A 60,067-nucleotide genomic window follows, 5' to 3' on the forward strand; every position below is an offset into this window, starting at 1 on the left:
CAGCAAAATGGGGTTGCAGAAAGGAGAAACCGTACTTTGATGGACATGGTGCGATGTATGCTTAGTCACTCATGCCTACCAGAGTTTTTATGGGGAGAGGCCTTGAAAACTGCAACATACATTCTGAATCAGGTACCCAGCAAGTCAATTCCTAAAACTCCTTATGAGTTGTGGTATGGGAAAAGGCCTAGTTTACGCCATTTTCATGTTTGTGGTTGTAGGGCAGAAGTGAGACTTCATAATCCACATTTAAAGAAACTTGATCCTAAGACTATTTCTGGATATTTTGTAGGTTACTGTGTCGGCTCAAGAGGTTCTAGATTTTATTGCCCTTCTCATGTGACTAGAATCATTAAGTCAGATCGTGCCATTTATTTTGAGGATGATATTCAGAGTGGGATTTCCATACCTCGTGAGATCTCATTTAGGGAGGAGCGTGTTGTTTTCCCAGTGCATCTTATTTCACCATCGGTGTATGTACCTCCACCTGTAAAGCAATCTCCTGTTATTGCTCAAGAAAATGTTATCAACACTGAACCAAATGTTGATAAGGGCACGGAAAATGATGTTCGTCTAAGGAGATCCCAAAGGACGCGTAGGCCTGCAGTTTTTGATGATTATGTAGTTTATTTGCAGGAGCATGAGTTCAGTGTTGGATTGTCTATTGATCCAACTACTTTCCAAGAGGCTATTGATGGTCCACAGTCTTCACATTGGATAGAGGCTATGCATGATGAGATGGAGTTCATGCGTCAAAATGATGTTTGGGATTTGGTTGAATTACCAAGTGGTTGCAGACCAATTGGTTGCAAATGGGTTTTCAAAACTAAACATGATTCCAAAGGCCAAGTAGAGAGGTACAGGGCTAGACTTGTGGCAAAGGGTTTTAAACAAAGAGAGGGGATTGACTATAAAGACACTTTTTCACCTGTTTCTACCAAGGACTCCTTTCAGATAATCATGGCATTAGTAGCTCATTTCGACTGGAGCTACATCAAATGGATGTTAAAATAGCTTTTCTCAATGGCCATTTATCTGAAGATGTGTATATGGAGCAACCAGACGGTTTTCAGGTGAATGGAAAGAAGCATATGGTGTGCAAGCTTAAAAGGTCTATTTATGGTCTTAAGCAAGCTTCAAGGCAGTGGTACTTGAAATTTGATGAAATTGTCACCTCTTACAATTTTAAGGAAAATGTTGTTGATCAATGCATATATTTGAGGATCAGTGGGAGCAAATACATTTTTCTTGTGCTCTATGTGGATGACATATTACTTGCAACAAATGACAATGGGCTCTTGCTTGAAACTAAACATATGTTGTCCTCTCATTTTGATATGAAGGACCTTGGTGAGGCCTCTTATGTTTTGGGTATACAAATTCTCCGTGATAGAACTAAAGGTGTTATTGGATTGTCTCAGAAAACCTACATTGATCGAGTATTAAATAGGTTTCATATGCAATCTTGCTCTCCTGGAAAGACACCAATTGTGAAGGGTGATACATTTTCTAAGTGTCAATGTCCTCAGAATGATAATGAAAGAACTCAGATGCAATCCATTCCATATGCATCAGTTGTGGATAGTCTGATGTATGCTCAAGTATGTACACGACCTGATATTGCTTATGCTGTAAGTGTGCTTGGGAGATACTTGAATGATCCAGGTTTCAGTCACTGGACAGCTGCAAAGAAAGTACTAAGATACTTACAGGGCACTAAAAATTTTATGCTGACATATCAGCGATCCAACATTCTTGATGTAGTTGGATATTTAGATGCCGATTTTGCAGGTTGTTCAGATGATAGGAAATCCACTTCTGGATATGTTTTTATTATGGCAGGGGGAGCTGTTTCATGAAAAAGTGTCAAACAAACACTTACAGCTTCATCAACTATGGAGGCAGAATACATAACTTGTTACCAGGCTACATGTCAGGCTATATGGCTACGAAATTTTATCTCAGGGCTGGTTGTTGTGGATTCCATTAAGAAGCCACTGAAGATATTTTGTGATAATTCTGCAGCAGTTTCTTTCTCTCGGAACACTAGAAGCTCTTCGCAATCCATGCATATTGATATAAAATACTTGTTTGTTAGAGAGAAAGTAGCTGAGTCTCACATTTGTGTTGTGCATATTCCCACAGAACATATGTTAGCGGATCCACTAACTAAGGGGTTAGCTCCTATAGTGTTTCAGGGGCATGTGACTCATATGGGGTTGTTGGAGTCTTCTGTTCTATTGAGTTAATGGGAGTTGTATGTTTGCGTGTATCGTGAATCTTTTGTGTTGCCATGTACTGTTTTGCGATATTGATCATGGCATTATTTGTGTTATGATACGAGACATTGTGTGTTAGTCTCAGTGGGCTTCAAATAAATATGGAATGATCACTATTTGTGCTATTTGTGTGTAATACTTGCATTCTATTTTCTAGATCACGTGATTGTAAATACTTGTTATATGTTATACATCCTATCGATGTATTCTTAACTTGTAGTTGCAAACACATCCGGATCAGATTGTGTTTTTGGAATGCTTATTTGTGTTTACTTAGTAATTAAATAACTTATGCAGTCCAAGTGGGAGATTGTTGTATTTTATTTCACTTTTGGGTGGGCTGCATAGTCATTTTAATATTTGGGTCCATAATGGGCTGGACCAATTTTATAAGCACTTGAGGAAGCTATGTACTCTCACTTTACATATATAATGAAATTAGCCCATTAGACTTCATTAGGTCATCAGAGCAATTAGGGTTGAGAGACTAGTGCCCTCTACACACATAACCCAACAGGCCAAAGGGAAGAAGATGACAGATTCATCTTCAAGCAAAGAAGGTACGTTTACATTCTTTTTATTATTGTTCACATGTTATGGAATAAGATAGATTTATTTAGTAAAATTCTAATATATTTGACTGAGAAATTTGCGGAAGGAGAAGGGCTCCAAACTAACCTGTCATTTCTGGGGTTGAGAGGGATATGTATATTGAGGATTTGGGAGGTTGAATGAGCATAAAAAATGTTGTGAATGAGAGAAGCATTCCAAGGGCTGGTGTTCCCATCAATAAGGTCAGAGACACTAAGATTAGGTTGGGAGGAGATGGAAGGGTTGGGAAAGGGTTTGTAACCTGATATGGATGGAATCCATGGAGAAGACCAAATGTTAAAGCCAATGCCCTTAGATACTACGCAACAAGCACCTTTTTCAATTACAAGCCTATTCTTAAGGATACCTTTCCAAAGGTAAGATGCATTATTTTTAATGGGAGCCTCTACAAAATTATCAATGCTCAAGTATTTTGCCTTAAGAGCTCGGACCCACAAAATGTCTTGATTAGAATGGATTTGCCAACCCAATTTGGAGAGGAGAGCCCTATTCTGAAATTTCATAGTTTTAATACCAAGACCCCCCACAGATTTCGGGATGCAAATACTTTTCCATGACAAAAGAGTGAGATTTTTTTTTTTTTTCTTTTCTTTTCTTGGGGAAAACCCCACCAAAATGTTCTCAGCATAGAGTCTAAGTCAAGGCAAGAAATAAGGACATAGTATAAGTAGGAATCGCATTTGCCACAGTTTTGATCAAAGTTGTTCTACTCGTTTGGGAGAGTAACTTTGATTTCCAACCAGAAATACGGGAAGAGATTTTGGACTTTAGATCTTCAAAAGCTATAATTTTTTTTTTCCGGTGTAAAAAAAAAAAGGAATGCCAAGATATCTAGATTTGGTGGTCCTTTGGCAAAGGTGAAGTAAGGAACAAATGGAAGCTTGAAGAGAGGGGTGGGTATTCTTGCTGAAAAAAATTACAGATTTATCAAAATTTACCTTTTGCCCAGACCTAGAAGAGTATGAATCAAGACAACTTTTGATGGAGGAAGCTTCCAAATTTTTGGCTTTTGAGAAGATCATGAGATCGTCCGCAAAAAGGAGATGGAAAATGGGAGGACTGAGCCTCGAAAGTTTGATACCATGAATTATACCCTGGTTTTCTTCTCTAAGGATGAGCCTAGAGAGAATTTCCGACCCCATGATAAAAAGGAAAGATGATAAAGGATCACCTTGCCTTAATCCACGGGTGGAATAAAATTTTCCAAAAGAGGATCATCCAACAAAATAGAAAAAGAAGCTATGGATAGACATTGATGGATCCAATGTATCCAAATAGCATTAAAACCCAGCAGTTTCAAAATTTTGATTAGAAAATGCCATTCCATAAAATCAAATGTCTTTTCCATAACGAGTTTTAAGGCCATAAATCTTCCATTGCGTTTCTTATTTTTTAAAGAGTGAAAAATTTCATGGGCCATCACATTGTTATCCTGAATAAACCGACCTTTGATGAAAGCAAATTAGTCCGGAAACAAACTTATGGACCAGGGTTTTGAAACGGTTGGCCAAAATTTTTGATATGATTTTGTAATTGAAATTTGTGAGGCTAATGGGGTGGAATTGATTGACCCTAGAAGGATTGTCAATTTTGGGGATGAGAGCAATATTAGTGTGATTAATCTCTTTTAAGAGGAAGCCACCTCGAAAAAAAGATTGAACAAAAGTAATCACACTAACCTTGACAATTGGCCAATGGGTTTTATAAAATAAGCATGTCGTGCCATCAGGACCCGAGGCTTTATTAGGACCAAGTTGGGAAATGGCCTCATATAGTTCTCTTTCCTCAGGAATTTTGCAGAGCATGAGATTATCAAAATCAGTAATAACAGGGGAAACTAACTCATCTAGATCAACATCTAAAATGGGGTTTGTGGAAGTAAAAATGGAGCTGAAGTAATCAACAAAATAACTGCCAATCTCTACATTATATTTTAGAATATTGCCTTCAGCATTTTTAAGAAAAGAGACAGAGTTGTACCTCATACGGTTAACAGTTGAAGCATGGAAGAAATTTGTGTTTAAATCACGGCAACAGAGCCATTGTTCTCTAGATTTTTGTTTCCACAAAATTTCTTCTCTAGCAAGGTGTTCTTGAAGATTATCTTGTAACTCCAATTCCTTTGCAGAATTTGCAGCTGAGTTAGGAGCCTATTGAATTTTATCCAAGTCAGAGAGGATATTGGTAATTCTGGATTGAATCTTCCTAAAATGAGTATGATTCCATTGATTGAGGGCTCTCTTGGTATTCTTCCATTTTTGACAGAGAGTGAACACAAATGATCAATCTTCAAAAGATATCCACGCATTAGCAACCACAACGTGACTGGAAAGGTCACAAACCCAAAAAGCTTCAAATCGAAAGGGTTTGGGGGAGTGAAAATAGTTGCTGCCCATGGATAATAAGATTGGGTTATGATTAGAAGCTGCAGCTGGAAGATGCTTGATGAAAGCATTAGGAAAGATATGAACCCAATCTTGGTTTGTCAGACCCCTATCTAGATGTTCTTTGATGTTAGCTTTCCCATGTCTCCGGTTATCCCAGGTAAAAGGATTGCCGTTGAAGCCGAGATCAACTAAACCATTATGATTCACAAAATAGACAAATTTATTATGAGAAGTGGAACCAAAATCTCCTCCTCCTCTTTTTTCCCCAGGGTTCAAAATAGAGTTAAAATCACCAACAATCAGCCAAGGACCAACAAAAGAGTTACCAACAAAAGTAAGATTGTCCCAATAGGTTGCATGATTATACCAAGAATGGGGACCATTTGTGCAGGTCAAAAGCCACGGACAAAAAGAAGGATCTGAATACACCAAACAAGATATGTGGTACCTATCCAGACGAATAGGTTCTATATTAACTCCTTGTTTCCAAGCTAAACGGCCATATGGCAATTGACAACCCATTTTACCTTCCTATTTATTCGGCCAACCTTCTTTTGACTTTTTTCTTGTATTTCAATATAAGACTATAGCCTATAGGATAAGGGCATACTAATTATACAAATACAATTTGTGGTCACACTCGGCTCATTTATTATAATACCGAGTTTGAACTTATTCGTGAGTGTTGTGATGTTTTCAACCCAACCCTAGTAGCTCAACATCAAAATACCACCATTAACATCCGTCTTTCCCCCTCCCCTCTCTGCTAGGGTTTCATCTCTAGCAGAGAGCGTTGTCGGAGTGTTCTACCCCTCCGACCCTCCTCCCCTCTCCCTCTTTTGCCTTCCCCCTCCCCTCTCATCGCCCTTTTTCTCTTAGCGGGCTAGCGTATTTACCTGATGCCCCTAACGCTTTGAGTGATTTTTTCTTTCCCTTCCTCTTTGCCTCTTCCCCCTCCTTTGATCCCATTTTTTTCCTCTAGGTTTTTGGATTGGCCATTCTTTGCCCAATCGATTACCCTTGCCAAACCCACATCGTCGCTCACCCCTCCGCCTATCCTCTTCGGCTCCGTCCGAGTTCTTCGTGTTCCAGCCATTTCCCCCTGGCAACCTTCCTCCCCGACGTGGTTTCTGTTTTGGATTTCTTGTTTCTTTGTTTTATTTTCTTGTATTCTCTCATTTTCTTTTTTCTTTTGGCTAGAGTTTGTGTTTGTTTCTTTTTGTTTTTGCTTTTGTTGTTTCTGCTTGTTTAGGTACTCTTTGTGGGTGATGCTCATGGGGTTTCACTCAAACTTCCCCCTCCGTTTGAGTGAGCCGTCGATCTCCTCCGCGTTTGCTCTGCCGCTCACCGTCCTCTACTGAGCATTTTTCTCGCGCCCCCCACCGCGATGAACTTCCAACGCCCCCTTCCATTTTCGGTTTCCGGCGAGTGCACGATCGGCTCTTCTTTCCGACTGCTGCTATCCTCTTAGTGTTCTTTTTTTTGTTGGTTATTTCCCTATAATTTTGTCTTGCTTTTTTTTTTTTTTGTTCTTTCTGTATTGTTTTGTTTCCCTATATCGGTTTTGTTTTTGCTTGTAATAATGTTTGGTCCTCTCTATCGATCTGCCCACCTGATGCCCTTCGGGGTAGTTGTTTTGGTCCAGACCTTTGGGTTGTGGATGTGAATGTTATCTTGGCTTTCAGGTCGAGGAGGATGAGTTTTGGTTTGAGGTTCTCTGCCCTCAATGCCGAGGAATAAGAGCTACCTATGCATTGGTTTGAGTCTGTTTGACGCAGATTTGCTATTTAATTTGAAATTTAGTCATGAGTTAGCGAATTTTGTATGAGTCTGGCATGTAATATGTCATCTTTGAGGCTTGTAACCTCGTAGTTTCGGCTATGGTTGCTTCAGAACTTTGATCTGTGTTGTTTGAGCTTTATGCTCGTTTATCAATGAATGAGATTGAACTGTTTTTTTTTTTTAAAAAAAAAAAAATCCAACCCTAGTAAAACTAAATTGTATTCAGTTAAATAAAGCCCCAAATTCATAAGCATTACCATAATTGAAGTCACATTATCTTTGACGCGTGGCAAAATGCACTCGTTTTGCTTGAAATCAGCCTATCTCCATCTTCAATGGTTTATGGACACTCCACATTAGCTTAATGGTACAAAAATTATATAAGAATAGAGTTTTTAGACGAGAAAACCTTGAATCCGGATGAGCCTTAATAGGCTACTTTTACAACCCCTAATCATAAATTGACACCTAAGCAAAAACAAAACAAATCCACAAAAATATCATATACCCCCACACACTATATTTGAGCTCATTTTGAGCTTAAAAGAGAGAGGTTCATGGCTGGGTTGCGGGTCATGCCAGACCCGTGGGGTGGGTCACGGCCAGACTCGTGGGTTTGGCCGTAAGTCACCTTCTTTGGTGCCGAAGCCACCTTTTTTCAGCCTTTAGGGTGATAAAATTCATAAAGGGTTAACTTTTTACCTCTAGGTTTTAGTTGTAAATCTAAAAACGAGTTTTGAGACATTAGAAACGGATTTTAAGGTATTAGAATCGGGTTTTGAAGTAGGTCATGACGGTTTCAAGCGGGTTTTGAGGCAGCCAGACCTGTGGGTCACGCCAGACTCACGGCGTGGGTCTGGCTTGATTTGGAGGTGTCAGATAGAGATTGGAGGCTGCAAAATAGCCCTTTTACGAATGGTTCGGACCTAAGGGGCTCTCTTTTTAGATTTACTCATTAGCTTTTGGTAGTACTTTAACTCTAAAGCAAACTATTTTCTTTTTGGATATATATTTTTTTAAAACCTGGGATAAGCCCATCAAGCCCATACAATGTAGTATTTGGGCTGGATTGATTTGGAGCTACTTTCAGTATCATGGGCTCTAAGCCCATCACAAATCTGTCTCCTAAAATACCCTCCACAGAATACATATTTACTCAAGTTGACTAGAGGCTGGTCAATCTCGGTCTTTCAGACAAATTTACTCATGTGTACGTGCACGCTGACCGCATTCACAACATTTCTTCTTGTTATTTGTTAACTTCAAACGTGCCCAATATTTATTTCATTAATTTTATTTATTACAATTTCATCTCCGGATGGCGTGATTTTTTTAATTAAAAAATTAAACTGCATGTACTAAATACTATAAAACGTCACACTACATAAACATTAGAGAAATTAAAAATATGAGTGATATATAATATTCTTTTATTTATTTGCTTTCAACTTGATATTTTTGACATGTCCACACAAGAAGGGGAGAAAAAATTTGAACTAGTGACTTCCATTTCATAAGGCGTGGTTCCCAACCGATTGAGCTACTCTTAGGGACCAGCATGTTAAATATTTTAAATGAATTCTTTTCATTTAAAATAAAATGAAGATGAGTCAATTAATGCTCAAAATTTTATTTTAGGGGAAAATCCACTTTACCCCTGAAGTTTCAGGAGTTTTTCAATTTGAATACCAAAGTTTAAAAATTGGCAATATATCCCCCTAATGTTTCAAAAATTTTCAATTTAAACCTTTCGTTACTAATTTCCGTTAAATTGGACGGAAGTAAAAAAAAAATAAAAGCCTAAGGGTAACGAAAAGTTTTTTATCTAATTTGACGGAAATTAGTAACGAAAAGTTTAAATTAAAAATTTTTGAAACATTAGGTGGTAGATTGCCAATGTTTAAATTTTGGGGTTCAAATTGAAAAAACTCTTGAATCTTTAAGGGGATAAAGTAAATTTTTTCATTTATTTTATTATATTTAATGGTACTGATAATGTTATATTATTTAAATTTTTTTAAAATATTATGAACAGAATAAAATTATAACTATAAAATATTTCTTTAAAATAAAGAGAATGTATTCCGGGAGCTCAGTATACACCACCCAAGCCAAAAATTAAATTCCTAAATTGTACATACTGTTCTTATTTTGTCCTACAAACATTGAAGGCATTTTGGTAATTTAATATTTGGTCTTAAGCCGTCTTTAGAAAGCTCCGATCCTCTCCTCGCCATCACTGTATTCCTAAATTCCTCGGGAAAACTAAACTATAAATATAAATCCCCAATCTGACCAAACCCTAGTGTGTGCAGAAAACCAAGCGGAGACAACACGGACAAACAAGGAAAAACCCTAGCCCTAACACACAGCACACACACACAATATAAAGATCTCCCAATTGATCTGATCAAAATTGAGGTAAGTGCTCACAAACCTCTCAATCTCTGAGTCTCTCAAAATCCCTTGGTGTTGTTCACTGTTCATCCAAATCTTGAGCCCGGGAAGCATTGTGAAAAAAACCCAGAAGTTAAAACGGAGTTAATTTTTCTGGGAAAACTTTGTTTAAGAAAGAAAGTGTGCGGAAGTAAAGGAAAGCCTATTGGGGTTTAGGATTTTTAGGGGTTTTAGAAGAATGGATGATATGGAGAAGGCTATACTTATATTGTTCGATGAATCGGGTTCTATTGATGAAGGATTGAAAAAGAAGGTCAAGGATTATTGTAATGAAATCAAGGAAAAACCGTCAATTTGTAGCATTTGTATTGACAAATTGTGCTTCTCAGGCCTAGTGCAGGTCCAATTTTGGTGTTTACAGACTCTTCATGAGGTTATTCGGGTCCGGTACGCATCCGTGAGTCTGGATGAGAAGTTTTTCATTAGAAAATCAGTGTTTTCGATAGCGTGTTTGGAAGCTGTCGATGATAAGAATGTTGCTAGGGTTATAGATGGTCCTGCATTTATAAAGAACAAGCTTGCTCAGGTTTTGGTTACTTTGATTTATTTTGAGTACCCTTTAATTTGGTCCTCCGTGTTTGTTGATTTTTTGCCTCGTCTGCGCAATGGGGTTCTGGTGATAGATATGTTTTGTCGGATTTTGAATGCGTTGGATGATGAAGTGATTAGTTTGGACTACCAGCGAACGCCTGAAGAGTTGGTGGTCGCGGGGCGGATTAAGGATGCGATGCGGCAGCAGTGTGTGCCTCAGATAGTGAGAGCGTGGTACGACATTGTGTCACTGTATAGGAATTCTGACCAGGAACTCTGTGCAAGTGTATTAGAATCAATGAGAAGGTACATTTCTTGGATTGATATTGGTTTGATTGTGAATGATGCGTTTATCCCGCTATTGTTTGACTTGATTTTGGCTGGGGGGCTGTCGGAGCAACTCCGTGGTGCTGCGGCTGCATGTTTGTTGGCAGTGGTTTCTAAGCGGATGGAACCGCAATCTAAACTGTCACTGTTGCAGAGTCTTCCTATAAGTCAGGTTTTTGGGTTGGTTGCTGAAGATGTTGATTCTGAGTTGGTTTCAAGCATAGCTGCACTGCTCAGTGGGTATGCAGCGGAAGTTCTAGAATGCTTTAAACGGTTAAATTCTGAGGAAGCAAAGGGTGTTTCAATGGAGCTTTTGAATGAAGTCTTGCCTTCAGTTTTTTATGTAATGCAGAACTGTGAGGTTGATGCAGCATTTAGTATAGTGCAATTTCTTTCGAGTTATGTTGGCACAATGAAAAACCTCTCTCCTTTAAGGGAGAAGCAGCTGCTTCACGTTGGTCAGATACTAGAAGTGATCCTGACACATATTCGCTATGATTCTACATACCGCAATAATCTTGATATATTGGATAAAATTGGGAGGGAGGAGGAAGATAGGATGGTGGAGTTTAGGAAGGATTTATTTGTGCTGCTTCGTAATGTGAATCGTGTTGCTCCTGATGTTACTCAGTTATTTATCAGAAATTCATTAACTAATGCTGTTGCATCTTCACCTGACATGAATGTTGAAGAGGTGGAAGCTGCACTTTCTCTTTTTTATGCTCTAGGGGAGTCAATAAGTGAGGAGTCGATGCGAACTGGGAGTGGACTTTTGCGTGAGTTGGTGCCAATGCTTTTATCAACTAGGTTTCCTTGCCATTCTAATAGGCTAGTTGCGCTCGTTTATCTAGAGACAGTAACAAGATATTTGAAGTTTGTTCAGGAGAATACCCAATATATTCCTATTGTTCTGGCTGCCTTTCTTGATGAAAGAGGTATACACCATCCAAACATCAATGTCAGCCGAAGGGCAAGTTATCTGTTCATGAGGGTTGTAAAATTGCTGAAAGTGAAGCTTGTGCCTTTTATTGAGACAATTTTGCAGGTGATTGAGTGGTCATCTTTTTCTCTTCTACCTTATATTATATTATTTTATTGCATATATCGTATGTAAGAATATTTGCCGTATATAATTTCACCCTTTATTTTTTTCTCTCTCAAATCTGTTTGATTGATTTTGCCATTTATCATTCCCTCTCTCCTTCCATCTCCGCTGATTTTTGTTTTGTTTTGTTTTGTGAATTTTCAGAGCCTTCAAGATACAGTTGCTCGATTTACAAGTATGGATTATGCATCAAAATATCTTCCGGGATCTGAAGATGGTAGTCACATTTTTGAGGTATTCCTTTGCCCTCATGGTTCTTCTGTAGTTTGTGTTTGTACATGTGTGTGTAAAGTAATATTCATTCTGGAGGCGCCAGTATTTGTTTGTTTTAATTTGTACACTAACCCCTTACAGGCAATTGGTTTATTGATTGGGATGGAAGATGTACCGCCGGAAAAGCAATCTGATTACCTCTCTGCATTGCTCACTCCTCTTTGTCAACAGGTTATAATCTAAATTCTATTAATGGGATCTTCAATTTCTTAGGTGCTTCCTGCCCTCCCCTGTGAACCAACTAATATTTGATATATATGCTTTTGACAAGACCATCCTTCAATGCAGGTTGATTCATTGATCATGAATGCAAAATTATTATCTCTGGAAGAGGCTCCTGCAAAGATTGCTGTTATCCAGCAAATAATCATGGCAATTAATTCTCTCAGCAAGGTTCTTTTCCATCCTTTGACCTCCTAATATGTTGCTTGGTACTTCTTCATTCTGCCTTATATATATAATGATTTGAAATTCCTTTCCTGTGTTCTGCCTTCAATAGTTTTATAAAGGCTTGTTTGGAATTGCGTTTGAGAAATAGAGATTTTAAGTCAAAAAGCGTTTTTTTTTTGCAAAAGCTTCATTTTTAAGCTTTTGCCATAAGTGTGTTTTGACCATTTTTAGGATTTTTGGACCCTTAAAAGCGCTTTTAATTTTTTTACCAAACGAGTAATTTTTTTTTTTAAACGGACTTTTTGAGTGTTAAAACTTTTAGGCTCCTCAAACGCAATTCCAAAGAGGCTCTAAAGCTCCTCATTATTCACTAATAACACTCTTTTTTTTAAAAAAAAAAGTCACTTTATTTTGATTTCATTTTTTTTTTTTTTTTTGATAAGTAAAAGCACTTTATTTTGATTTCATAAATGTTTTAAGCCTAATTGTTTGAACTTGCTCATGTATGTAGCAGCGTATGTCAAGTTTTATGTTGTATTCCTTTTACCCCCTTTCTTTTCTTTCTTCACAGTAGTGAAATTGGAAAAACACATAATTTTTTGTAACTTCACTGTGTTTGGATTAAAGTATTTGGAGTTCTGACTTACTATGCTTGCAAATTATCGTCCATATTCTATATGTATTTCAGGGGTTCAGTGAGCGCCTTGTAACTGCTAGTCGCCCAACAATTGGTATCATGTTCAAGCAGGTTGGTATCTTTCTTCTGTTGATTTTTCTTTGAATAATTATGGGAATCATTCTAATAGATTTTAGCATCAGTCTTCGTTAACTCTTTGGTGAGCACTCCCATGTTATATAATAATTTCATGAGGGCATTTGACAATTAGATGCTGCCATGTTTAGGTCCTCTTCCACCTCCAATTGATTAATTGCTTATTAATCTTTTTATCCTTACTGAAGAAAGACACTATTTAATCATTTCATTAGTTTCTTGCTGGGATGAGATTCAAAAAAACTGAAGTATGATGTTGCTCAACTGGAGAATTTTTCCTGTGGTGCCTACTTTACTCGTTGTTGATAATCTAAAAATGGATGGGAGTATATTTTTTTCTGCAGAACTGATTGTAGGGTCGTTTTGTTTCGTTGTCTTCATGCTAACTTTTTATTTTTTTTATTTTTTATTTTGTGATTCAGACACTGGATGTTCTTCTCCAAGTTCTTGTCGTTTTTCCGAAGGTAGAGCCTTTGCGGAGCAAGGTGAGTTAGATATGTGTCCAGGGAAGTACATTGTTTTGATATTTTATCAACTTCACCTGTTACCTGATGCTAGTGTATTTGGCATTCAGGTCACTTCATTTATACATCGCATGGTGGAAACTTTAGGAGCATCTGTATTCCCATACCTCCCTAAGGCATTGGAGCAACTGCTTGCAGAAAGTGAGGTAAAACATAGTTGTGATTGGGTTGTTTAATTTAATTGCGTTCCTTATCCAAATTCGAGAACCAATCATTGTTGTTTTGTAATTCATCAGTTTGTAAGAAAAGAATATTCGTCAGTATGTAATACATTCAAAGAATGCTTGTTTCTGTAAGTAGTGGTGACATTTCTAGGGGATGCCAATGAGATGGAGACAAGGGTTAACTCGCTCTGCCGTAACCCTGTTTGGCGTGGATAGTACTTAACTGGAGTACGGTTGCCACGCTAACAGAACACCAACTGTAGCCAGTTGAAGTCCCTGCCTGTGTCGAGCACCATGTACACGGAACTCAGCAGTTCGCTGATCCCGATGAGTGAGAAGTACTCCCTGCATCCCTCATTCGTTCTTGAAACATTTGGGACCTTGTATATCCTCAGCTTTAAATCCCTGACCATCCCTCGTATTCAGTGGTTCGATATCTAATTGGCCAATGCCTCTAAGAACTAGATCTAACCGGGCTGAGTTGCGCTCAAGCCAGGCCAAAGTCAGTGACTTGTAGTCACTACAAGAATGTTTCTGGACTGACATTCTCGAATGAAGTTGAAGAGCGAGCGAAGAGTTAGCTGAGAAGCTTGGATTCTGTTGGTTGACTTTTAGTTGAGTTTTTTTTTTTTCTAATAAATTTTTAATTTTAAATCTTGGGTATTTTAGAAATTTTGGTTCAATTCCAGTGGCCACCAAACAAATGAATAGGAAGGGATCATTCCTAGTATATATCCATTCCTATTCATAAAGGAATTTCAATTCTTTGTACCAAATGTGCCCCTAAGTGAATAATTAATTTTTATGGTGAATAAGGGTGCTTCATGCTGTCCCATCCTGTCACTGGTTTGAGAGGGGAGTGGTTTTCTTCTTTGAACAGTTTGACATCCCCGTCCTAAGATGCTTGTTCACTGAGATTTTATTTTATTTTATTTTTTATTTATATTTTTTTTCTTGTGTTACTGCATGATTTGTCAATCCACCTACTTGTAGAATTTACATTAGAATTGCAGCACATTACTTCCAATAAATTTGGTTGCTTTGAGAAGGCTTAGTGAATTTCTAGTTCAAATTAGTTATTGTCATTGGATGATTGGATGCATCCCCCCTCTCTGCTGTTTTATATTTGAATAGAATATAAGAAGCATAAATCTTTCTGTATTGGGTATTTTTGTTAGTGTTGTACATTTATAATTCTGATCTCGGGCCTCATAAATGTGTTTATAAAATCTATCTCTTTTTGTTTAGACTATGAGAGAAAAGGAAGCAAACAAAAATCTTAGTTGGTTTGATAGGTTTTGGCAATCAGTTTGTTTGCTTCCTTTTCTCTCATTTTCTAAAATCTAGAATATACATATAATAATTGAAACTGGTCGGCACCATCCTTAACTTTGTTTTGTTTTCCATATATATCTCTGTCCCCTTTTCTCTTTTCAGTTTATTGAAAGAATTTCTGTTGTCTCAATAGCAGTAGTAAATCTTTGAAGGAATGTTTTATCTAAAATATGATCCTGGGTGATTATCAATTTCTGCATCGCTTTGCTGATTACCTAATGACATCGGGGTATTAATTCTAGATTTTTATTTCTTTTGCAGCCAAAGGAGATGGTAGGTTTTCTTTTATTACTCAATCAACTTATATGCAAGTTCAACAACATGTTCCATGACATATTGGAAGAAGTATTTCCTGCTATTGCTGGGAGGATATTTAGTGTTATCCCAAGAGATGCATTTCCGTCAGGACCTGGGACCAATACTGAGGTATAGGAAGACCAATTCAGTAAAAATTTTCTTGGTGTTTGTTCTTCATAAGATGAATGTTTTTCAGCCCACGCTTATGACGTGTTTGTCATACACTAGACAGTGGACTTCAACATTCACTTTAATCGCAAGTCTTGAAGACCCTTGATCTATAAGCCTTATTCTATATGATTGTTGTTAACTATCTGAAGTGTTTAAAGTTGAAACTAAATTTTGTATGATAAGGAATTGTCATGCTACCACTTGAATTGAATTGCACAGACAGTGATGCATGTTCAAATTAGTAAATATGGGGGTTTTATCACTTGGTCTCACTTTTTTTGTAAACAAATGCACTTTATTGATATTTTTCTTAAAAAATGATCACTTATATATATATAATCAATTCCTGTACTCTTTAAGTTTAGAGTTGGGAAATCAAATGTTCATGTACATACCATCTAGTGAAAAGTTGATTAATCTTTGCTGGCTCTGATTTTGGATTTATTGTTTGCCTAATTTCTCTTGGTTTATTTCTATGCTTATGAATTAAAAAGAAAAAGGAAAAAATAAGGATGAAAAGAACTAGGAAAAATATGAAATTTGGCTTTTCAATTATTGTATTGAACGTTAGATCTAGAAATGGAGCATACATTGTAACAGTTTTATGATAGAGATTTTAAGTTTCAACTTTATGTCTGTAAGCTGCATCAGGTAACATATGAGTTCTTTTACAAATTAAGGTAGTGGAGTGAGTTGTTTTTATACGCCAAATATTTATTATTAGCTGTGAAAATTTCTATAGTCTACATCTTGAATATTGATTGCAATGTTTATGAAAGTGAAAATTCACTTCAGGCATTCTACATACTAAGTTCCAACTTCTGTAACTGCTCTCTGTTCTTGTGCTGAGATTTTTTCTATTACTCTCTGTATGTCATGACTCCCTTGTTTTTTCTTGCAGGAAATCCGTGAATTGCAGGAGCTTCAGAAAGCATTATATACATTTCTTCACGTAATAGCTACACATAATCTGTCTTCTGTTTTTCTGTCCTCAAAAAGTAGGGCCTACTTGGGTCCGATGATGCAGTTACTATTGTACACGTCTTGTAACCATAGGGATATTCTTGTAAGAAAGGTGTGATACTTGCAACTTTTTCTCTTCATACCGTTTGGGTTTTCTTCACTTTGATTGACTGCACATTATGACTTCTAACATACAAGAAAGTCATTATCTGAATTGAACTTGTTATTCTCTGTTGCTCAGGCATGTGTTCAGATATTTATTACATTGATTAAAGATTGGTGTGCCAGGCCTTCTGGCGAAGAAAAGGTAATTTCTACTTTCCCTCACAAATGTTGTTTTGTTCGAGATTTTCTTTTTAGTTTTTTTTAAAAAAGAACCTTTCATCTTACTCAACGATGAATCATTTTCAGGTCCCTGGTTTCCAAAAATTTATAATTGAGACCTTTGCAACAGATTGTTGTTTGTATAGCTTGCTTGACAAATCGTTCGAGTTTCGTGATGCAAATACTGTAAGTTTATTATTAATTTTTCGTTGAAATATTTCCTGCTTATTGGGTCTTACATTTTAGGTGGTCATCAAATAAGCTTCGTACCAAGTAATTGATGTATACCACTACGTATTTAATGTGTAACAGAACCTTTTGATTGGTTAAGATCCGCTGAACTTCTAATTTTTAGTAAACAATTTAGCTAAATGGCTACTGATTGTTGTTATTTTGGGTGTATCCCCATCTCCATAGTTATCAGCCCCCTTTCTTTTCCCATATGAGAAGGATGTTTGGTTGGCAGATGTAGCTTGTTCATTTCCTTGCCTGGGTTTTCAATAAACTGGTTAGCAGAGAAGAAATCCCACGTCGAATAATTATTTTACTTCGGAATCCATGGTTCTTATGTTGATCTATCCTAGAAGGATGTTGTGGGAAGGCCAACAGTGTGATTGGGAAAGTGGAGAGGTGATTTTGGAAACTTCTAGATTTACACATGCCTTGCAGTTTAAAGGAAGTCACCATTGTAGAGAAATTCTGGTCCAACTAGAAAAATGAGCATTGTGGGGTGCAACTAGAGAAAATAGAGAATGAGTTTACTGTTGTATGAGCATTGTATATATACAATTTTCTTAATTGATTTGCTCCAAGACGATGTTTACATTAGCACAGGAAAAAAAGTAGAGGGTTGCACTAACAAGGAGGCATCCTACTCCTTGTGAATAGCCTTCCGGGTCTAGAGGTAGTTCAAAATGTAATGGGGGTTGAGGTGTTAAAATTTAATTAAGATAAATTTTATTTATTGGAACTATTATGCTATAACAATGTGGTGAAACAAGATAATGTAATTTACCTTTTTGAGTTCCATAATTATATAGTTGTGTCAATAGGATTTTCAACTATATACTGACATAATCAATGATCAAAGAAGTACTAACCAACTTGTGTTACTTATTCTTTTGGCATCCTTGTTTAGATTTGTTCATTCTGAATTTAATATTAATTTCTTGTTGTAATGTTCAAAAGCTAGTGCTAATAAATGGGGAAATGGGGGTCATAGCGAGTTCATCAAGGCAAGGGTTGGGTTGATGTCAGTTGGGTGAATAAATATACAGCTTGATGTTTTTTTTTGGATCAGGAATATATTCAGCTTGATGTTTAATTGATGGTTGTTAGTACTCAAAGAAAAGTACGAGAAAAAAAAAAAAAAAAAAAAAAAGAGAAAAAACTATATTGGTACTTGTCAAAGAACTTTAATTTAATCACTTAATTGCTTTGTCCTGATATGAAATTTTTATTTTGAATTTACTTGGCAGCTTGTTTTGTTTGGAGAAATTGTGCTGGCTCAGAAGGTCATGTATGAAAAATTTGGTGATGAATTTCTCATTCATTTTGTATCGAAAGGTTTTCCAGCTGCCCATTGCCCGCAAGATTTGGCAGAGCAATACTGTCTGAATTTGCAGGTATTAAAAGTAACTCAAGCTTATATGTAGTCAAGAATTTAGTGGTACAGGATATAATTTGTTCTGCGAATGCTTTTAATATATTAACATGTTCATTCATTGGTTCATATAAAAAAAAAAGGTCGTAGTGTGTGTTTTTTTTCAAAGAAAATTTTTTTTTTGTGGTGCTAAGCCTACCCATTGTTTATGAGTTAGAATCAATTTTGATATAAATTGATAAAAAACTACTCCATCTAGTGATTGAACCAAAGTTTAACTCCTGACAGTGTTGCTATATACGATCATAAGAATTTTCCCATGGTTATATGCAAGTTGTACCACATTTTTGTTTGATCTGGATTGCAAGTGAGGCCACCATATAAAATATGCAGAATTGAAACTAGGAATGCATTTGCTCTTGGTGCTTAGTTCTTTGTCATAGAACTAGTTAAGATCACCCCAAGCTCTGTTTAATACTGTAGAGCCCCTGCTCGATTTGCAGTATCCGATTCCTATTTCCAGTCTGACCTAAGTTTATTATGTAATGGAGGTGGGTCTGAGTTTCAACCTGCTTTAGGGTAACAACTCCTTAGGATGTTATCAACTAAGGCAACTAGCATCTGGTATTTGGTTCACGTAATTAGTCGAAAGTGGAGACTTGAATCTAAGATCTAATGGTCAAGGATATTTGACTCTATGTTGAAATAATCATGTAATTTGAAGTACAATATGTATATGCAAGAACTAGCCCAGATTCAATATTTTAGCCTGAAATTTAAACCTATCCCTTAGGTTATGGAGAAACCTATTCTGTTGGTTTTAGATTCAATGGGTTAAGCAAATCTAACTAGACTAGAGTGTGTGGCACTGAACCTTCCTTTGCGAAAACAGGAATGAACCTGGAATCGATACTCCATGCCAGTAAAGAAAGATCTACAACTAGGCTACAGGAAACCACCCACATCTCTCCCCCCCCCCCCCCCCCCCCCCCCAAGATAATATAGCTTACACTGCTCTAATTTTTGCTCTGCCTTCGAATGTTCCTTTCTGCAGGGCAATGATATCAAGGCCTTGAAATCATTCTACCAGTCGCTCATTGAAAATTTAAGGATGCAGCAGAATGGAAGCCTAGTTTTCAGATAGCATTGTGACAACAGACGAATGTTAGTATTCTCAGGCTTCATGTTTTTGTTTTGCTCCTGAGTTTTAGCGACGCATTTTTGTTCGGCAAAGGTAACTACTGCATTTTTAAAACATAAAATTATTATTTTTAATGAATACAAAGGTAACTACACCCATTACTGTGATATTCATGTCACGTTAGTTGGTCTATACTTTAAGAATGCATTTTTATTTTGTACTTGTGTTGGTGATGATGTTGCAGGGGTTGTTTCTGTATATAACTTTTCGGTGGTATATTTCGGACGAGGTATTGATATACTCTTAATCAAATATGGTAAATTCTCTACATGCCTAAATAAATACTAGTGAGCTGGCTCAGTTTTTCCTTTTTCTCTTGTTCCACAGTTGTAAATTTCCGGAAGAAATTTTCTTAATTATGGAGGTACGGCTGCATCCATCAGAGTCTGGACTGAAGCTGCTTAGCCTGAGATCAAGCTTTTTCTATGTTCTGTTTATATCCTTCTTTTGTTGTTGTTGTTGTTGGTTTCTTGATCAGTAATTATATTTTCCTTTTCTTGTATTTAAATATTCATACACGTACAGTCATAATTCATCAAGTTTTGATGCTTGTTTTTTTCTCCTTCCCAACAACCCAACCCTCCCTTCGTAGATCTAGTTATTATTAATTTTTTTTGTTTAGGAGCAAGATCCTAGTTATCTATAACTTAAAAAAGTTTGTGTACAGTACTTTATACTACACCTTTGAATAAAAGGGTTAATCTCTCATTCATATATATATATATATATGTTATGAGTGTATGCAACAGCAATTATCACTCTCAAGATTTATATCCTTTTTTTTTTTTTTTTTTTTTTTTCCCCTTTTTAAATTCGGTTTATACCATGCATTTTGAAGGGAGAGCAAATGAATAGGGACTATGAATGTGGGCCAATAAACTGGTAATTTCTGGCAATTGTTGACAACGATTGACAGTCATTATTAGTCTTGTTATATCAAAATATTGAGCTACAGTATGTTGTTTGAAACATATTTTAGTGGGAATTTATTTTTTCTCACTGAGTTGTTTGTGGTAATTAGAAAGAAGTTGCAACTATAACAACCCTGGCTTCATTTCTATAAAATATTGTTCCATTTTTTTTTAAGATTATCCAAAATTTGCGCAGGGGAGAGAGGGTTGAGCGACTTATAAATTTATAATAGATTGTGGACTATCACAAGTCTTAGGCCAAATAGACAACAAAGCCTAACACACTCAACATTACTTTCTCAAGGTCCATATATTTAAGAGTAATGTTAATAACTTTTATGGGGGACATTGGTCATAATTCAGAATTGAAGAGAAGATCTAGGAGGTCTTGAGAACAAACCCTAGCAGCCAAACACAAATCCAAAACCATTCTTCAAGTCTAACTCATCAAGATTTTCGATTTCTTCAAGATTACACATGTTTTATGTTTTTTAAAAACTGGTGCTATGTTATGGAGCTCGACCCTTAAATTTTTCCGCTGTTGTTGATGTGATTATTTCACATATGTATTCCCAACAATAATCTAACTAGATTGGCTGCGTCTACTAATTCTAATTGAAGCATTTCCATTTTTTTATTTGCCCTTCCGTCGTTGTGGTGCCCATTAGTGACATCAATTCCCATTAATTAGCTTTTGTTAGGTTCTAGAATTTGGCCTGTTCCGGTGTGTCAAAACTTATAGGCTGTTTTCTCTATGTGTTCTCTGAAGTCTTGTAATAGTTTGTTTTTGTTATTTACCTTCCCAATAATTTCGTCATGAAACTATGATGATGAAATACTGACGGATTTAGTTAGTTTGTTGTCTCCGGCATCATGAAATATTCCTTATAGCTAATGTAAGTTTTTGTCATCATCATGTCATGACGAAAAAGACAAGGTCTGAGATCCAACTTACTGTAAGATTTCGCCATGATGAAATGCTGCAAAATTTTCAATGAGACTATTGTATCTTTTCGTTAGCATTCAGTCTGAATGAAGACGTTTGGACGAAAACTGCTAGAAAGCGATGAAACCCTAACAGTTCGTCATGACGTTCTTACAATCGTCATGAAGAAATCTTAGATCTTCAGATCGTCATCATCTCATCTTCAAGTTGTCTTGACGGAATCTTAGATCTACATTTTCTTAATCAAACCATTATGACAAAATTCCCCGTAAATAAACAGTTCTGAAGCATTTATTGCACTATTCATAGAGAGGTATAAATAGAGCTCTATGCTCACTTTTCAAGGTTAAGCAAGATTGTTGTATTATGTCTAGATTGGATTCTAGAGAATTTTTTTTTTTTTTTTGCTTCGTTGTATCTTGCTTCATTGGTTTCTTTGTTTGTTGGTTCATTTTTGTGGTATCGTCTAAGAGCTTATCGATCGAGTCAGTGAGGAAATGGGCATGCCGGACGGCTTGCTGTCTTACAGAGTCTAGGGATTTACACCGGGTTATAAGTTTTTCTTGTGTTTGTAATCGGTTTCTTCAACATAGTGATTTCTCGGATTTAGCTGCCCCGAAGTGGTTTTTCCCATTAATGTGTAATTTGGGTTTTTTCACTTTGTAAATAAATCTTTGTCTTATGATTGTGTTGTGCATGTTTTACGTTTTGTCCTTTTAGTCAATAATATTGCGTGTTTATTGTGTTTGAAAATATTACACAATCCGATAGTCTTCCAGCTTTGTCCCCCTCTTTTGTTTTGGTTCTTGTTTGTTGATTCTTTCATTTGTTTGCTTGTTTCATTTGCTAGAGAGAGAGGAAAATAATGGAGCAAGAATTTTGCAAGAAATGATAAAAAAAAAAAAAAAAAAAAAAAACCCTCCATTTTTGTTTTTGGCAAACGATAGAAATATCAAATACGTACCTCTTATCTCATAAATCCTTACAAATATCACACCTATTATTTCATGAGATTTGAGTATTAAATAATTTTGACATCTAAGATATATCGATGAAGACTGTGATAGAGTTGGACTCTTTAAGTTACAAAGAAAACTGGTGGCGTAATTAGACTCAATTACAATGATGTGATCTGTTTGGATAAAGATGTGTTATTCTTGTCAAATGTACCTATTGAAAATTTGCCAACTACTTTCCTTGGAATATCTATCGCAACTACCATGGGTTATGTTACAAAATTTTGGGATGTAGGAGATCTTTTAAGTGTCTCGTATGGATGTGTATACATGTTTTTGAGCATCTTTCTCTTATAAGTCAGTTTTTAAGGGTAAATTTTATTAAAAAATTGTATAATTTGGTATAAAAACCAGCTATTATTAGAGGTGAAAAGGCAGTTAGTAAAATACACTAACCGTTTATGCAGTTAACCGCCGGCAGTTAGCGATTAATAACCTTAATAATCGTTCGCCACTTTTTAAAGAAAAAATTAAAAAGTTAAATTAAAAAAAAAGAAAGTAAAAAGACGTTGTTTTTATGGTAATATAATAATACCCTACTACATACGACTTCATTTCTAGATTTTTTATTATATATATATATATATATATATATATATATATATATATTAAGGCGGTTAGCGGTTTTTTCAAAACCTAAAATCGCTAACCTTAATCACCTAGGTGATTAGCGATTTTTTCTAACCATCTTCAAAAGCGTTTAACGGTTAGTGCGGTTAGCAGACGATTAGTAACCGCCCACTTTTTCACCACTAGCTATTATGTTGAGTATGGGATGAAATGGGGTTGCGGCTTTGTGCTCGAGTAATAGAAGGGGCGACCTATATGTTGGATTACAATGTATTAGTACTATGAGCAGAGTACTAAGTTATTGAATATTGATAGATGAGTAGCGCCGTCAAAAGAGAAATGACTACTATCACGTTGAAAGCTGCAGAGCGTGGTATTATGTTACGATCTTAAGTGTGCTAGGTGAGTGCCTTGATTGTGGGGCAAACGAACTCGAATAACTTTATGGCACGGTTGGCACCCGTTGATAGAATTGCCTCGAAATTATGTACACACTCGTAAAATTTCGGGCTAATCGAAAGAAGTTAAATTTTCATACTTAGGAGCAAAACCCATGGGTTAACCCAAACGCTCTGGTAGCGATAAGCACAACCCAAAATTATTTTGCACGAAAATTTATAAGCTTGTGCAGAATTTCAAGGCGATCCTATCGACAGGCAGTGATTGAATATAAGCCATTCCCTTGTAAGCTGATAGAGAGCAGATAGCATATCCCTTTTCCATGTCGCAGTCTGATTGAGCCTCACCACCTCCACCCTTTACTCTCTTCGTCTCCGTCTTATCTTTTTGTCTTTTTGTGTTATTTGTAAGCAATCTGAATCAATGACTTCTTCTCACAGCGCTCCCATGACGAAAGTTTGACAAAATGGAGGTGAATCAGGTAGCACGACCACCAAAACAAAATTATACGACAGATTTTCATAGTTTCTTGTTTTCCTCCCAACAATCTTATGCTCTGTTTGTTGTGTGTGAAAAGCAGATTAGATAATCTTGTGCATTAGTCATACAAACAATCTCATCATTGTTACTTTTTCCCTTTTCATTATTTTCTTCACCACATATTATAAGAACTTTGATGCGTTTAGACTTGGTTCCTCCTGGATTCCGTTAGAAGCCAACCACCGTTGATGGACGCAGAGCAGCCTTAATTTGACCAGACAGCAATCAATGTGATTGGGAAAGAGAAAAAAAAAAAAAAAAAAAAAAAAAAAAAAAACACCATAGATTTTTGTTGAGATTTTCATGATTCTATTGGCTGTGGTTTTTTTTTTTTTTTTATAATTTTTTTAATTTTTTTTTAACGAATTATCTCTTCATTAATATAACAATCAAATGAGGCAAAATGCTCTGTACAATACTAAAGATATAATTTAGAATATTCACAACTCAAACATTATCGATGACATACACAATAGCTTCTCGGGCTATTATAAGACAATATCTATGAAAAGTCACCGTTTACGGCTAATTCCGGCGAATCATGTCTCTATCCGCTGCTAGCTCCTTGATTCCCTGGCTTTTTATTTTCACTACTAGTGTTTTATCAATCGCAATATCCTTCGCTACCTTTACCATAGTGATAATTCTCCATTATGCTTCATAACTCTTCCGTCATCAGTTTATGGTTTACTCTCAGAAAATGAACCATAAGAAAACAAAAGACTGACCGGAAACCAATTCTGTTATTCTTAAGAATTCGTGAAAACAAAACCTAAGAAAACAAATAAAACTTCACATTATAGATTGCTACTAAAAACAGATCTAGAGAAAATACATTTTTATTTAAAAACAACGAAAATATAATAACAAAAACCCAATACACCCTCACTCGCTCGACACGCCACCACCGGCCAGCCACGCACCGCTAAACAGCACCACAAGAATCATTGACACACGAGCCCTGATCGATCTATGGTGAAGTCGAGAAAAGGGAGGGAGAAGGGGGAAAGAGAAAGGGGCGGAGAGGAGGGAGTCGTAACTCCCTCCCCCACTCTACTACGCTCTTTCTGTGCTGCGCTCTTATTGGTTATGGTTTCAATTGGCTGCAAATTGCAAAATTGCTTTGGTGGTGTATTTGATACTCATACACTTAGTTCTATTTTGTACCTCATCTTATTTTTCTTTTTCTTTTTCTGTTCACTTAATCGCACATTTATAATTAAAGTTGAAAGTATAATGTTGAAAATATAGATTAAAGTATGCATTGTGGCGAATCAGCAACACGTCACATACTCAAAACTCAGAAAAAATACTGGGGACCAAGACCCATTGGGCAATGTCCCTGTCATGAACAAAAATTATGCAGAAAAGTCCCCCCGAGGACCCATTGCTGTCAACTTTCACAGTGCCTTGTGGTCGTGCCTCGTGGTCATGTATTTGGATTTTTAGCAATTTGATATCTTGATTGCTAGTAAATTAGACAATAAATAAAGTTGTTGAAGATTTGTTCGGACATATAAGTCTCGTTAAAAGCTTTTTTATATTTATTATTTGAATTACCAATAATCGAAGCAATAAAATTGTTGAGAATCTTTATCCAGTCTACACTTCGATAATTGAACCATCAACTTACGTGTCTATTACACACAAATCACAAATTTGAATGTAGTAGGAGATTTTTGCAACCCATAATCTCTTGAGAGGTCCTACAGCCTCAGCATCTACTAGAAACCAAGAGTTACATCCAACAGGAAAGGTACGACGGCGTCTTGCTTTAATGAAACCGTCAAGAAAGAAAATTTGAACGAAACGAATCTCTCACAACAACAGCTACATGTTTGAAAGGGGATGTTAGAATTTTCTATTTTCCTATGATTTTCTTTTGTCTTTATGTGTCATTTGTCAAACTAGGATTTAAAAACATACCCACTTATTTATACTGACAAATTAGAAGCTAAATCAAGATTATTCAAGATAACTTTCGGTTATGTCACAAGAGGAAATTGAAGGCATGGATTGGCAGGCTTATTAGTTAGGCGAATTAGGTAGCCGTCTAAGAGCATGTTTGATTACGTTAGAGAAACTAAAAAGTACTTTTAATACTTAAAACAATAGGTAATTTTTCGTGAACATAAAACTAATATATTGGCTAAGGGGGAATAGAATCCTTTACAATTTTAAAGAAATAATAGATTATCAAATTACGCAATTTTAGCTATTTTTAAGTATGGAAACAGTTGAAAGATGCTACTTATTAAAAATGTGGTATGTTGTAAAGGTTGAGAATTTAGTATATTTTCATCAGGTTTGTGCTTTCTATGTTGTAAAAAAGCTTTGAGTAAAAAATTATTTTTTGATTTTATGAAAAGGAAGGGTCTCTATAAAAGTGAAGAGGAAGCCATTTGGGATAAAGAGTCCTTTTGGTTACCTCGATAACATGCCACATTTTTAATAGGTAGCATTTTTCAAGCATTTTGTTGCATAAAAAGACCAAAATTAAATAATTTAAGAATCTACAATTTTAAAGAAATTGTAGGAGATCCTAATCCAACTAGGGGTCCGTTTGGGAGTGCGTTTTTAAACCAAATCACAATTTTGGATTGTTTGAGATTGCGATTTTAAAAAAGCAAATTTTAAAATCGTGGAAAAATCTGCGATTTCTATAAGCTGACTAAAAGGTGCTTATTTGAAAAAATGCGAATTTAAACTAAAATAACTTCGCTTAAAACAATATTTGGCGCAATATTTACCTATTTGGCCATTAAACCACAATTATATGTTAATGTTGTCCAAACACTCAATTGATAAAAAAATGTACTTCTTAACTTGTTTTACCAAACAATTGTGCGATTTTAAAAACGCAATTTTTAAAATCGCACTACCAAACGGGCACCAAGTGTCGTTTGACATTGCGATTTCAAGACTAAAAATGCGATTTTAAACTAAATCACAAAAAAATTAATTGTTTTGGATTGCGTTTTTTAAAAATTGCTATTTAAAAATATAGATTTTATATGTTTTCAAATCGTAGGTAAGGATATGTTTTTTTAAAAATGCATAATTTTAAGAGTTAACTGCGATTTTAAAAGTCAAATCGCGATTTTGTCAAACACTTAATTGCATTTTTTAAAAAATCACTTTTTCAAATCGCACATTTTAAAATCGTTATTTTTAAATCATAATCTCAAACGGACCATAAGTTTATCCATTAAAATACTGTTTAGACTAAAGTAGTTTTTTTTTTTTTTTTTTTTTTTGGCGCAAACCAAATTCTACATAAAATCAATTATATATGTAGATTAACACAATATGTCATTCGATGAAACTTGTAGTAGAGATGAATTATACGTGTTTAGAGAAAATTTAAGAGCAAGAAGCAATACAAATGATTTTTAAATAAAAAATATAACTAAAAATTTAAATTTAAATTTAATAAAAAAGTCCCACTTAAATTTGTTGTCTTAAACCTCAAAATTTATCGAGTCGGTCATGCATAAAGGTTGCTTTTTGCATGTGGAAATTTTTGTTTTGATAATTAAGTTTTCAGCTTTCATCTCCAATATATTAATCTCAAAATAGATGAGATGATTTAAAATGAAGATAAATAATAAGTTTTCTGAAATATTGTTTACTTTGGGGAAAATGACTAAACTAACTCCTTCAATTAGAGTATAAAAATTATCTTAAAATTCCTTATGATGTGCTCTTTGTATCAAATTCATCACACCATCAAACTTGGTACAAATTTGTCCTTTTTTTTTTTTTTTTTACCTGAGCCTAGTCAAATTATACAATTCTACCTCTAAACAAAGACGAAAAATGAAAAACCAAATATTAAATTAAAATAAAATATAAAATATATATAAAAAAGTGAGGGCGACTCCATTATGGAGTAATTTTAGAAGTCTTTCTTGTATCACTCCAAAAATGAGGTGGTTTTTAAAATTACCATTTGATTAATCACATGCTCAATAATGATTTTAAGAGCCACATCATTTTTTGAGGAAGCAACCCCTCATCAGTGAGGGCAACCCATCTTTTTAATTTTTTATTTATTTATTTCGAAGGTAAAAATATAAATTTATATGGGCGTCTTAAGAAAATTTATCAATTTTATACCAAATATATATAAACAGCTATAAAATAATTTTTGTATCCTAGAGACATTTGATACAAACCTAAATTCTAGGGATAAGTTTAGCAATTTTTTCTTTGCTTTATAGTAAGGCAAAAACACTTTTGACTAAAATTTGATTTTTTTTTTTTTAAATATAAAAAACTTAATGTTTTATATAGTTTTAAAGAATATAAAACAAAAAATTGTCAATTGATAAAGGGATAGTTCATTTGATATTATTTTTATTCTTTTATATATATATAAGTTTTTGAAAAACTATAAGAAACTTTTGGTTAATTATGATTTCGGTTACTTGATTAATATTGTAAGACTCATGATAGAGGGCCCATTAAAGGAAAATGTTTATAGAGTACTACACTTTTTATGAGGCAGTTTATTAAACATTTATCACGCTAGCCACTAATTAAATAAATTGACAAGTCATAACGACACCCATCAATTGCCACATTTGCATCACCACCGAAATTCTACTATCACAACAACGTAAGAAAAGGGAGTGAGATCTGAGTCAATACATGAGGAATTTAAGATAGTACGCTACTCGGCTCGATTAGTTTATTGATTAGGATTATGTAGAATCATTAGTTTCCTAGTTAGAGATCTCATGAAAAAATGTATATGATGATCAGGGGTGGAATCAAGATATTTTGTATGGGGAGTCCAAACCTATGTAAATAAATAAGCATATAGATGCATATAGTATTTCTATTCGTGTATGTACGGACATTTATGTAAAATAAAATAGAAAAGTCTTAAATTTACTATGAATTCATAATTCATAAATATATACAAAAGTTACATGTCATGAGTCATAAAGAAATTTGATATACGAGTATAAGAGTAGAAATGATCTATCCTGCCATAGAAACAGTATATATCGAAAGCAATACTTTTGTTAAGTGTTTTTAAAAGTTTGAAGTTGCGGAAGACCCCCCAAGGTTGGTCCCAAGTCCGCCCCTGATGATGGTGTTATTTGCAAATCACAGCCAAAGTTATGGCCTAGTTAACTTTCTTCAAGCACCAACTGACAAAGAAAGGGTTGATCAACACATTTTGTGGATGAAATACTCCGAAGAAAAATTAGTTTACGTAATTGGAAAGCATTACAAGAAAGAGAAATCTAAGAAAATAATATGTGGTGAAGAAACCTAGTCCAAACACATCAAGTTAGTATAATATGTGATGAAGAAAACAATGAAAAGGGAAAAAGTAACAATGATGAGATTGTTTTTATGACTAATGCACAAGATTATCTTATCTGTGTTTCACACACACCAAACAGAGCATAAGAGGGACTAAACTTTGTTGGGAGGAAAACAAAAAATTAAGAAAATCTATCGTATAATTTTGTTTTGGTGGTCGTGCTACCTGATTTACCTCAATGTTGCCAAACTTTTGTCAAAAGATATAAATGAAGAGAGTAAAGAGTGGAGGTGGCCGGGAAGGCTCCATCCGACAGCGACATGGTAAAGGTATATTCTATCTGAAATGATTATAGTCTCTCTCTCTCTATCAGCTTACAAGGGAACGGCTTATATACATTTACGTGTAACACTTAAGATCGTGTATATATATATATATATTATTGTGCAGAGCCAATATTTACGGTAGTCAACTTTATCGATACTAATTCGATAGTAATTATTTTTCTATTGGCGGCTCCACTCATCTATTAGTATTCAATGACTTAATACTATACTTATAATACCAAGATATATTTCAATACAGCCTATAGGTCGCTCCCTTCATGAATCGAGCACATAGTCGCAATCCATTAAATCTCATACTCAATATGATGGCTAGTTCTGATATCAAATTATACAAATCATATGTAAAACTCATCTTTAAAAACTTACTTGCAAAAAGATGCTAGGATGCTCAAAAACTTAAATACATATTGTTAAGTTTATACTTAATCTTGTATATTTTAGAAATCCCATGCTAGTTGCGATAGATATTCCAAGGAAAGTAGTTGGCAAATTCTAAATAGATACATTTGACAAGAATAACACATCTTTATCCAAACAGATCACATCATTGTAATTAAGTCCAATTACAAAAAATTATTATAATCAGCTATAAAATAATTTTTGTACCACAGACATGTTTGATACAAACCTAAATTCTTGAGATCGGTTTAGCAATTTTTTCTTTGCTTTATGGTTAAGGCAAAAACACTTTTGAATAAAATATGATTTATTTTTTTAAAGAAAAAAAAAAAAAAACATAAAGTTTATGAGTCGTGATTGGGAGTACGCCTGGCGTGCTTCAACAGTGAAGCACGCCAGGCACAAAATTTTTTTTTTTTTTTTTTTCAAAAAAATTAAAATAATAAAATAATAAAAAAATAATAAAAAAAAAAAATTTTGTGCCTGGCGTGCATCACTGTTGATGCACGCCAGGCGTGGTCAATATCTTTACCCAAAGTTTATATACTTTAAAACAATATAAAACAAAAAGATTGTCATAAGATTGAGGGATAGTTCAGTTGATATTATTTCTATTCTTCTTTTTTTGGAAAAAATTTACATATTCCTCTCAAATTATCATTTAACTGACAATGTTCCTCCCAACCTTTCAATTGAGACAATTTCCTCTCTAAATTACTAAAAATTGCCAATGTACCTCCAAGGCCAGCAAAAAGACAAAAATTACAATAAATTTTTGTCAATAAGAAAAAAAAAATCCTTATAATTTTTTTTTTTAACAAAGAAATTTTATTAAATTTCAACTCCCTTTTTTCGTTTAATTTTAGTTCTTTTTTTAAAAAAAATTATTAAGGGTATTTTCGTCATTAGGGGGACATTGACAATTTTTTGTAGTTTGACTGGAGGTGGGGAGGAGGGGGCATTGTCGTAATTAAAAGTTTGGGAATGACATTGTCAATTGGGCAGTAGTTTAAGGAGGTAGGTATGTGGACTTTACCCTCTCTTTTTTTGGTTCTTTATTTTAATAAGCTTTGAAAAGCTATAAGAAACTTTAGATTTTGATTTCGATTATTTGATTAATATGGTAAGACTCATCGGATAGAGGGCCCATACATTAAGGGAAAATGGTTAGAGTATTACAACTTTCATGTGGCAGTTGATTTGACGTTTACCACGTTTGTCACTAACTAATTAAATTGACAGGTCTTCGCCTTATATTCAACCACACAACCTTAACCCTCTCTTCCATTTTGAGACCTAGCCACCTCCAACCACCACTGAAACCCATCACCCCATAATCATTCCACCTGGCTACCACATTTGCATCACCACTGAAATTCGGCTACCATATCAACATCATATAAGGGAGTGAGATCTGAGTTTAACACATGAGGAATTTAAGATAGTACACTACTTGGCTCGATTGTGTTATTGATTAGGATGATGTAGAATCATCAGGTTCCCAGAGATCTCTCATGAAAAGTCATGTAGATGCATATAATCTTTAGTGATCAAAGGTGGAATCAATATTTTTTGTGTGGGGGGTCCGAACTTACTTATACAAATAAGCATATAGATGCATATAATCTTTATGTGTGTATATGATGCAGATCGGGTAGCCAAACAGAAGCCACCGTTCGAACGGCCAAGTAGAACTGAAGGTTGGTAGAATGTCCCATTCAAAGCTCGTTCAAACAGCCATATGTTAAATTCTAGTTTTTACGCTTTCAGTAGTTCCCGTTCAAATGGCCATATGTCCCATTCGAGCGCGTAGCCGTATTTGTTTTATTTAACTAACTTTATTTCGTTATTTTATTAGGGTTAGGGTTTTGAGAGTTTATATTTCGTGCTTTATTAGGTTTAGGAGTCTTGGGGTTATAAATACATACTTATAGCCTCTAAAAAGTCAGATTTAGATTATTATTGAGTTTTATTAATGAGAATACTCAAAGTTGAGTTTATTTCTCTTTTTCCTTTAAACCTTAGATAGACTCTATTGTTTTTAGAAGAATTCTTAGGTCTTTGATAGAATCTAGATCTAGAATTATTTTCCCGTTCTTTCTTGATGTTCTTTGCTGCAGCCCACTAAGTCGCGCTGCATCAGTTGGTATCAGAGCTCAATTACTTTCTATGAATGGGGAGGAGCAACCGTTGTGCAGACATGAACGAGGTGCATGTGCCCACGAAGGCAGCACATAAAGAGCAACTGGCGATTTGTTTACGGTACATGGGTGGTGGACCGAACGGTTGTCGTCACCAACCAAGACCGCAATTCGCGGAGGCGGAAGGCAAATCTATCGCTGAATGTTGGCAACACGTGGAAGATCAATTTGAGGCTATGATGGATCAAATCGAAGACCTCACTACCCGAATATCCAACATGGGTGGTCACAATGGGAGTGGATCTAGAAACTCGTTTGCGGAGCGCCGAACACACTGACGTCAACACAGTGCGCAAGCTCATGCCCATCAGCGGGTGAGCAGGATCAAACTCGATTTACCGAAATTCCAAGGTTGCTTGCAACCCAAAGAGTTCGTGGTAATAGAAAAATTAAAAAAAGTCAAAAAAAAAAGGTGTTTAGGGGAACAGGGATTGAGGCGGAGAGTCCACGACAAGCCAATTTGACCTTTATTCGCCAACCTCAACTCCATCTACCCAATCTATATGTGGAGGAGCAAGGTGAACCTATTGATGAGGAATTCCAGAAATCTAAAATCCTTAATGAAAAATTCGAGCATGAAGATGTTGAAGATTCTTCACAAGAGTTTGTGGATTGGGATTCCCCACCAACCTATGATGACGATGTTAATGAGGAAGATCCAATTAAGGGACCTTTGCCATCCAACCAAGGGAGAATACGCAGTAGATTGGTTTACTACCATGTTTGACAGCTTCTACCCCGAAGAAGATGCCTAATTGGAAGAGGAAGAGCCCACGGATGACATCGCCGATTATGACAAGGTTGATGAAGACCTTTCAAGTGAATTGCCTAATTTTAATGGTGAAGAGGTTGATTATGTTGATTTCCTTGATGTTGAAGATATTTTAAATTCTCCTAACAATGATTATGGTGAGTTTTATGCAGATGAGGAAAATTATATGTTCACAAGGGAAACAACGGATGGCCCATTCTTGAGTATTTTCATGGCACATGGAAGGGAAAAGGAACGAAAGAAGTACGGCAAATCAGAAGTATTGCCAAGTGGGGTGTGGGGGCCTTCACGACAACCATCAAGGTATTTCGATGATGAGGAGCATCACGCTTATTGTGGGGTGTTGTCTTGTCTTGATCTTGAGGAAGGGCGAGTGGAACGAGTTGATAGGGCATCCGAGGGACCGTGGAAAGAACCAGCCGAATTCGAGGTCGAATTTTCTCCAACCAGGAGAGGATAATGCAGATCGGGTAGCCAAATAGAAGCCACCGTTCGAACGGCCAAGTGGAGCGGAAGGCTGGCAGAATGCCCCGTTCGAAGCCCATTCGAATGGCCATATGTTAAATTCCAGTTTTTACGCTTTCAGTAGTTCTTGTTCGAAAGGCCATATGTCCCGTTCGAATGCGTAGCCGTATTTGTTTTATTTAACCGACTTTATTTTGTTATTTTATTAGGGTTAGGGTTTTGAGAGTTTATATTTCGTGTTTTATTAGGTTTAGGAGTCTTGGGGTTATAAATACATGTTTATAGCCTCCAGAAAGTCAAATTTGGATTATTATTGAGTTTTATTAATGAGAATACTCAGAGTTGAGTTTATTCCTCTTTTTCCTTTAAATCTTAGATAGACTCTATTGTTTTTAAAACAATTCTTAGGTCTTTGATAGAATCTAGATCTTGAATTGTTTATCCATTCTTTTATGGTTGTTCTTCGCTACATCCCACCAAGTCGGGCTGCATCAGTATACGTGCATTTATGTAAAATAAAAATAGAAAAGTCTTAAATTTAATTTCATTTTAAGTCATAATTCATAAATGTATACAAAAGTTACATATCATGAGTCATAAAGTAATTTGATATAAGAGTACAAGAGTAAAAATCTATGATATGGGTGGTGGGAAACTTTATATTTGACGGGCTTAGAGTATCAAAAGCAATACTTTTGTAAATGTTTTAAAAAAGTTTGGGGTTGCCGAAGACCCCCAAGGTTAATCCAACGTCCGCCCCTGAAGATGAGTTTATTTGCAAATCACAGCCAAGGCTATGACCAACACAATTGTGGATGAAATACTCTTAAGAAAACCTAGTTTACTTAATTGGAAAGCATTACAAGAATGAGAAATCTAAGAAAATAATTCATTTTAAAAAACTTCCACTTACCGTCTTATTGGAGATTGTATAATCCTAATTAAACTATTATTCTCAAATTGAATAATAATCATTTTCCCCCAATATTGAGACAGTTTTCTTCCTTTTTGGTCAAATGATATGTTTCAATTCATGACGTACACCCTTCAGATTCATGAACCCGTGTTGTGAGTGCAAGACTAAGAAGGGCTACATTGCTCAGCTTGAGAAAACAAGCAAGAAAAGAGAAGGCAAGTGGAGATAATTTTGGCAGATAGAAGAGGCTGGACGTGTCCCTACAAGGCAAATGGGGGTTGGAGAAATTTTTTTCGATTTACCATAACTATATAATTCAACCCTAATTCGATCTATTTAACTAAACGGTTAAAATCCTTCAACTATAACCGTCGACTCGTAACTCGACTCATTTAATTTAACGGGATAGACTCCTTAACCCTAACACTTTAATTTCATATTGAGTTCGTATTGAATTCGCACGTTATATCAAAAATTACCAGCCTTAACAAAATACACATAATTGTTTTTAATTAAATTATTAAAAAAAACATATACTTTTCACTTCAAACACGTGCCAGTTTAATCAAATAGGAGGTACTAATCCATGAGGCTGCTGTTTCTAATGTGGACCACTCGAAAAAGTATTGCCGCTGTCAACCTTCAAAGTCAAGGCTGAGCTAAGGCCATTTTTGCTCTCTACCCAATAGCCATGGGACCCAAAATTAAATATAGCCTGGTACAATGTTTTTCTTCTAGAGCAACAAGATTTCCATTTATTGTGCAGCAAATGAATTTCTCCAGCAAGGAAAATAAGGGGTGGTCGGTCATCATCAGGCCATAGACTTGTTCATTTTAGTCTTCTAATTACCAACCCCTTTTAACCCCCTCCCCATATCTTTCTCAATAAATTGCTTCAATCTCGAGCTTTAGAGAGACAGTTTAGGATCGATCACTTCAATCAAGCTATGGCTTTCAGAAATATCATCACATTGAAAAGCTGCTTCTCACCCACTTGCTGTTTCAAGGCCAAGAACCCTCTACTCTCTGAGCCAAAACTTGCAGCTTCCAAACATAGCTCTTTCCGTGGGTTGTCCATGTCGGATTTAAGCAACTCCTCCTTGTCGGTCATGAGTGATCTATCCATCTCTCTTGTCGGATCAAATCTTCATGTTTTTACTCTCAAGGAGCTCAAGGATATCACACAGAATCTCTCAAAGAGTAATTTTCTTGGTGAAGGTGGGTTCGGACCGGTTTATAAAGGGTTCATTGATGACAAGCTTAGGCCTGGTTTGGAGGCTCAGCCTGTGGCTGTCAAGGTATTGGACTTGGATGGCAAGCAAGGCCACAGGGAGTGGCTGGTAAGCTTTTTTACCCATTTCAATATCTTTCTCTTTTTGTTTTTTTTGTCGGCGGCTCGAATGGAAGCCTCAGCGGTGTTATACCTCGAGGTCTTGTGTTTCGAGCCCGGACCTAAAGCAATACCTGTGGTTTGCAGACGATTGCACTAGAAGTGGGTCCCTACTTTAGAAAAGTTTAATTAACATTATATGATAAAAAATGGCTATGTTAGAATCATCTTCATAATTCTGCAGGCTGAAGTTATATATCTTGGGCAATTAAGGCACTCCCATCTTGTGACCTTGATCGGATACTGCTGTGAAGATGAGCACCGGCTGCTTGTGTACGAATACATGGAGCGTGGCAACTTAGACAACCAACTATTTAGAGGTATATATATATATATATATATGCCTTGGTGTTTGAAATTAATTTGATATATGTACCAATTTTTCCTGATACAAATTTCTATATATGTATATGTTTGTGATTAATGCAGGCTATTCTGCAGCCTTGCCTTGGTTAACAAGAATAAAAATTGCAATTGGGGCTGCAAAAGGCCTTTCTTTTCTCCACGAAGAAGAAAAACCAGTCATATTTCGAGATTTTAAAGCTTCCAACATCTTGTTAGACTCAGTAATACACTTGATCTTCTTACCCATTTTTCACATTTCACACAGATATTTAGTTTAAAAGTGAGTGACAATAAAAGTACTTCTCAGGATTACAATGCTAAGCTCTCTGATTTTGGGCTTGCCACGGATGGACCAGAAGGGGATGAAACTCATGTCACAACCCGTGTTATGGGCACAGAAGGTTATGCGGCTCCTGAATACATCATGACAGGTAATGATTTAACATGATATCATAGTAAATGTGGTGAATTCGAATACTGACTCTATAGTTTATCGTTTATTTCATATTTCAATTAAATATTTCAGGTCATTTGACGACTATGAGCGATGTATTCAGCTATGGAGTGGTCCTTTTGGAGCTACTGACGGGTAGGAGATCCGTGGACAAGAACCGGCCGGGTAGGGAGCAGAATTTGGTGGATTGGGCAAGGCCTCTTTTGAAGGATACCCATAAGCTTGAAAGAATAATAGACCGCAGGCTTGAAGGGCAGTACTCGAGCGAAGGGGCTAGAAAGGTAGCCTTATTGGCCTACCAATGCCTGAGCCAGCACCCAAAGTCAAGGCCCACAATGAGCCATGTGGTCAAGACCCTGGAGCCTCTCCTGGACCTGAAAGATATCCCCATTGGACCCTTCGTTTACACTGTGCCAAATGAAGAAAACAGTGAAAGTGAATGCAGCATGGCAAGAAAATCAAGAGACCATGGAAATGGAAATAAGGATGAAAAGAAAGAAGAGGAGGAAAAGAAGAAGGGGCGTCAGCAGCAGGGGAAAGGTCATAGGTATAATAGACGTCGGATCAAAAAGTCACTGAGATCTCGAGCCGTCTATTCTGATACGGCTTTGTATAAAACTCTTGGGACTAGTTTGTACTCTTCCGTACTTGAACCTTTGGGCCAAGAGGGCATTGTTAGTAGTAACCCTTAAGCATATTGTACACATTAAAGAAAATTATATTAATTTTGTTGGATATTTTTTCATTGTGAATGGTAAAATTGTAACACTTTCATTGAAATTGAGAGAGTACGGCTTGGTTTATATGTACCTTTTTTCTTTCAAATAAGTACGGATATTTCTCCGTCCACACTTGTTCCAAAGATTCGTGAATTGCCGTTTTTGCTAAACAGTAAGCCGCTGATGGAAAATAACCCATGGTTTATATTTCTGGTATTAATGAAATGTGGACTTGCACAAGGACTAAAAACCTTTGAACCTAAAATTTCCACCACTGCCAACTGTGTGAATGATTACCATCCATATTTTTGGCTGGTTTTTGTTCAAAATTTCTGGCTTTCATTGAATTTTGTTGAGGCCTCGTTGAAAGATGTAATCCTGAATACCCAATTTCCATATGCCTTTTCAGTGAAGATTTCTAAGTCAAAATTCCATGATCATCAGCACTCTAAGCATTGGGTTGGCCAATTCACCGTTGAGAACCAGAAGATGTGAGTCATGTGACCGACCTTATAGTTATATGAGTCCTCAGCGGATTTAACGCATCCTATGGAAGTAGACGACATTTCTTTTGGGCTAGACTCTCATTTTCCACCCCTCCACAAACCCACCCACCTAGTCTTTCATTTCTCAACCCAATTTTGAAGATAAACAGCCATTTATTGAGCTTATGGAGACAAGAATTATAATAATTCAAGAGACAAAGAACTAAAGAATTAAGAAATACAAGAACGCAGAAGACAGAGTTACAAAATAATAAATTAATTTTATTGTTGTTAATGTAAAAGTAGAAATGACTTATAACATTTATATTTTTTCTCTATAAATAGAATATTGTATAAAATCAAAGATATTAAGGAAAGATGTAGCCAATAAAAAAAAAATTTGATATGAAGTATGAAGATGAATCATAAATTGAACCATCTTAATTCTCTGAACCCCTCTTTCCTAAATTATAAGTTAGAATATGTAATGATAAAATCCAAAATGGTACAACAGGATTTCTCTCATGTTATTGCTGTACCGTAGCACCAGTGAACACTTTGGACACTTTATTAGTATAATATACGGTAGCTGAATTATTGTCATCATATTCATTTGTCTAGGCCATCTTGTTCTTCATTGGGAGCGTTGGCGTGGTCATTGCTTTTGTTACAAGCCGTGTGCCTCAGTAGCCGTCAATCCATCAAATCGGAGTGAGTGCTGGGCAAACTCATCTCTAACAAGGGCCCCCAACACGTGTTTGTGTATTATGTGAATAATAAATTCGAGATTGAATTATTCAAATTAATTTATGTAATTAACCTTAAAATTAATTAATTAATTAATAATTAGTATGAATTTACTAAAGATAAACGGTTATGATATTTACTTTAAATAAGAAATTAATAAGTTAATTGAGTTGCTCATAAATAAATGAGCCAAGTTTAAACATAATATTAGTTCAGTAATAAGCTTGAGTTCGAAATAAAATTAAATTAGCTAAGCTTGAACATTCAATATTTGGCTCGACTCATGGTTTTGTTCATATTCCATTGTGTGATCAGGGTGCGTTTGGCATTATAATTTTGAATATAAAAGCGCAATTTAAGACCAAATTGAAGAAAATGTATCGTTTGAAAGTGCGTTTTTATAAAATCGAAATTTGAAAATGTCAAAAAAACTTGATTTTCAGATGTTACTTTTTGAACTCACAATTCTAACCGAACACTTAAAGAAGTGGACCCCCTAAGCCTAAAATTTCATCAGTGGCGCATGGTCCATTGCTAATTTGGTGTCATTTTAGGATGAGAGAAATTGAAAACGTAAAAAAAAAACTTGCTTTTCAAATATTTTACTTATTGAAATCGCAATTCTAGCCGGATACTTATTAAAGAAGTGGACCCCATAAGCCTAAAATTTCATCTGTGGCGCATGGTCCATTGCTGACTTGGTGTTATAGGTTGAAGAAAATCGTGTATGAAATCAAGCACAAGATTGGTTTTTTATTTATTTATTTATTTTTTATATGTATGCACAATGAGAGAAGAGAATTTGAGCTAATAATCTCTACTTCATGAGGCGTTGTCTGCAGCCAATTGAGCTAACCCTTGAGAGACAAGACTGGTCTACTGAAATGCAAAATAAAGTATAGGAAATATAATGCACAAAACAAGACATACAAACATAGATCACATTAATAACCCCATTAACATTATAGCTAGCAAATTAAGAAGCACATGGAGTAGAGGTAGCATTATAACAGCAGCGCTAATACAGTCTGAAAATACTTATTGGAGTGACTTAAGCCAAAATCAGAGGGAGTAAACATGTTGTGGAAGCCTTGGCTCCACAGCAGCAACAAGTGGGATTTTCTTAGGAGTTGAAAGCCCAAAAATTTCCTCCATGTCCAACCCTTCCTTCTCCATGTTCCCTGGCAATTTCCACGTAAATCCATGCAAGAGATTAGCCAAGCTCGACTGAATCACCTTCAGGCCGAGGCTGTAACCCGGGCACATCCTTCTCCCGGAGCCGAAAGGCAGCAACTCATAATCATGCCCTTTGACATCAATGGCCTTCCCGATGAACCTCTCAGGGCAAAACTCATCAGGGTTTTCCCACAATTCTGGATCCCTTCCAATGGTCCACACGTTTACAAGCACCCGTGTCCCTTTGAGAATGTCATAGCCAGCAATCTGGCAGTCTTCGCGGGATAGCCGAGGCACCAACATCGGTGCCACCGGGTGCAGCCGCATTGTTTCCTTGACAATTGCATCAACGTATGGTAGATTGACAATGTCCTTCTCTTCAACCCATCTATCTCTTCCAATTACCCTGTCCAGCTCTTCTGTAGCCTTCTTGAAAACCTCTGGCTTTTTTAGGAGCTCAGAGATTGCCCATTCCACAGTAACAGCCGAGCTCTCAGTTCCACCAGCTATCAAATCCTGAACCATCAATTACCCAAAGCACACAAGTCAGTGATGAATGATAATGAATGACATCTTCCTATTTTTCAATGGGAAAAAATTTACTGGTAAAAAATCAACCAGAGCAAAGCAAAAATGTAGGGTACATGAGTCAAGTGTATGTGCTCAGTGTTGTGAGATCCACCTAAAAAAAAAAATAAAAAAAAAAAAGGGGAGAAAACTTCACTTCGCCCCTGCACTTTTACCTGATTTTATAAACTTCTCATGAACTTTTAAATTTCTCATTTTGGACCCCTAAACTTTCAATTACTCTCAATTAGAACTTTTTCGTTAATTTTAGCCGTTAAAAATACAAAAAAAAAAAGACTAAAATGTCCTTGATTTTCATTTTTTTTAAGATAAAAAAAAAAAAGTTTTGAAAGTTAAAATTTTATACAAAAGTTAGAGGTATAAACGTCATGTAATGTTTAAAATTTAACAAAAAATTCACATTGAGAGTAATTAAAAATTCAAGGGATTAAAATGAGAAATTTGAAAGTTTAAGAAAAATTTGTAAAATCTAATGAAAATTTATGAGGATCAAAATAAAGTTTCCCAAAAAATCAAAAGAATTGGGCCCCATTTGATAGTCTTTTTCTATAAAATGAAAAATAAAAAATTGGGGATCCACCCTTCCTTTCTTATCTGGTATAGAAAATGGTGCAATCTAATCATGAACTGAAAAGTGTACTAACTTGTGTCCAGACAGCAACTTGAGGTTTAACCAATGGAATGAGAGACACGTGGAGACTCGTTTGAGGTAACGGTCAAAGATATTTATGTCACTAATTCAAGTTGAATAACGACTGCCTAATGGGGGTTATGAGAAGTTCAAGGAAGTTTCTAACTAATGAATAATTTATATGAACCAAAATTAGTGGAACACACACAAGGTATTTTACGAATTCTACAAATAAAATATACCACTAAATAATGGAACTAAATATACAGTTAAATTTTTTATTATATATATATATATATATATATATATATAAATTAGATCCTCCAATGGTTCAAGTTTAGGTAGAACTAAAGGTCAACTCGTAATTGAAAATAAAACGATAAAAAAGTAAAAAGTTTTTTTTTTTTTTCTTTTCATATACAATAAATGCAATGAAAGAGACATACGTTAATAATTCAATCAAATAAGCTACACGTACTAGTCGAACTTGACACTTAATTGGATATATATATATATATATATATATATATATATATATATATATAGTTTTTAATTGCCGACAACTTTTTAATCTACTCAAAAGTCAATACAAAATGTCTCGGAGGGATAGCTACACCTTATGAAATGAATGTTATCACTTCGAATTTCCCTTTTCTCCTCTTATGTGAACATATAAAAAAAAAAAAACAAAAAACAAAATCAACACAAAATTAATGTATTAACTATTTACTGCCTACTGAGTAATTATTGACTGCTATCAAATCGTTACTGACTGACAATTGACTTTTGGTGGTCGGTAGCTAGGTGGAATAAAAATATTATTTTGACATTGGTTTAGTTTGGTGGACGGTAAAAAAAAACAAATTTTGTTGGCTAAGTGACTTAACTGATTTTTCAAGTGAATTTTTAATTTTATCTAGTATGTTTTCTTATTGTATTCGTCCAGATAATTTGTGGTTTTCCTTTTGATATATGTTCTATAAATTTACTTTTTCTTTTCATTTATAAAGCATATGCTTTACACATTTAATAGTTTACAAGAAAATTGAAAAATCTTAACATCAAATCTTATAATCGATCACCTATTAACCAACTAACCGATTAACTGAACAAATCGAAACTATTCCTTGAACCCATTTAATAAATAAATAAATTATGAATTAACCCGCTTAACTCTACATTCAACTTTAATTTCAATTAAAAATATTAATGAATAAAATAAAAAAGTAGAGTTAATTAGTAATTTTTTTTTTTTTTTTTGAGGAAATTAGTAATGTTTTAGTACCTGGGTAAAAGCCTTGACGCCATGTCTTTCCAGCTTAACATCGAGAGTAGGATCATCAGCAAGGTCCAACAGCAAATCGACCATGTCCTTTGCAGAATCATCCTTGGCTTCTTTCCTGTTTGCAATATGTTCATCCAAAACATGCTCCAAGAATCTATCAAACTTCTTGCTCAACGCCTTCATTCTCTTAATATACCCCTGCAAGTCCAAGAAATCGATCCAAGGTATGGAATCCCCAATATTCAGCACCCCGCTCAGCAAGAAAAGCTCGTCCAACATCTTCTTGAACTCCTCCGGGCTCACAATCGACGCCTCCGATTCGTCAGTGTACTTCTTTCCGAGCACCATCCGGCTTATCACGTTCAGGCTCACCGTCGAAAGGTGGTCTTTCAAGGTCACCGCCGTGTTCTTCGACTCGTACAGCCCTCTCAGCAACGCGTTCATCTCCTCCCTGCGTATGTACTCGTACGATTCTAACCGTTTTACGCTGAAGAGTTCCATCAAACACATCTTGCGCGCCTGCCGCCAGTATGGCCCGTAAGGGGACCACGTGATGTCGGAGTAGTTGTAGGTGGTGTACTTTCCGGCGGCGATTTTGGGGCGGTTGGCGAAGGTGACGTCGTGGGTTTTGAGAAACGCCTTGGCCATGTCCACGGAGGACCCGACGACGACGGGGAATGAACCGAACCGGAGATGCATAATGGGGCCGTATTTTTGGGACAGCGCGTGGATGGATCGGTGGGGGAGTGAGCCAATGAGGTTTAGATTTCCGATGACCGGCCATGGTTTTGGGCCTGGCGGCAAGTTTGCTTTGCGGCGGCGGAGGTGGCGGGAGAGGAGGAAGAGGGCTAAGGTTGCCAGCCATGCCGCTGCATATGAAGCCCATGAAGGAGATCCCATTGGTAGTGACTGAGTTATAAGGATCAGCACAAATGGGTGTGTTTCAGTGTGTGTGTGGGTGATGGATGTGAAAGTAGTGATGGGTTATTTATAGTGCTAGGAAGCTACACTTTTACCAGTGTCTTTGTGGCTAAATGTGAATGACCAAAGTCTTTATTTATCTTAAAAAAATTTAACAAAGTCTTTGCTTTTGGGAAAAAAAAAAAAAAAAAAAAAGAAAAGAAAGAAACTATGGAAAATGCTACATTACAAAATTTTTTCTCTAAAAGCTGGTTTTTAAATGATGTGTCATTATTCAATAAGATCAATTGGTGTTCAATGAGAGACGTCAAATCCTTTTATGACATTCAAAATCGCACCTTCTAAGGCATGTTCTAAGAGTTGTCCAAATAAGTAGAGTGGCATTTGTTGAACCTTAACGGACACATTAATTAGAAACCAACTTTTAAAAATAAAATTTGGTATTTGTATATACATTCCCCCCCTATAACTTTTTCCTTTCAAATTTTCAATTTAAGTAATGTTCGTTCCAAAATTATTAAAAAAAAAAAAAAAAAAAATTGCTTTGTACCTGATGAAAAAAAAAAATTATAAGAAATACAAAAAAAAAAAAAAATAGAGAAACATAAAAATAAAGAAAATTATAAGATTATTTTTATCTTTTTATAAGACAAAAGGGCATTAATTTTATTTATTTTTCTTTTTTTTGGGTAGTATGATGAACATTGTTTCAACTTTCAATCGAAGGTTTGAAGGAAAATTACAAATTGGCCATGGTTGGTGAAGGTATGGATACTTTTTCCTATTTAAGATGTCTTTAGTGATGGGTGCTGTTTCTTTACTGTTATTGGATGTGTAATGTAATGTGACTCATTGTCATTGAAAGCTATTATCTTTGTCCAGAGCATCCTTGTCACTGTTTCTCGGAAATTTCAATGATTACTTTTTTCTTGGACGGCATGGTACGTGTCATAACGTGCATTTTTATAAAAATCTCTTAAATTTATTTTTTTATTTTTTTATCAACTATTTTTTTTTAAAAAAAAATTTATATTCTATTATTCAAACTAAAGAGACTTTCATTATTTTATTTAAATATTATTTATTTAAAAATTTCTTATGCTCTTTTCAACATTCATAATATTTAAAAACTTGTTATTTTTCTAATTAACGGTCATGTTTTCTTAGGTTGCCTATATAGATGGAGAATAAAAAACATTTATTTTACCATTTTGACCCTGCATCATCCCTCTTGCCTCTTTCTTATATTTATACTCAAGGGGAAATAAATCATGAGATAAAAAGTTGCAAATTGGTGCTACTCTTGATGAATGATTTTTGAGATTATTATCATTATCCTAAAATTTTTGTTCAAATTCTTTAAATTCGAAAATAAAACTAAAATTAAAAAAAAAAAGTGCAAAATTTGAATATATATATATATATATATAAGTGAGTAAATGGGTACATCATCATGGTTGTTGAGATTAAATTGAGAACATCTTGACTATTGACTTGCCTTTATGAAAAGCTTTTAGTTCCCAAAACTCTCTCTCACTTTCCTGGAAAATTTAGTTATGGAGATGGAAAGCAATTCGTGCTTTATGAAGTAGACTTAGGTACCGGTCAATGCACCCGGTTGTTGTAAGCCCACTAATGTGAAAGGTATTAATAAAATAAAAGCGACGGCATGGGATATTTCCTTGAATCTACATGTTAGTTTTGAGATATTAGCTTTTAAAGAGTATACTGAGAAGGGTGAAAGTTTATAAAGTTCCTTTTTTATATTGGAGTACTATCGACGGGGTCTTGGAAGGCCGTCTACCGAAATTGTTAGGAAGTTCGGTGACTTATAGCCGAAGGGCCTAGAAGGCACGGTGGCTTGCGGCCTAAACAACCAGTAAGGATTCGAGTAGATTCTCACCAAAATATTACTCTCGATAACTAATTTTCTACTTTGCCAGCTCAATCAATGGTATGCTTACGCCATGAGCTCCTCTAACAAACTTGAAAAGGGAATCTTCGAATTAGTAACATACTATTGGCGAATATTCCAAAAACCATTAGAAGAGGGGCGAAAGCTTAAAAAGATAGCATGAGAGTATTCGTTCAGTATGCCTAATTAACCCTACTATCATTCTACCGAAATTCTTTTTTACCTCATTAAACTGACTTGGGTTACTATCACTCTACCGAAATTCTTTTTTACCTCATTAAACTGACTTGAGTATCAAAGTGGTCATTATACTAACATATATCATACAAAAAATCTGCTTTTAAAGTTGATACTATAAGAGTAATACTACATATATTTATACCAAATTTAATGGTTTTTAAAAATCATTTAAGAGAGCGTAAAAATCAGTGTAAAAAAGTGAGAGTGTGTGTAGCGTTACTCTTTGTTATAAACCTAATAATAATTTGGTCATAGAGAATTAAGGGAAAATACAGAAAAGTTGAGCCATAATTTAGGGGGAGTCAACTTAAACAATTATTTTCCCATCTTCGGACAAGAAAATAAAAGCAAGACTTGAAAAATACGGAGAAAGTTCGAGAGAATAGCGTGCGGAATCTTTAACAAAAAGACAATAGTAGGTGGACATTGGATCATTTGCTTGGAAACTCCACGGAAAAGAGCAAGATCGTGGTTGTTGGTTTTATTCGTAGTACTCTTTTTATTTATTTTTTTAATAATTGTAATAGTAGTCTTGAGTCCTTTCTTTCCCTAACCAACCGGTTTCTTATAATATAAGGGTAAAATTGTAATTTTCGTTTTTATTTAGACAAATTTGCCATAGAAACCGACTCCTCTCTAAAATCTAGTTCAAAACAACTGAAAAGAATCTTAATTCTTCTTTCACAGAATAAATCTACTGTTTTGGATTTCATATTGAATAACATAAGGAAAAAAAAAAAAAAAAATTCATATTTTCTTGAAGAGTCCTCAGTCCTACTATCAGGCTGTCAAAAGTCAGACAAGTGTCTGCCAAAGTCTAATGTAGCTTTATTAAAAAAAAAAAAAAATTAGAAAAATCTTTCTTCCTAATCCTGCTAGATTTTGATTTTGTTTTTTTTTTTTTTTTTTTAACTAAATTTTTATAAGTTAATATTTAATTTCTAATGCCTCAAAATTTATTTTGTGATTTAAAACTAAAACTTATGGGTGAAAGGTTAACCCTTTAGGAACGGTATCACTTAAAAGAGATTTTATCATCCTAAATTTAGTGCTAATACCTCAAATTTAAATTTTCTTTTAATATCTCTATTCTCCAATAATAATAATAATAATATTAATAAAAAGAAAAAAAAAAAAAAAAAAAAAAAAAAAAAAAAAGGGTCATGTCTAACGCTTGAGGCAGCCGAAAATCTCAAATCTTTGTTGAATCCTTGATAGGTTTGTTAATTATGGACGTATTCTTGTTTTTTTATTGTTATATATTCAAATTCACTCAATATAAATATATTAGCAAAAAAAAAAAAACATAAAACACTTCTCAAAATACAAAATACTTTTTATAAAATTATATTCTTAATTTGTTATATAAATATTTTGATAAAATATGTGTTTAACTTTTGTAAAGATTAGAACTACCTTGTTATTTATAAAAATTTTAAAAAAAGCTAAAAAAAAAAAAAAAAAAAAAATTAGAGTGGTTGTATGATCTGAAAAGGCGGTTACGGTTAGCGATTATTGACTAAAACTGCTAACCGTAACCACCTAGATGATTAGTAAAATTCACTAATCGTCTATGCTAAACATCTTCAAAAGAGGTTAGCGGTTAATGCGGTTTGCAGTTATTGGCTAAAACTACTAACCATAACCGTCTAAGTGGTTAGTAAAATCTACTAACCGCTTAGGCGGTTAACGGTTATTAGAGTACCACTTTTTAAAAGACAAAATTTTTAATTTTTAATTTTTTTTTAAAAAAAAATATAAACAAAATGATGCAATTTCTATGGCTTTGCGATACATACAACATCGTTTCTAGATTTTTATATATTTTTATCTATATTTAAAATTTTAAACACAAAAGAGACAACATTTCATGTATATATATATATATATATATATATATAGGTGGGTAATAGTTTTGAAAAAATCTAAAACTGTTAACCGTAATCGCCTAGGCAATTAGCAAATTTTGCTAACTGCCTTAAAAAACAGTTAGCGGTTAGTGCGAAACCGCCCACCTTTTCACCCCTACTGATCACCTTGAGTGAAAGAAGGGTGGTTGTCGGGCAGTGGGGCCACCTTAAGTTGACTATTTCTATCTTTTTTTTATAAGTAAAAAATCAACTCTACATTTATTTGAGTTTTCTCAAAATATGCAAGTATATATGTCAAAGAAACATTTTTTTCAAATGAATAAACCTCATGTGCGGTCCGGCTGAAAAAGGTACATTTTGTAGCACCCAATAAAAGAAGGACGCCTCACATAAAGGGAAAAAATGGAAAAAAAAAAACCTAAAGGGAAAGAAGAGAAAGAAGGCCGTGGGTCTGCAGAAAGAAGACCGTGGGTCTGCAGACCCACGGCCAGCCTGGATCTGGGCAGCCACCGAGACCCACAGCTGGGTCTCGCCGGCCGTGGATTTGCTGAAATGCTGGCTGCATGGGTCTTGCTTTGGTGGATATGATTTTTTGGCTTTTTCTTTGGTTTTTTCTGATGGGTCTTGCTTCGGTGTGGGTCTGATTTTTTGGTTTTTTCTTTGGTTTTTCACATGGCTCCAGCGCCATGAGTGATAGCTTGACTCCGGTTTTAGGGTGATAAAATCCCAAAAAGGGTTAACCTTTCTCTCTAGGTTTTAGTTTTCAATCGAAAATTGAATTTTGAGACATTAGAATCGAGTTTTGTGGCATTAGAATCGATTTTTGAGGCATTAGAAACGAGTTTTGAGGCATTAGAATCAATTTTTGAGGCATTAGAATCAATCTTTGAGGCATTATAATCGATTTTTTGGCTGGTTTGGGCAAAAAAAGTCGCTGGAGAGGTGACCCACGGCTGGGTCCGGCCGTGACCCAGCTGGCTGGCTGGCTGGGTCACGGCAGACCCAGCTGTTAGGTCATGCCTGACCTAGCCGCTGGGTCTGCCGTGACCTAGCCGTGGGTCACACCAAACCCACGGCTGGGTCTGCCGTCGCTGGTGGGTTAGCCGGTGGTTTCACTGTCGCCGGGGCGGGTTCGGTTCTTTGGTTTTTATTATCTAGTGTTTTGATTTTATTTTGTTAAAATAAGCTTGGTGATGTGTCACCTTGTGGTTAGATGCTGCAAAAAGGGTCTTTTGCAGCGTGAGTACATAGTAGGGACTCCCTTTTCAAATATGAACTCTACCACAGTACAGTTCTAAAATCATTTGTTACCTAATGTCACATCAATTCATTTTTTTTCCAAAAAAAAAAAAAAAACACTTTCCCAAATAGACTAACAAACATAACCCATCATGAAAAAGGGTTAAAAACCGATTGAACTATTTCTAGTTTGTAGTAAAAAACATAAAAATTTCCTAAAGTGAACGCAATTTATTCACACAGCTCCATTTGCTTTGAGTTTGGTCCTTTTTCTTTCTTTTGGTTGAAAAAAGAAAAACCAGAGAAAATAAACTATTGGGCCCAACATGTCATAGTCTTAAAGGACAGAAGGAAAAGTAGAATTGGTAGAAATCATTCCACTTTTGAATGTTAGGCCAATAAAAAAAAATAAAAAAAACAAACAAACAAATCATTTGGGCTTTACATAATCAAACAATTTTTTGCTCCACTTATAATAATGTAAACAAGATGAGGAATCCCCTAATCACATTGCTGACGTCAAATTTCATATAATTAAATAATGTGTGTGACGCACATTACTTACCTTATAATCAATAAGAATTGAATACTTTTTTAATCCATGATGTTTTGCTGGTCTTAGTCAATAAGGATTAAATTAAAAACCCTATCTAAAAGGGGGCTTTATTGGCTTGCATTTTGGTGGGGTTGTAATAACGGATACGCTTTCTCAGGCAGTAGCTATGGTTCAAACTGAATATTCCACATCGGGTGAGAACCATGATGGTCACATCCAATGGAAAGAATTACACTAGTCGCTTATTCATATCCTTTTAATTAGAAAAAAACAAAAAATTAAAAAAAAAAAAAAAAACAAAAAACAAAAAACAAAAAACAAAGCTACATGCCTAAATTTTTTTCCCTGGAAAGAGGGTTAGACTTAAAGTCTGTTTGAGATTGCGTTTGAGTGATCTAAAAGTGCTTTTAGCATTTAAAAAGTCCATTTGAAAAAAAAAAAAAAAAAAAAAAAAAAAAAAAAGGGTATCCGTTTGGTAAAAAAATTAAAAGCAATTTTAAGGGTCTAAAAAGCTTAAAAATGGCCAAAAATTACTTTTAGCAACAACTTAAAAATGAAGCTTTTACTCAAAAGCTCTTTTTGACTTAAAAACTTTATTTCTCAAATGTAATCTCAAACAGGCTCTTAGAGCAAGTGGGAAAAGCCCATCTATCTATTCACATTGCAATTGTGACATCAAAGCTACCTAATCCTCAACTTGGACTGATTATTTTTTTCAATCCATGCACATTAGAATTTTGTTTCTTTTATGATTAAAATTCCTAGTCCTTTTTTCATTTGATTCTAAATCTTTCTGGGATTGTGAGTCCTATTGCCTGTGTTTGGAAATGGAATGGAAAAAGAGAGTAGAACGGTACTATAGTAGATTTGATTGATATGAGAGAAAAAAAATAAGAATGTTTTGTACAAAAAAGTGAAAAAAAAAAAAAAAAAAAAATTGTTTTGTAGTGATTTTTTAATTTGAATAGTAATAAAAAGTGATTGATGTGATATAAAAAGTAAGAATGTTGAGGTTAATTTTAAGAAGAATTTTTTGAGAATAAGGCTTGGTCCAGTCCAACCTCTTGGCAAACACAGCCAAATGTATAGAAATAATAGTTTGATGTTTTATATTTATCATTGACACTAGGGAAGAAAAAATGTCATTCTTGTTGATTATATATGCAGACAATCTTCGTAAATAGTGGCAGAGCCACTTATGCTGTGTTTGGCAAAAGAATGGCCTGGATCGGATCCAAAAAATCAAAATTTTTTTCTCAAAATTAAGTCCAACATTTATACTTTTTATATCACATAAATCACTTCTTATTACTATTCAAATAAAAAATTTATTATAAAACAAATTTTTTTACTTTTTTATATAAAATATTTATATTTTTTTCTCTCATATTAATTAAATCTTTTACACTATCGGTTCATTTCCTAATTAAAAGTGGCATATGCAATAATTGAAAAAAAAAAAAAAAAAAAAATTAACTTTTCCTTTGTTTGAAAACATGTGTTCTCTAATGGCCCACTTCTTTTCTATTCTCTCTTTTTTAATTGATAGCATAAACAAAGCATTGCGGGAGATTTGATTGATGTGTTAGAAGTAATTGTCATTTCTAATTATCGCATGTTGTGTTTCTTCTTTTAATTTATTTTTTAAAACATTATTGTTTATAAGCAACTAATTTTGACTTCTAAAGTTGTAATAAAATTCTTCTTGTTCTTGTTCGCTCGTTTTGTTCCTTCAAGTAGATACTTGAAAAGGAATTCTTCGCATTAGTAACAACCATTGGCGAATATTCCAAAAACTATTAGAAGAGGGGTGAAGGCCTAAAAAGATAGCAGGAAGGCATTAGTTCAGTATACCTAATTAACCCTACTATCACTCTGCCGAAATTCTTTTTTACCTCATTAAATTGACTTGAGTATCAAAGTGGTCATTATACTAACATATATCAAACAAAAAATCTGTTTTTAAAGTTGATACTATAAGAGTAATACTACATCTATTTATACCAAATTTAATGGTTTTTAAAAATCATTTAAGAGAGCATAAAAATCAGCGTAAAAAAGTGAGAATGTGTGTAGCGTTACTCTTTGTTATAAGCCTAATAATAATTTGGTCATAGAGAATTAAGGGAAAATACAGAAAAGTTGAGCCATAATTTAGGGGGAGTCAACTTAAACAATTATTTTCCCATCTTCGGACAAGAAAATAAAAGCAAGACTTGAAAAATATGGAGAAAGTTCGAGAGAATAGCGTGCGGAATCTTTAAGAAAAAGATAATAGTAGGTGGACATTGGATCATTTGCTTGGAAACTCCAAGGAAAAGAGCAAGATCGTGGTTGTTGGTTTTATTCGTAATAGTCTTTTTATTTATTTTTTTAATAATTGTAATAGTAGTCTTGAGTCCTTGCTTTCCCTAACCAACCCGTTTCTTATAATATAAGGGTAAAATTGTAATTTCGTCTATGCTAACCGCAACTGCTTTGGCGGTTAGCAATTTTTCTAAACACCTTCAAAAGCGGTTAGCGGTTAGTGCGGTTTGCGGTTATTGGCTAAAACTACTAACCGTAACCGCCTAGGCAGTTAACCGTAAAACGGTTAACCGGTGATTAACGGTTATTAGAGTACCGCTTTTTAAAAGACAAAATTTTAAATTTTCTTTTAAGAAAAATAAAACCAAAATGATTCAATTTCTATGGTTTTACAATTCATACAACATCGTTTTTAGATTTTTATACATTTTTATCTATATTTAAAATTTTAAACACAAAAAGACAACATTTCATGTATATATATATATATATATATAGGCAGATAGCAGTTTTGAAAAAATTTAAAACTGCTAACCGTAATTGTCTAAACAATTAACAAATTTTGTTAATCACCTTAAAAAACGGTTAGGTTAGTGCGAAACCGCCCACCTTTTCACCTCTACTGATTATCTTAAGTGGAAGAAGGGTGGTTGTCGGGCAGTGGGGCCGCCTTAAGTTGACTATTGCTATCTTTTTTTTATAAGTAAAAAGTCAACTCTACATTTATTTGAGTTTTCTCAAAATATGCAAGTATATACGTCAAAGAAACATTTTTTCAAATATGAACTCTACCGCAGTACAGTTCTAAAATCATTTGTTACCTACTGTCACATCAATTCATTTTTTTTCCAAAAAAAAAAAAAAAAAAAAAAAAAAAAACACTTTCCCAAATACGCTAACAAACATAACCCATCATGAAAAAGGGTTAAAAACCGATTTAACTATTTCTAGTTTGTAGTTTTGTTATGTTTTTAAAAACATAAAAATTTCCTAAAGTGAACGCAATTTATTCTCAAAGCTCCATTTGCTTTGAGTTTGGTCCTTTTTTCTTTCTTTTGGTTGAAAAAAGAAAAACCAGAGAAAAAACCTTGTTTGAGAAGCAAGATTTTTGAACTCAAACTCAAATTTTTTCTAAATTCATGTTTGGCAACTTTTTAAACTCAACTCAAAAATTTTCAACTTAACTCAAAAAATTTTCAACCCAATTAATAAAAATTATAAATAAAGATTAAAAAATAAAATAAAATAAAATAAATTTAGAGTGGCCAGAACACTCCAGATGGTGGCTGAACCACCCCTAAGAATTTGAAAATGACCGATCTACCTCCCAAGGGAAGATCGACCTCCCTCGAAGGCCGAAGCTAATGGGGGTGGCCGAACCACCCGCACCCTATCTAATAGCTAGGGGTAGCTGAACAACCCCTATTAGCTTCGAGGGTGGTCAATCCATGTACTAGGGGTGGATCGACAATGTCCAAGTAGCCATTGGGGGTGGTCGAGCCACCCCCATTAACTTCGAGGGTGGCCGATCCACCCCCTGGTGGTGACGCAGCCACCTTTAGACACCTGGGGGTGGTTGATCCACCCCTCGATGGTAGTTTGGCCACCCCCTAAAGGTGGTTCAAAATTGCCCCTAATTTTTTTTTTTTAAAAAAAAATTAATTAATTTTGTCTTTTTTCATATTTTAATAATTTATTTAATTATATGTATTTTAATAATTTTTACTTAATTTTATCAATTACCATTCAAATATAATCTCAACTTTTTTTTTTCTCCTCGGTATTAACACTAAAAAAAACTCAAAAATGAATTGAGTTCAAAACAAAAAAAAAATGGCATTCCCAAACAAGGAAACATGTCATGGTTTTAACGGACAGAAGGAAAAGTAGAAATGGTAGAAATCATTCGACTTTTGAATGTTAGGCCAATAAAAATAAAAAACCCATTTGGCCTTTTGCATAATCAAACAACTTTTTGCTCCACTTATAATAATGTAAACAAGATGAGGAATCCCCTAATCACATTGCTGACGTCAAATTTCATGTAATTAAATAATGTGTGTGACGCACATTACTTACCTTATAATCAATAAAAATTGAATACTTTTTAAATCCATGATGTTTTGCTGGTCTTAGTCAATAAGGATTAAATTAAAAACCCTATCTAAAAAGGGGCTTTATTGGCTTGCATTTTGGTGGGGTTGTAGTAACGGATTCGCTTTTTCAGGCAGTAGCTATGGCTCAAACCGAATATTTCACGGCAGGTGAGAACCTTGATGTTCACGCCGAATGGGAGAAAATACACTGGTCGCCAATTCCCATCCTTTTAATTAGAAAAAAAAGAAAATTTTAAAAAAAGCTACATGCCTAAATTTTTTTTCCCTGGAAATAGGGTTAAACTTAGATCCTGTTTGAGATTGTGTTTGAGGGGCCTAAAAGTGCTTTTAACACTCAAAAAGTCTGTTTAAAAAAAAAAAAAAAAAAAACGTACTCGTTTGGTAAAAAGAATGGGCCGGATCAGATCTAAAAATCCAAAATTTTTTTCTCTAAATCAACTCCAACATTTTTATTTTTTATATCACATAAATCACTTTTTATTACTATTCAAATAAAAAAAATTAATATAAAACAATTTTTTTTACTTTTTTATACAAAATATTTTTATTTTTTCTCTTGTATCAATTAAATTTGCTACAATACCAATTCACTTCCTAATTGAAAGTGGCATCTGCAATAATTGAAAAAAAAAAATTTTAAAAAAAATTAACTTTTCTTTTGTTTGGAAACACGTGTTCTCTAATGGCCCACTTCTTTTCTGTTCTCTCTTTTTTAATTGATAGCATAAACAAAGCATTGCGGGAGATTTGATTGATGTGTTAAAAGTAATATTTGTCATTTCTAATTATCGTATGTTGTGTTTCTTCTTTTAATTTATTTTTTAAAATATTATTGTTTATAAGCAACTAATTTTGACTTCTAAAGTCGTAATAAATTTCTTCTTGTTCTTGTTCGCTCGTTTTGTTCTTTCAAGTAGATACTATATACTGTAATACAGATTTAATTTTGTAGCTTAAAACATGTAAAGTAACTGAATAAGTCAAAATGGCGTTACCATGTTAGTGAAAAATTTTGTAAATACCTATTGAAATAATGATGATGCGAAAATATGAGCGAAAATAAGAGAGAGAAAGAATACAAAAAATTTTATGAGTGATTCAATGTTAAACATTTACGTTCACCACTCGATATACTCCGAAAGGCTACGTTATGCACATTAACTTTTTTTTTTTTTTTTCCTGGAGAGAACAAGATTCATATCCTGAGTTTCCGTTCGTGTAGTTTCCATGGCTAACTCGCGTTCTATGCGGAAGTTGAAGAGAAACTTAGACCTTGAGAACGATACACGCTCTCTCATGCCAGGTTAAATTTATATATTTTGGTGCGGGGGCAAAAATGAGCATTCACACAAACACGTACACATATCGGACAATCTACATGTGATTGCTGCTGAAGAGCCAAAGCAAAGTGGTGGGACAGGAGGAGGACCCATTTGTTGCTACAGATCATACAATACTTACAATAGTTTTCCTCAATATAATATTGAAAACAATTACGGAATTAATCTTTGAAGGTTAATTTTGTATCAAATCCATCCCCCTATTATAACTTCTTGTGGTAAGTTCCTTTCATCCAATTTTATTCTCCTTTTATTACCAAAATGCGATGTGATTTTTAAAATTATTATTGAATTTGGAATGATCACTAGTAAATTTTAATCTAATAATAATTATAAAAGCCACATCACCTGAAATAAAAATGAAACAAAATTCCTACTTCTAGTATTACTTAGAGTATGTTTGGAATTGCGTTTGAAGGGCCTGAAACTGCTTTTAACTCTCAAAAAACTCGTTTGAAAAAAAAAAAAAAAAAAAAGTATTTGTTTAGTAAAATATTCTTTTTTTTTTCAAAAAAAAAAAAAAAAAAAAAACACTTACCCAAATACATTAAAAAACATAACCCACCATGAAAAAGTATTAAAACCGGTTTTTTTTTTTTAAAAAAAAAAACAAAAACAAAAACAAAAACAAAAAAACCAAAAACCATTTGGACTTTACATAATCAAACAACTTTTTGCTCCACTTATAATAATGTAAACAAGTGGAGGAATCCCCTAATCACATTGCTGACGTCAAATTTCATGTAATTAAATAATGTGTGTGACGCACATTACTTACCTTATAATCAATAAGAATTGAATACTTTTTAAATCCATGATGTTTTGCTGGTCTTAGTCAATAAGGATTAAATTAAAAACCCTATCTTTGAGCACAAGCTACAACATGCCTAAATTATTTTTCTTTGGAAATATGGTTAGACTTAGAGCAAGTGGGAAAAGCCCATCTATCTATTCACATTGCAATTGTGACATCAAAGCTAGCTAATCCTCAACTTGAACTGATTATTTTTTTTAATCCATTCACATTAGAATTTTGTTTATTTTATGATTAAAAATCCTAGCCCTTTTTTCATTTGATTCTAAATCTTTCTAGGATTGTGAGTCCTATTTTGTATAGAAATAATAGCTTGATGTTTTATATTTATCATTGACACTAGTGAAGAAAAAATGGCATTCTTGTTGATTATATATGCAGACAATCTTCCTAAATAGTGGCTTTCAGAGGCGAGTAGGTGTTGTGGCCTCTGCGATAATTGAAAATAATAATAATAATAATAATAATAACTTTTCTTTTGTTCGAAAACACGTGTTCTGTAATGGCCCACTTCTTTTCTTTTCTTTCTCTTTTTTAAATGATAGTGTAAACAAAGCATTGCGGGAGATTTGATTGATGTCTTAAAAGTAATTGTCATTTTCTAATTATCGCATGTTGCGTTTCTTCTTTTAATTTTATTTTTAAAAATATTATTTTTTATAAGCCACTAATTTTGACTTCTAAAGCACGCGTTAAGAAGATGCACTAGGTGTTGGCCGGTGGTTCCTCCTCTAACGCTTAAGTCGTATTTATGTAAATTTAGTATATGTCTTAGTCCCCTCATACCTTTGGAGTGAGGCCTTCTATAATTGATCGTGCGGAGGTGGTTATGATGACAGGGCGAAGGATCCGGGATTTGTGCTTAACAACCAACAGAGTTAATATTCATGTCTCCAATCTTTATGATTGGCAAGAGGCCGTTACATATATTGATAGGATTCCAAGGATGGCGTGTATTTGTCAGGAGTCTTTTAAGAGCAGGATCATAACTGTTCCGATGATCTTGCTATGTGTGAGCTGTCCATATAGCCGGGTTGTATCCTGATTGTGATAGATGCATTTGGATGTTAAGTGTAGAAGATTCATTGTGATAAAGTAGTCGGTCTTTGGTTGTCCGCGAGTGTAAGAAACGACGCCGTATCCATTGTTTTGTGCTGGGTTGCATTTATAAAGCCCATTCAGATGTATCGGGCTCTCTTGGGTCGTTGGGCCTTTGACGCATGGGTTCAAGTGATGGGTTTATGTGCAACAGTTATCCCCCCGAATTCCTTCTGCCGATACTGCAGGACGAGAGAATTCAAACTCTTGATCTTCTTATAGTGTTCTTTTCTTGAGGATAAACCGTTTAAGTGCTTTTCCCTGCTTGGTTCCCTGTAGCCGTTGTTCTTGGCATCTTAACCATTTATGGAACCTAACACCTACACGTTCCAGATATTTCGAGATCTGTTGCAATCTTACGATTTTTCAAATCTTTTGTCTTTATCCAGGTCAATGCGCCGTCATTTGTCCCGTGTTCTTTTGGACGTGGTTCGAAAATTGGCAAACAGTTGTCGATTTCTGAACCATGCCTTTGGTTGTGTTTTTTGATAGGAAAGATGGCTTGAGCCTCTTTGGTTCAGGCGTGACTGCAGGCTCATGATATTCTTGTATTAAACACCCCGCGCATTGTCCAAGGTTTCCCATTTTATAAATATTTCGCCATCGACCTTCATTGCTTAAGTCTTCTAGATCTCCGTCCATCTTACCAGAGCTTAGTGCGTTTTGATTTTTCTAGTGATCATGTCTTCTAAAAAACTTCCAACACAGGTGAGTGAGATCGTCGATGAGCAGTCATTGGAGATTCCTTTGATTCGCCGTTCAGGTGGTTCTTCCGCTAGAGTGAGTCCGATTGGTGAAGCGTCTCCTTCATCCTTGCATCTGGACTTTCCGCGTAGGCAAATGTCCTATTTCTCGGTGGAGGATGAGAGGGTGCAACGCCACAACTATGACATTCCCTTGTCGGTTTCTCTGCATTTTCCAGATGGCTCCACTGGAATGGTCGGCGATCCTAGAGACGTATGCGTTCATGAACGTATGTTCATGGCGGGGGTTCGCCTGCCCTTTTCTCCCATAATGAGAGAAATGTTATCTTTTTTGGGAGTGGCTCCTATACAACTGATGCCAAACTATTTCATGGCTACGCTTTTGTTGTGCCCTTCTGTATTTCCAGGGAAGGTCCTGTCGATCCCCAAATTTTTAAACATATATGGGCCTCATTTTTATCTTATTTCCAAGACAGTTACTTTCATGGTTCGTGGGAAGAATCAATTTATCGAGCTCGGGAAGACATACTCCAACAACAAGCACTGGGCAGAGTAGTTCTTTTACATATCCGGAGCTTGGGAGGCTTTGACGTCCGAGGCTCTACCTCTGCAACATTCCGTTCCCAAGATTGGGAGGTCTCCCGAGAGAGCTATAAGTGTTCTTGGTTCTTCCTCTTTTCTTCTTTGTCCTGCTTTACACGTCCTTATTTCCCTTTCCTTGGCAGGGAAGGAGTGCCCTGCGTTGAACCCGGAGCAGCAAGGCTGAGTTGATTACAACCTGGAGTATTCTCAGCTTCTCGAGAATGCGAACTGGATGCTTTTCGGTAACATCGTTGCTAATTCCACTCTTCGTGAATGTCTGGGGTACTAGATTCCAAAGGACAAGGCTGTCTGGGATCGTCAAGGGAATCCTAAGAGACCAAATCCAACTAGCGACAAAATGGTTCCAAAGTCGCCTGCTCGGCTCCCAAGCAAAAAGAGTCGGGCACACAAGAATGTCTCCTCTTCGGGCAAGCCAGTTGCCGCCGCGGTGCTTGCTTCGAGAGATTCGGATTTTGCTACTAAGCCATCACCTCTCCAGGTTCAAGGCTAGGTTTCGTCAGTCCCGGTATCCGAGGTGGACCCGTTGGTGTCCAAGAGAAAAGCTGATAAAGGCAAAGCGCCCTTGGAGCCACTTTCGAAAAAGGGCGCGTGGATAAATTGAAGGATCTCTTGGATGCGTTGTCCTTTGTTCGATCTAATTTCGTATCGATAACTTTTGGTCCTCCTCGCGGCTCGGATGAGGCTTTAGAACCCGTTTCTGTAGCGGAAGTTGCTCCTCTCCGCATAATTCCTTTGGACGCGCGACCTCAGGAGCCGGGAGAGCCAGTGGCCACTCGACGTGAGACCTGCACTCCGTCTCCTCCCAAGGATAGGCCTGTAAACTCCTCGGCTGAACCATCCAACTAGGCTCCTGAATACTGAGGACAACCGCTTAGGGGGGCATTCCGGGAGGAGTTCTCCAATAATTAGGTCTTTGGCCTTGGGTTTGGTTGGAAACCCTTTATCGGCCGTCACTAGGTTGCTTCCAGCAGATTATACCCGAGGAGAGGGTCGGCTTACTCCAGAGATGTTTGTGGACAAGCTGATCCATTGTCATTATTCAGTAAGTTGTTTGCATTTCCATTTTAGATTATCTTTGTTGTTTCTAACGTGATTTTCTTTTGTGTAGTGTTCCACCCTCATCACGAGTTGGTACAAAGAGTTTCAGGAAGGCCAGCGGGAGTATGCTGATGAGAGAGCCACTCTTCAAGATTTAGTTCGGAAGATGAGCAATCGACAAGAGGCCTCTGGTTCTCAGGATCCTAATTTTGAAGTGGAGAATCTTCGCCGTTTGCTGGCAGAGAAGGAGAACGAGCTCTTTGAGACCAAGTTAAGGCTTAGTGAGTCAAAGTTAGCCAATGTTCAACTTTAGACGTGTTTAGAAGTTGCCGACCGGAGGGGCCAGAAGTTGGCAGAACGTGTTAAGGAGGCGAAGTCCACAGCTACCCGATCGGTCGCGAAAAAAGTGAAAATCGTAGTGGAGCTTTCTGAGATTTGGGTTTCCGAAGAGGGCTTTCGGAAACTTTTCGAGACACTTGAGGCTCAATTATCCCAATCGGAAGATGCTCGTGAGAAGCTTGTAGGTGATTTGGGAGCTTTCAAGGCTAAGTGTGATCAATTTCGCCAAGGGTATCGCTACTGGAAAGCTAAAGCGGTCCGTTATCTTGTGGAGCTGTCCTTTGTTCCTTGGCTTCGGGATTTACTGTGGGCCCGCAGATTTCATTGGGGTTTTGAGAATCATCGATACCTGACCATATGTAGAGATCAATTTGGCATTGACCATGCCACAGTGTGGAGTTGAACTTCTTGGAGGTGCCTGCTGCTGTTGTTGACGAAATGGTTGATGCAGGTTGGGAGTTGATTCTTGATGCTCTAGAAGTCAATGTGCATGGGTTCCGCCCGAAAGTGAACTTACCCTCCCAGCCTTTTGGTCCCGAGATTGTCACAGATGATGATGCTGATGATGTGGGAGCATCTCCCCAAACTTTAATCTTTTTTTTTTTTTTTTTTTTTTTTGGTATAAGGATTTTTTGCTTTGTGCATATTTGAACTGTCTTTGAACTTCTGGTGTTTCTGGATACTTTGAATGCCTTTTGATCTTTGGATGCTTTTTCATATTTTCGGCTGCTTTTGAATGTTTTCGGTGTTGTACTTTGTGGTCGGGTGTTCTACCCCCCATGGCCTAAGATTAAAATGTATTTTTAAACCTCAGTCATTAAATTTTCTATTAGTCTTTGGTATTTGTTGTTTCAAATTTCGGAGATCATCATTATTGTGCACGAT

At 35.4% G+C, this 60,067-nt stretch overlaps 3 protein-coding genes across 4 annotated transcripts; 2 read left to right on the plus strand and 1 right to left on the minus strand.

Annotated features, from left to right (window-relative positions):
- Positions 1-9,315: 9,315 nt before the first annotated feature.
- On the plus strand, positions 9,316-20,249 carry PSD (ARM repeat superfamily protein). Of its 2 annotated transcripts, none has more exons than XM_059600987.2 (15): positions 9,316-11,420; positions 11,625-11,714; positions 11,835-11,924; positions 12,042-12,146; positions 12,832-12,891; positions 13,338-13,400; positions 13,490-13,585; positions 15,200-15,364; positions 16,308-16,481; positions 16,611-16,676; positions 16,781-16,879; positions 18,172-18,318; positions 19,351-19,530; positions 19,682-19,726; positions 19,825-20,249. In XM_059600987.2, the coding sequence occupies exons 1-13, from the start codon at positions 9,696-9,698 to the stop codon at positions 19,438-19,440; spliced, it is 2,970 nt and encodes a 989-aa protein (XP_059456970.2). In that variant the 5' UTR covers positions 9,316-9,695; the 3' UTR covers positions 19,441-19,530; positions 19,682-19,726; positions 19,825-20,249. The 2 variants fall into 2 exon arrangements, with proteins under 2 accessions (XP_059456970.2, XP_059456969.2); XM_059600986.2 differs by having other exon boundaries at positions 19,351-19,460.
- A 14,781-nt stretch (positions 20,250-35,030) lies between these two features.
- LOC132188585 (EPD1-interacting receptor-like cytoplasmic serine/threonine-protein kinase) lies at positions 35,031-37,252 on the plus strand. Its single transcript, XM_059603085.2, has 5 exons — positions 35,031-35,600; positions 35,835-35,970; positions 36,080-36,216; positions 36,303-36,426; positions 36,522-37,252. Exons 1-5 carry the CDS (start codon positions 35,208-35,210, stop codon positions 37,139-37,141), a joined length of 1,410 nt encoding a protein of 469 aa, XP_059459068.2. The 5' UTR covers positions 35,031-35,207; the 3' UTR covers positions 37,142-37,252.
- A 2,070-nt stretch (positions 37,253-39,322) lies between these two features.
- Positions 39,323-43,054, minus strand: LOC132188584 (trimethyltridecatetraene synthase). Its single transcript, XM_059603084.2, has 2 exons — positions 42,081-43,054; positions 39,323-40,092 (listed from the first exon to the last, which is right to left on the minus strand). Exons 1-2 carry the CDS (start codon positions 42,978-42,980, stop codon positions 39,463-39,465), a joined length of 1,530 nt encoding a protein of 509 aa, XP_059459067.2. The 5' UTR covers positions 42,981-43,054; the 3' UTR covers positions 39,323-39,462.
- Between the last annotated feature and the right edge of the window lie 17,013 nt (positions 43,055-60,067).

This window comes from Corylus avellana, chromosome 6, assembly GCF_965113065.1.
Source record: "Corylus avellana chromosome 6, dhCorAvel1.hap1.2, whole genome shotgun sequence".
NCBI classification, from domain to species: domain Eukaryota; kingdom Viridiplantae; phylum Streptophyta; class Magnoliopsida; order Fagales; family Betulaceae; genus Corylus; species Corylus avellana.

Excerpts from the sequence above, each read along its gene's own strand:
- PSD (XM_059600987.2), top strand. The coding sequence starts at position 9,696 with ATGGATGATATGGAGAAGGCTATACTTATATTGTTCGATGAATCGGGT. Across the intron at positions 11,715-11,834 it reads ATGGTAGTCACATTTTTGAG|GCAATTGGTTTATTGATTGG; the intron begins GTATTCCTTTGC and ends AACCCCTTACAG. Across the intron at positions 12,147-12,831 it reads CAATTAATTCTCTCAGCAAG|GGGTTCAGTGAGCGCCTTGT; the intron begins GTTCTTTTCCAT and ends TATGTATTTCAG.
- LOC132188585 (XM_059603085.2), top strand. The coding sequence starts at position 35,208 with ATGGCTTTCAGAAATATCATCACATTGAAAAGCTGCTTCTCACCCACT. Across the intron at positions 35,971-36,079 it reads AGACAACCAACTATTTAGAG|GCTATTCTGCAGCCTTGCCT; the intron begins GTATATATATAT and ends TGATTAATGCAG. Across the intron at positions 36,427-36,521 it reads TCCTGAATACATCATGACAG|GTCATTTGACGACTATGAGC; the intron begins GTAATGATTTAA and ends TAAATATTTCAG.
- LOC132188584 (XM_059603084.2), bottom strand. The coding sequence starts at position 42,980 with ATGGGATCTCCTTCATGGGCTTCATATGCAGCGGCATGGCTGGCAACC. Across the intron at positions 40,093-42,080 it reads GCGTCAAGGCTTTTACCCAG|GATTTGATAGCTGGTGGAAC; the intron begins GTACTAAAACAT and ends TTGATGGTTCAG.